At 47.4% G+C, this 67,664-nt stretch overlaps 16 protein-coding genes across 16 annotated transcripts; 9 read left to right on the forward strand and 7 right to left on the reverse strand.

Moving 5' to 3' along the window:
* Nucleotides 1-10,754: 10,754 nt before the first annotated feature.
* MYCFIDRAFT_176757 (uncharacterized protein) lies at nt 10,755-11,253 on the forward strand (the record flags this gene model as incomplete). The annotated part of the gene is made up of 6 exons (XM_007930465.1): nt 10,755-10,775; nt 10,816-10,836; nt 10,873-10,954; nt 10,981-11,100; nt 11,127-11,135; nt 11,180-11,253. The coding sequence occupies 6 exons, from the start codon at nt 10,755-10,757 to the stop codon at nt 11,251-11,253; spliced, it is 327 nt and encodes a 108-aa protein (XP_007928656.1).
* MYCFIDRAFT_204318 (uncharacterized protein) lies at nt 11,219-12,146 on the forward strand (the record flags this gene model as incomplete). The annotated part of the gene is made up of 1 exon (XM_007930466.1): nt 11,219-12,146. The coding sequence occupies exon 1, from the start codon at nt 11,256-11,258 to the stop codon at nt 12,144-12,146; it is 891 nt and encodes a 296-aa protein (XP_007928657.1). The 5' UTR covers nt 11,219-11,255.
* Nucleotides 12,147-12,277: 131 nt separating this feature from the next.
* MYCFIDRAFT_52107 (uncharacterized protein) lies at nt 12,278-13,887 on the forward strand. Its single transcript, XM_007929815.1, has 3 exons — nt 12,278-12,987; nt 13,045-13,430; nt 13,485-13,887. Exons 1-3 carry the CDS (start codon nt 12,835-12,837, stop codon nt 13,684-13,686), a joined length of 741 nt encoding a protein of 246 aa, XP_007928006.1. The 5' UTR covers nt 12,278-12,834; the 3' UTR covers nt 13,687-13,887.
* A 281-nt stretch (nt 13,888-14,168) lies between these two features.
* Nucleotides 14,169-15,471, forward strand: MYCFIDRAFT_38100 (uncharacterized protein; the record flags this gene model as incomplete). The annotated part of the gene is made up of 3 exons (XM_007929749.1): nt 14,169-14,593; nt 14,652-15,223; nt 15,278-15,471. The coding sequence occupies 3 exons, from the start codon at nt 14,169-14,171 to the stop codon at nt 15,469-15,471; spliced, it is 1,191 nt and encodes a 396-aa protein (XP_007927940.1).
* Nucleotides 15,472-16,166: 695 nt separating this feature from the next.
* MYCFIDRAFT_211852 (uncharacterized protein) lies at nt 16,167-17,372 on the reverse strand. Its single transcript, XM_007930467.1, has one exon. The coding sequence runs from the start codon at nt 17,336-17,338 to the stop codon at nt 16,403-16,405; it is 936 nt and encodes a 311-aa protein (XP_007928658.1). The 5' UTR covers nt 17,339-17,372; the 3' UTR covers nt 16,167-16,402.
* Nucleotides 17,373-18,418: 1,046 nt separating this feature from the next.
* On the forward strand, nt 18,419-19,198 carry MYCFIDRAFT_183340 (uncharacterized protein). The gene has a single exon (XM_007930468.1). The coding sequence runs from the start codon at nt 19,012-19,014 to the stop codon at nt 19,186-19,188; it is 177 nt and encodes a 58-aa protein (XP_007928659.1). The 5' UTR covers nt 18,419-19,011; the 3' UTR covers nt 19,189-19,198.
* MYCFIDRAFT_204320 (uncharacterized protein) lies at nt 18,420-19,199 on the forward strand. The gene has a single exon (XM_007930469.1). It carries the CDS (start codon nt 18,562-18,564, stop codon nt 18,808-18,810), a length of 249 nt encoding a protein of 82 aa, XP_007928660.1. The 5' UTR covers nt 18,420-18,561; the 3' UTR covers nt 18,811-19,199.
* Nucleotides 19,200-23,418: 4,219 nt separating this feature from the next.
* MYCFIDRAFT_58945 (uncharacterized protein) lies at nt 23,419-24,534 on the reverse strand. Its single transcript, XM_007929846.1, has 4 exons — nt 24,514-24,534; nt 24,088-24,180; nt 23,846-24,030; nt 23,419-23,789 (listed from the first exon to the last, which is right to left on the reverse strand). Exons 1-4 carry the CDS (start codon nt 24,514-24,516, stop codon nt 23,750-23,752), a joined length of 321 nt encoding a protein of 106 aa, XP_007928037.1. The 5' UTR covers nt 24,517-24,534; the 3' UTR covers nt 23,419-23,749.
* Nucleotides 24,535-25,036: 502 nt separating this feature from the next.
* Nucleotides 25,037-25,973, reverse strand: MYCFIDRAFT_183342 (uncharacterized protein). The gene is made up of 2 exons (XM_007930470.1): nt 25,896-25,973; nt 25,037-25,751 (listed from the first exon to the last, which is right to left on the reverse strand). Exon 2 carries the CDS (start codon nt 25,713-25,715, stop codon nt 25,227-25,229), a length of 489 nt encoding a protein of 162 aa, XP_007928661.1. The 5' UTR covers nt 25,716-25,751; nt 25,896-25,973; the 3' UTR covers nt 25,037-25,226.
* Nucleotides 25,974-26,270: 297 nt separating this feature from the next.
* On the forward strand, nt 26,271-29,428 carry MYCFIDRAFT_155646 (uncharacterized protein; the record flags this gene model as incomplete). The annotated part of the gene is made up of 1 exon (XM_007930471.1): nt 26,271-29,428. The coding sequence occupies one exon, from the start codon at nt 26,271-26,273 to the stop codon at nt 29,283-29,285; it is 3,015 nt and encodes a 1,004-aa protein (XP_007928662.1). The 3' UTR covers nt 29,286-29,428.
* A 102-nt stretch (nt 29,429-29,530) lies between these two features.
* On the reverse strand, nt 29,531-32,247 carry MYCFIDRAFT_189584 (uncharacterized protein; the record flags this gene model as incomplete). The annotated part of the gene is made up of 5 exons (XM_007930472.1): nt 29,531-29,735; nt 29,798-30,588; nt 30,658-31,289; nt 31,362-31,555; nt 31,613-32,247. 5 exons carry the CDS (start codon nt 32,245-32,247, stop codon nt 29,531-29,533), a joined length of 2,457 nt encoding a protein of 818 aa, XP_007928663.1.
* A 1,845-nt stretch (nt 32,248-34,092) lies between these two features.
* MYCFIDRAFT_140215 (uncharacterized protein) lies at nt 34,093-34,752 on the forward strand (the record flags this gene model as incomplete). Its single annotated transcript, XM_007930473.1, has 2 exons — nt 34,093-34,478; nt 34,542-34,752. Coding segments are annotated over 2 exons (597 nt in total), but the record flags the coding sequence as incomplete, so codon positions are not given.
* Nucleotides 34,753-37,091: 2,339 nt separating this feature from the next.
* On the reverse strand, nt 37,092-38,853 carry MYCFIDRAFT_96804 (uncharacterized protein; the record flags this gene model as incomplete). Its single annotated transcript, XM_007930474.1, has 2 exons — nt 37,092-38,295; nt 38,345-38,853. Coding segments are annotated over 2 exons (1,713 nt in total), but the record flags the coding sequence as incomplete, so codon positions are not given.
* Nucleotides 38,854-41,659: 2,806 nt separating this feature from the next.
* Nucleotides 41,660-47,299, forward strand: MYCFIDRAFT_176765 (uncharacterized protein; the record flags this gene model as incomplete). Its single annotated transcript, XM_007930475.1, is given in 32 exon segments — nt 41,660-41,780; nt 41,806-41,820; nt 41,852-42,469; nt 42,497-42,590; nt 42,629-42,792; nt 42,839-42,867; nt 42,906-42,981; nt 43,013-43,092; nt 43,141-43,345; nt 43,379-43,419; nt 43,444-43,607; nt 43,673-43,917; nt 43,947-43,967; nt 44,000-44,041; nt 44,079-44,121; nt 44,170-44,213; nt 44,245-44,301; nt 44,346-44,428; nt 44,448-44,877; nt 44,908-45,112; nt 45,153-45,195; nt 45,226-45,476; nt 45,500-45,560; nt 45,626-45,738; nt 45,769-45,804; nt 45,828-45,872; nt 45,928-46,077; nt 46,142-46,222; nt 46,256-46,542; nt 46,583-46,718; nt 46,780-46,844; nt 46,869-47,299. 32 exon segments carry the CDS (start codon nt 41,660-41,662, stop codon nt 47,297-47,299), a joined length of 4,476 nt encoding a protein of 1,491 aa, XP_007928666.1.
* A 7,183-nt stretch (nt 47,300-54,482) lies between these two features.
* On the reverse strand, nt 54,483-55,077 carry MYCFIDRAFT_176766 (uncharacterized protein; the record flags this gene model as incomplete). The annotated part of the gene is made up of 7 exons (XM_007930476.1): nt 54,483-54,504; nt 54,544-54,626; nt 54,663-54,681; nt 54,714-54,748; nt 54,776-54,866; nt 54,907-54,978; nt 55,001-55,077. 7 exons carry the CDS (start codon nt 55,075-55,077, stop codon nt 54,483-54,485), a joined length of 399 nt encoding a protein of 132 aa, XP_007928667.1.
* A 558-nt stretch (nt 55,078-55,635) lies between these two features.
* On the reverse strand, nt 55,636-57,639 carry MYCFIDRAFT_115326 (uncharacterized protein; the record flags this gene model as incomplete). Its single annotated transcript, XM_007930477.1, has 2 exons — nt 55,636-56,103; nt 56,203-57,639. Coding segments are annotated over 2 exons (1,905 nt in total), but the record flags the coding sequence as incomplete, so codon positions are not given.
* Nucleotides 57,640-67,664: the final 10,025 nt, after the last annotated feature.

A 67,664-nucleotide genomic window follows, 5' to 3' on the forward strand; every position in this document is an offset into this window, starting at 1 on the left:
GCGAGAACGAGATATCGGAAGACTAAGGCTCTCTATAGTATATACGAAGGAAGGGGATTCCTCGGAAAATAGTACCGAAAAATAAGAAGGCTTTAGGTAGATAGAAGAAGGCTAAAAAGAGTAGACGGACGAAGGCTATCGCGAAGAAAAGTTATCTTTCTATTAAAAAAAAGGGAATAAGGTAGGACTCGATAATAAAGAAGCGGCGCTTTAAACTAGATACTATTACCCTTCGCTAGATCCGGCTTTTCTAAAACAAAAGAGGGACCGAGCTTTTAATCCCTAAGACTCCCTTCTAGCGACTCGTCCGAGAAATTATATTAGATTTTCGGTCTAGTATACGATTTACGGCTAAGGCGATTAGTACTCTTTAGGAAGCTATAGAGGCATTTCTCGTAACCGAGCTTAAGCTTTTAAACCTCCTTACTATCTATACGAAGCGGGTTACTCTTTAAAATAAAGATATATAGCTTCTAGCTAAAATTCGGCGTCGGTTTATAGCGGATTAGTTAGAAATTGTATTTAGTCGTTAGATTAACCTAGGAGGAGGCCTATTTTCGTATCCTTTTGCCGGCTGTAGGTACCGGCTATATTTCTGATTTTATCTCCGCGCCGTCCCTAAATCTAAGGTACGAAGTAGAAACCTAGCGCTCTATATTTATCCGGCTATTATAGAGACGAGCTATATTTAGATTAGTTTCTTCGTATATCGCGACCTAGCGGGCAGTAAGCGAAAGGGCGATAGAACGTTTATAATACGTCTCTATTTAGACCTAAAATATAAAGGTCCTAAGGAGCCCTAGTATCCTAACTATAAGGAGATTCTTTAGTATTAGTACTTTAATCCTCTATACTACGAGGTAGATAGTAAGCCTACGAGAGAGAAACTTTAACGAGAAATTCTCTATAATACGTAGCGCTATTATATAGCTATAGATACGTACTAAGTCCGGCAACTCGAAGAAGAATTAAGATAGCGTATTAGCGACCGAGGAAGAGATCGATAGTATACTAGTAGAGTCGAGGTCTTATAAGCGAAGTATAAGATAATATAGGCTCTTAGTCGTATAGAGTAACGTACTATATAAATAACTAGGCGTACTACTCTTATTTACTTACGACCTATATCCTAGGATACTCTTCTCGTACTTTTTATACTCTTTTCTAATACCTTACCTATAATCGCGCCGCGACAACCGAGTAAATATGAGCTATAGGATTTCCGCTTAGTACCTTAGCCTTCGAGATACGGCGGAGTTAATTCTCTATAATACGTGGCGTAGCTAGCGCTATTGTATAGCTACAGATACGTACTAAGTCCGGCAACTCGAAGAAGAATCAAGACAGCGTATTAGCGACCGAGGAGGAGATCGATAGTATACTAGTAGAGTCGAGGTCTTATAAGCGAAGTACGAGATAATATAGGCTCTTAGTCGTATAGAGTAACGTACTATATAAATAACTAGGCGTACTACTCTTATTTACTTACGACCTATATCCTAGGATACTCTTCTCGTACTTTTTATACTCTTTTCTAATACCTTACCTATAAGCGCTCCGCGATAACCGAGTAAATATAAGCTATAGAGTTTCCGCTCGGTACCTTAGCCTCTAAGATAGGGCGGAGTTAAATTTAGAGCTATAGCCGGCACTCGTAGCCGGTATATAGAGACGGTAGCAGGCCTTTTCCTACTAAATAACTAGCTTGTTTAGTATAGCCTACCTAATATTTCTTACATTTACTAGCAATAGGCCTAGGTTACTTATAAGATTACTATAGCTAGTAAAGGCATTACTAAAGAATATCTATACTATAGTAGGATACTATTATTACGCCGGCTATTTATTAAAAGGAGGCTTTCGCCTATTACTATACCGGCTATATATACCGGCTATATATAACGATATCAAAAAGCGTGATAGTAGCGAACAATTAGAGACGAAGGGAAGATAGTTAAGAAGGAAGGGAGGACGAATAGAAAGCACTATATATTAGGGCAGAGGAGGTACTAAAGGTAGAAGATAGAAGAACCCCTAAGAGGGCATATAGGATAATGATTTCAGAACTCCTTAGAGGACTGAAAGCAATCTATAACTAGGCAAGCCACGTAATTATAAAGGTAGCTAATATAGTCGTAGCAAAGATTACGAGGAAACAATAGGAGACAAGCCTAAACTACTACACCTAGGTAGTAGTAGCTAGTTAGGAGGCGCTAAAACCTCCGAGGACAGTAGTTCGAGTCTATATTACGGACCTATAGGAGCAAAAGGAAATCTAAGGACTTATAGGGAAAGAGATTATAGAAAGAATTATAGTTAAAGAGGTAATTAGGGCTAGGAACGAAGGTAAAGGGGTAATCAAGCTGTTTATAGCACAAGAGTAGGACAAAAAGAAGCTAGAAATATAAAAAGAATAGATAACTAAGATAGGGAAAACAGCAAAGGTCTCCTAATAGCAATTTATAATTATAGCCTATAGTATAATAAGAAGCTTTAAGGAAGAACGGGATATTAAGAGCCTATAGAGATAAAACCAAGCTATATACCTAGGCCTAAAGATTACAAAAGTGGTATAGATTAAAAGGAAAATCGAAGAGACTAAGAAGCAGTCTTCCCTAATTATCTAGGTAGGGAGTATAGAGTAGGCTAATATAGTGCTAGACTAGGGGTTGTTCTAGGACTTTAAAAGATTAGAAACAGAGATACACAGAAGCAACTATAGGATAATGCAGTGCTTTAAATGTTAACACTATAGATACTTAGCAGCTAAATATATAAAGACAACCAACACCTACTCCTATTGTATAGGGGAGTACTAGGTCAAAGAATGCAAAGCATATAAGGGAGAAGTAAGATATATATACTATACTAAAAGATACCCCTCTTAGGCGAAGGAATGCCTAGTAAGAATATAGGCAGCTAGGAAAGCAAAGGAAGCTAGAATCAACATACTAAAAAGATACACAACAAGCTAGGGTAGCTAGGTACAGAAGTAACCTAGCTAAGTGCTATAAAAGAGGTCTAGGCAAGATAATAGGTTCACATTCAGGGCCTTACTAGCATAAGAGAGTTACTAGCAACTAGGGAGACTAAGATACCTTAATATTGCAGGAAAGGAAGCAGGGTAGACAAAGCTTAGTCAAATGTTAGTCTAAAGTAAGGGAAGACTAAAGGAAAACTTATAGGGAAATGATATAGATAAAACCTAATAAACATTGCAATATTACTAAACATTATACAGTACAATATTAATAAGAGCAAAGACAAGGTATAGAGGAGCTTCCTTTAAGTACTGAACCTAAAAGAACATTACATTATTGCAATCTAAGAGCCCTAGCTTAACCTATATATAAAGAGACTAGCAACAGTTAAAGACCTAAGATACTACCTAATTATCTATAACTAGGGAGCCCTAAGGACATACATCTATATTAGTAAGGAGATAGATATAGAAACCTAGTAGGCTATACTATAGGAGGATAGGGACCTAATATTAGTTTAAGTAGAGACATCCTAAGGTACACTCTAAGTCTACTATATATATAACCTACTACTAGACTTAAGAAGCAGTACCTAACTGAAAACCCTAGAAAGACTACCTAGAGTTATCTAGGGGAACACCTACTAAATCCTAATTAGGGATTTCAACCTCTACTACCCCCTCTAAGGCTTAGACTTTACCCTAGCTTACTACTTCCTAGTAGGAAGACTAATTAACATATTAGAGAGGGAAGGAATAGAAATTGTTACCCTAAAGGGACTAATTATATAGGAGGTAAGAGGAAGCAGTAGTATACTAGACCTATACTTTATATTATATCAGATTAGGAATAGGATTATAAGATATAGGGTCAACTAGGAACTAGAAGAATCATTAGACCACTTCCCGGTATAGATTGAGCTGAATATCTAAGCTAATTAGGAAAGGGAACTAGAGGAGAAGCTTAACTAGAAAGGTACCTAATAGGGCAGGATTAGGGAGGAACTAGAAAGGGACCCAAAACTAGAGGAACTCTTAACAAAGTACCTACTAAGGCTAGAGGACATTAATAAGGCAGTAGAAGAACTAATAGGAATCCTAAAATAGGTAGCTAGAAAGTATACCCTAGTAAAGAAACATTCACTATACTAGCAACTATACTAGACTAGTAAGTATATAAGGAAGGTTAAAGTAGTAAGGAAGGCTAGGAGACAGTAGATACAAACCTATACCTAGGAAGTATAGGACAACTATAATAAAGCCTACTAGGAAAAGAAGATCTAGATTAAGAAAGACAAGATATAGGAATAGAGATCTATAATAGGAATAATTACAAAGAAACTAGAGGAGATATAGAGGATAGCTAAATAGGTAAGGAGACCTAAATAGGAGAAGGATATACTACTATAATTCCCGGATATTATAGACCAATAAGGACAAATATAGACTATAATAGAAGGGAAAGCAAGAGCCCTAGGCTACTACTTCTTCTATAGAGAAGTATAAGCAGACCTATTAGATATAAAGGAGAAAGAACAAGAGACTCTACTACTAGGTACACTAAGAGATACCTAGGTTAAACCCGAAACCATTAAAAGGATCCTAAAGAAAATTCTAGGCAATAAGGTACTAGGAGAAGACAAGATCTACAACAAACTCCTAAAAGCATATAGGAAGGGGCTAGCCCTAGTACTAGCTAATATCTTTTTACAAAGCCTAGCACTAGGATACTACCTAAGACTATTTAGGAAGTCCCTAATAGTAGTGCTAAGGAAGCCCTAGAAGGAAGACTATATATAGCTTAAGGCCTATAGACTAATAGCCCTACTTAATATAATAGGCAAGGTGCTAGAAAAAATTATCGCTAAAAGGCTAACAACCTTTACCGAGGAAAGGAATATCCTTCTTAAAGACTAGATAGGAGGAAGAAAGAAGAGGTCAACACTAACAGCTATAGAACTAATTATAGAACAGATTAAGCATATCTAGCACTATAGTCAAAACTAGGTAGTAACCCTCCTCTCCCTTAACATCTTAGGAGCCTTTAACAATATCTCCTATAAAAGGCTCCTATATATACTTAAATAGAAAGCTATACTAAACTAGATAGTCCAATTTATCTAGTCCTTCCTATAGGAAAGATTAATACAGCTTATTCTAGGCAAATTCAAATCAGACCTAATACTAACTAAAAAGGGAATCCCTTAAGGATCAACACTCTCCCTAATCCTCTTCCTTATCTTTATAGTAGACCTACTCCTACTCCTAGAATCAAAAAACACATTAGCATTAGGGTTTATAGATAATACAAACATCCTAGCCTAGTCTAAGACAATAGAAACCAACTATAAGATCCTAGAAGAAAAGCACTAAGAGTATAAAAAATAGGTAAGGAGGTATAGAGCAAAATTCGCCCTAGAAAAGTACTAGCTTATCTACTTTAGCAAGGCTAAATCAACCTATAATATAAAGCAATCAATTACTATCTAAGGCTTTAAAACCTAACTATTAGTAGAGCTTAGGGTACTAGGGATCTAGCTAGATCTAAAACTAAATTAGGGACTATAAGTAAAGAAGGCAAAGCAGAGGGTAGATGCTAATATGCAATCTATTAATAGGCTTATAGCCTCTATATAGGGGGCTATATTCGAGAAAGCTAAAGTTATATACAAAGCAATTATTAAGCTAGTAATGCTATATAGAGCATAGATATAGACAGCTTAGGAGAAAACACTAAAGAGGATTAAGCAACTAGTTAGCAGGTCCTAAACCTAAAGCCTAAAGAAAATCCTAGGAGCATATAAAACTATACTAATAAGGGTAGTAGAAATAGAATTAGGGATCCCACTAGTTAAACAATACTTTAAGGGACTAAGACACTAATATATAGCAAAGATAATGGAATACCTAGCCTAATAGACTATTTAAAAGGCACTAGACAAGATAAAAGCCTAGTGCATTAGGACTAGGAGGCGAGACAGACTATAAATAACTCCCTAGAAAGTTAAAGACCTAGAGTAATATAGAGTCTTAATAAGAGAAATACTAGAGAAAGAGCTTTAGGGACTAAATATAAGGCTAAAGGAAGACAAGCTAAAGGGAGAGAAACAAAGCCTAGTAGAATCAATTACTAGACACCTATAAGAGCAGGAATAGAACAAAACACAAGTCAGACTAGGAACCCTAAAGGCACTAATCAAATTCGGTTAATATAACTACTAGCTCTATAAGGACCTAAATAGGGCCGAGGCAAGCCTAGCTATCTAAATTAGATCTAAATATATTAGACTCAGATCTTACCTATTTAGAAGAAACGTCCTAGGAATTAAAAGCAGAGCTTACTAATATAGCTACTAATCTTAGAACCCTAAGTATATACTACTAGTCTGCCCTTAATAGTTAGAAGGCAGAAGTAATTAGAGACTAAAAGCAATAGAAAGGGAATACGACAAGCTAATCTAGAGCAAAGAAGACCTAAAGAGGATAGTAAAGTAGATTATTAAATAGGGATTTATATAACAATTCGCACTAATAAGGGAAACTAAGGAGTAGATAAGAAGGAGGGAAGAAGAGGGGGAAAGAAGGGCAGGGTAGTAGGCAAGGTAGTTAAAGGGTAACAACTATAATACTAGTACACCCTAGAGGAAGGAAAACAAGGAAACGAGGAAGAACAACACTTATAAATAGGATAGGAGGGAGGTTTTTACCAACTAAGTTAGTTTCCTACCTAAAACAATACATAGAAACAGACCTACATAGGCCGAAAGGCACTACAACAGGCAAATGAAATATCTATCTATCTATCTATATATACCGGCTATATTTCAAAGTTTGCCGTATCTGCCTTTTTTAGCCGTGCCTGCCTTTTTTAGCCGCACCTGCCTTCTTTCCTTACTCTAACGTTACTATAATATAGGCTTGCGCGACGCTTACTCTATTGCCTAGCGATACCGCGATACTACCTCTCTCGCTATATTTAACCTTCGTATCGATACCTATACCTCTACGCTCTATATCTACTACCTCCGTAATACCCTCGCTCCGTACGCGCCTTCGTATACCTTCGTAACGTACTTTTTTCCTTAATTCGACTACTTTCGTAATACCGAGTCTACTTAACTAAGTTACGACGCCTCGTAAGAAGGGACCTACTACTTCTACGGGTTATAATAAGACCGGAAATAGTAGAACGAGTATAGTGTATTAACGTAAGAAGGCTACTACTACTACCGCTAGCTCTAGTACTAGAAAGGGCGTCGCGAGTAAGGCTCCGCGTAAGACAACGGCGGGCAAGGCTCTACGTAAGACGATAACTAGCGCTTCTACTACTAGTAGCAATAATCGTACAAAGCGTCGATAGCGCCTAGGAAGTAAGTCCTATTTATAGCCGGTAGCGTAGCCGGTAGCGTAGCCGGTAGCGTAGCCGGTATTCTTACTATCTTTTTACTAATCCTTCTTTAGCCGTAGCCCTCCGTAAGATTCGGAAGTATTAGAAGAGTTCTAACCTCCTAATCTATAAAGCTCCTTTCTAACGACTTATTCGCGAAATTGCCTAGGATTATAGAACGGACCTTCGCTTCTAAGCCTCCGTAATAGGCGCCCTTTAACAGGCTATAGAAGCCTACCTAGTTCGTATAAACGAATATATATTTCTCTTCTACCTCTTTTCGGACTATACTAATACTATTTTAGCGGATTAACCTTATAGTTATCTACGCTAAGTATATATCCATCATAGGCAAGGCTTTTAAAGCACTCGATTAGATTCTAAAAGGCTAGAATATCTATATTCGAGATAGTACTAGATAGGATAGATATTCTAGTAGGAAGGATATTCGTAGTATCGTCTATAAGCTTTTCTATATACGAAATAAGCCGCTATTATACGGCGCTATATACCGCGCTCTAAATACTCTCTAAGTATATATATATAGTATAGTATACTTTATTAGCCGTACGGAATAGAAGTCTTCGAAAATCCCGTTAGTACTAAGGAGTTAAAAGGCCGGCTACGCTACCGGCTACGCTACCGGCTACGCTACCGGCTACGCTACCGGCTACGCTGCTAGGTTTTTTAAAGAACTAAAAGAAGATAGACATTCCGGTTAATTTGTATTAGTTTAGATTTTTATAAAAAGAAAATAGGGAAAAATAAGGAAGGTTAAAGAGCCTAATGCTTATAGTTATAGGCATTATCCCTGTTTTCTAGACTATATTATATACCTACCTTCGCAACTCTACCTAATACTCCCTCTAAATATCCTTATACTCTACCTACTAGAAATTCAACTAGGTACCTAGACCTATAGCTACCTCTATATCTTTTACTATCTTCTATAGGTTAAAGGACTCCTCTATAGCAGCCTCTACCTCCTTATATAATACGAAGTTACTGCCTGCCCTATCCTTAATATCTCCTAAATAACTAAGAGTTCTAAGGAACGAACTAGTATTTAGCCTTAGTATAGCGAGTAACTAGTAGAACGTTCTATAGAGCTACCTTATAGCTCTTTTATATACTATACCGATACCGAGGGAGGAGCTATCCTAGTACTTAATATTAGAGAATAGTTTAGTTAGAAAGTGTTAGAACTTCTTAAAGAGGGCTTCTAGGGAAATCGATAAGTTCTGCCTAGATCTAGATAATAATATTCTACCGAGTAGTTAGGGAATTAAACAGCGAGCGAAAGGATAAAATTCATACCTAATAAGTATAGTTTCTAAACTAAACTATAATAGCTTATATATATATATGCTTTTAATTAGTTAGTGCCCTTAGCTAATTATCTATAGATTTAGGGTTATATAAGTACCTTCCTATAACTAAAAAATGCCGGCTACGCTACCGGCTATACTCTCGTATCTTATAAAGGGCTTGCTTCGAGTTACGTAGACATTCTTACACTTCTTAGAAACCGATAAATTCTATAGTTCGAACTAGCTAATCCTATAGTTGCTTAGCAAACCAACCTAAACCAAACTAGATCTTCGGCTTAGCAAACTAAACTAAACTAACCCGAACTACTACGGGGTCTACTAATTCTTATCTAAATTACAAACTTTCTATATACTATTATAGCTGTTAATTAGGCAAACAACCTTATATAATATCTTTATATATAGTAGGTATATAGTAGTATTATTAGAGGGGGTAGGGTTATAGGTAAATCTAGCTCGAAGTATATATAGGGACTTAGCGGAGAACGCTAAACCTCCGAGATATAGCCGTTCTCTCTCTATCGGCTACTACCTCTATTACTAGTACTCGGACTACTTCGGAAATAGTCGATTAAGCTTAGAAGCCGTCTATTCTATACTATACTAATTTAAGCCCTCCGAGCTCTTACTATTATCGTCCGAGTAGTCCGGTTCCGGCCGCTAGAGGTACTCCTATAAATTTAGAGGGGCTAAATCGCTTACTTATCTAGTTATATCTATAAAGATAGATATAATAGTTAGTTAGTAGTACTACTACTATAAAGTAGGCTCTAATAGGCTGTTACCTTAACCTTAATTGCTTTAAGAACACGTTATAGGACTATAGCTTTATTATATAGCTAAATAAGTGCTTAACCTTAATCCGGATACCAGATAGCTTCTTATTAAACGCCTATTACTAAAGTATTAAATAAGACTATCTAAGGTAGTGCTTATAAGGAGCTATAATGCCGAAGTTGCTATAGTATACTAGGTTACTATAGAGATATAGAATACGCCTATTTCTTATAATCTTTTATAAGCGACGTTTAATATCTAATAATTACTAACGACTCGTTATCTCGTCTATTAAATAGTCTAACTAGTAAAGATATTAGGCTATCTAGTATAATAATAGCCTAGAATTTATATCTGTATTTACTATAGTAACTACTATATAACCTCTACTAGTTCTTCTACGGTCGATAGAAGCCTAAGAAGTATCTATCGATAAATCCCTATATAAAACCGTAGGTTCTACGCTTCCGAGTAGCTAGTACGAATATCTTTAACCTCTAGTAGCTATTAAGTCGTAGATACTAGGCAATAAGGCTAGCAAACTGCTTATAAATCTATAGAATAAGACTATTAAATACGAGGCTTAGTATAGTAGCTCTTATGTTTACCGAATTTAGTAGAAGTATTAAACTAGCGAGTCGCGACTTAGAGACGATATCCGCTATAGAACGAGTCCTAATACTAGCTAAGCCTAGCTCCGGGTTAGGTTTATTACTATTTCGCTATTTATAACCCTTAATATCTAAAGCGACTACTAGTTAGCGTATTTCTACCTTCGTAAACCTAGGAAATAGTTAGTACTATACTAGAAGCCGATATACGGGTATACCTAGTAGTAGTAGTATTAAGACGGCAACCTCGCTTTAATAATTTAACTTCCTATACTAATATCTACTAGCTATACGACTTACTTTATATACTACTCTATCTACTTATTCGGCTATATATTAAGCGTTTATATAAGCGGCCTAAATAGAATAGGTAGCGGCTTTAACCTAGTACGCTCGAGAAGCCCTATTTCCTCGCAAATAGCGAGTACGAGTCTAGTAACTAACTTTATATTATCTAGTAGGTTACCCGCTATACTAACGACTATATATCGCGATAATAATACGAGAAAGAGACGAAAACACCTCTACGCGCTACGTACGGGCGATTCCGAAGATTTGATAACTTAGCAAGAGCCTAAGGCAAGAGCGCTATACCATATTAAGAGTAGTAAGCAGGGTAGTAGTAAGCAGTCTGCAACACCTCTTCCGCCGGCAAAAGGTGTCTACTCATGTATCTCAGAGCACTACATGTACGCACGACTACGCAATGCAATCATTGATGTACCCCAGCTGTCTCAATGCGCGGCATACGTTTGGAACTGAATAGAAGCACACGCAGCGGGAAAGCGAACACTTTCCCGCACCCTACGCGTGACTGACATACACAACTTCGTCCATCAGAACGTCTCAAATTGCTCCTCAATCAGTGGTGATGTTGGGCCCGGAGCATGTCAGCAGCATCCACAACGCAGCTCGAAGCCGCGGTGAAGCATGTGCCGTGCAGGCCAGCTCATCATCTGGATTTTAGTTGTGTGAAGAGGAAAGGAGCTCGTGGGCGCGGCGCGGCGGCAGAAAGTTGAAACGTGAATGCGGATGCTTAGTCAGCGCCCGTGAACCCCTGCTTATTCTAGCGCGAAGCAAAGCACGGCGAAAGCTGCCAAAACATCGCCAGCTTCTTCCCACTCTGGCCGGAAGCGCGCAAGTCTCACTGAACCACGCCGCGACTGACCATGGGCTCCAAATATGGCACCATGGTCATGGGCCCCGCCGGCGCTGGCAAGACCACCTTCTGCTCCGCCATCATCCAGCATCTCAAGAACAACCGCCGTTCGTGCTTCTATATCAACCTGGACCCCGCTGCAGAAGACTTCATGTACGAGCCCGATGTTGATATCAAGGACTTGATCACGCTCGAGGATGTCATGGAGGAGCTGCACCTGGGTCCAAACGGCGGTCTGATCTACTGCTTCGACTTTCTGATGGAGAATCTCGATTTCATCACCGATCCGCTCGAAGACGTAGGCGAAGAGTCTCTGATCATCATCGACATGCCTGGCCAGATCGAGTTGTACACCCACGTCCCTATAGTCCCGCAGTTGATCAAGCATTTGACGCGCGGAAGCTTGAACGTGAGCATGTGCGTCGCATACCTGCTCGAAAGCTCTTTCATCGTCGACCGTGCCAAATTCTTCTCCGGCACCCTAAGCGCCATGAGTGCTATGCTCATGATGCAGCTGCCTCATGTGAATATCCTCAGCAAGATGGATCAAGTCAAGGGACAGATTGCGCGGAAAGAACTCAAGCGCTTCATCGATCCTGACACCAGTCTGCTACAAGATGCGCCGGAGAGCGGCCTGGTCTACGAGTACAAGGAGGGCGTGGACAATGGTGACCCAGAAGATCCTAAGAGCATCATGACGGGCACTTCGTTTGCGAGACTCAACCGCGCAGTTGCTCAACTCATCGACGATTTCAGTCTAGTGTCCTTCCTCAAACTCGACGCCCAAGATGAAGACAGCGTGGGAGCTGTTCTGAGCTACATCGACGACGCCATCCAATTCCACGAGGCGCAAGAGCCGCGAGAACCGAAAGACGAGTTGGTGGACACTGATATGGATTGAGAATTGGCACTTGCAGCTGGCTTGCCAAACACAAACACCATAAACCAGACAGGCGAGATGCAGAAACAGCTGCCGGAGCTATAATGATCGCAGAAGGAGGTGACACCGATATGAAAGACAGCGATGGCCTTGTAGGAGCTTCGTGTGCGGGTAGCGGGATGCGTCATCGTCGCGTTGCCGCAGACTCATACGGGGCTTCCAAAGTGCTGCAAGCGTGATGAGCTAAATCATATCTTACCCTTGCTTTACTTGTCCATCATGAGCTCCGTGGCCGAGTGAAGCGCTTCGGATGGAAGACCAAGGCCGCGCGAAATCAACTGACGAGGCCTGTGTTCATTCAAGAGGGGACGACGACCTGTGCAGGAGCACAGAGGCGGAAATTTGCAAACCTGGACCACACTCGCGCTCAAGAATGGTCTGGTAGTCGCTATTCATCCACGCGCTGCTATCTTCAAACACTCGACATTATGCTTTTACCCAAGAGCTAGCTGCCGCTGCAAGATGACGACGATCAAATCAAATCGCCGGAAGTGTGACTTAATAAATTGCTGAAGGTGGAATCGGCATGTCACAACAAGCAATGTTGCAAGGCTGGTAGCAATTCATCAAGACATCAACTTCGCTTGCGCGCTGCCAAAGTAATAGACGAGTCCAGCAACGTCCACCACCTCAGCCATCGTATCCAAGAATGCCACCACTTTTGCATGTGATGCGCCATGGGCAAGGCTTTCATTCTGCTGAAGTCAACAAGAATGGCCACTTGATCAGAGATCCACACCTCACAGACAAGGGCAAAGAACAGTGCAGGCAGGCATGCCGCGCTTTCGAGCGACACCAACAGGTTCGGAACGCCATTTTCCAGTGGCCATTGACCAAGCAGAGATTTTGACAAGCGTAGGTCGAACTGCTTCTCGCCTCTCCGATGCGCCGAGCTATTCAAACCTGTCAAATCGCTTTCGAGCCGTGCATACAACGAGGGGTCAAAATTCTCGCCCTGCCATATGCAGAAGAAGTCTCCGAGGCACCTTCGGACACAGGCAGTAATGTTGAAGTCCTAGAGGAAGAATTCGGGCATGGAGTAGATTTTCACTTCGTCAATGATGGCTGGTGGAAGCATGAAGGTGACTACGCAACGGATCCTAAGGCCGTGAATGCGAGAGCTGCGAAACTTCGAGGCTGGATTAAAGCGCGGCCGGAGAAAGAGATTGCGTTGGTCAGTCATGGTTTTTTCAATCATTTCTTGACTGGAGACGTCGATGACAAAGGGCAGCAGACGACACCATGGTAAGTGCCCATCCGCGTGTAGAGGCTTCGGGCAGCTGACTCATGAATTTCCAGGTGGAATGAAGCAGAAATGCGATCGTACACCTTTTCCGAGCAGGACGATGAGTTGGCCATGATCCATGAGACCCAAGGCAGTTTGATCGGGCGAGGAGGTCACGTCGAAGATGGCAAGCACGCATGTGTAAAGCTCAATCTGCCTGCAGAAAGAAGCAAGCAGCCGAATCAGCCCTACACGACTGTTGAGTCCCCGAGCTGAAGTAGGTCGATTCGGGCATATATGGTGTTCCGAGAGGGAGTAAAAGAGCGAGCCAACGATTGCGCCTGGCGTAGCTCTCGCGGTAAGGTGGTCGTCAGAGCATCAGACGATATGGACATCTCAGAACGCATTGTCACGTGAAAGTCGCTCTGCAGTTTGCAACATATATACTGCCGGTAGAATGTCGTGTGATCTCCGCCGTCGATCGGACCTGCCTCCTGCACCCCACATTGCTTCGACCATGCCGAACAACCTTAAAATGCATCCCCGAATGACGTGAACAAACATCGTCACTAAAGGCCCCCGACGCCTTCATCAAGCCTTGACCCGAAGCATCGGCAACCCACCAGACTTCTCTCCGTCAATGCACGAATCCTCACAGCACGCGAATATGGAACATCGATAGCGTCAGCGCCATACCAACAACGATATAAACACCCACTCCCAGGACTACGCCACCAACCATGTCCTCTGACAAGGGCATGGACTCCTCTCCCCTGGAGAATGGACATCCACCCGGCACTGCACCTCGAGATGACCGCCACCGCCTCCCCTTCCGCACCTGGATCGAACAACACTTCTCCTGCTCCTGGTTCACATGCACCCAATCCACCGGCGGAATCGCAATCGTGATATCCGAATGCCCCAAACACTTCTCCGGACAACAAACCCTTGGAACAATCGTCTTCATCTTCAATCTTGTCCTTTACGTCCTCTTTACGATCTTCATGATCCTGCGCTGGACGGGGAATACGGCGAAGATAAGAGAGTGTTTCACGAAAGCTCCGGAATGTTATTTTTGGGGGAGCTTTTGGTTGAGTGCTGCTACTTTGATTATTAATATGCAGAGGTATGCGGTGCCTCACACGGGGCAGTGGATGGTGGTTGGTATAAGGGTGTTGTTTTGGTGCGTAGCGTCTTTTTGGTGCTGCGGAAATGGATGGCTGATTCTGATTCGACGATAGGCTCTACGCTGCCATCACCATCACGAATACAACGCTACACATCGTGTCTCTGGCACATACGACGCCTATGAAAGTCGTCGAATTCCAACCCCCGATGTTCTTATGTGTTCTCAACGCCATGCTCACAGGCACAATTGCCGGAGCCATTGCTGCCGATCAACCTCCAGCTCAGCGTGTTCCAATTTTGGTGGCAGGTGTCGGGTTTCAGGGACTGGGCTGGATTGTTTGCATGATTTTCCTGACCTTTACGATTGGAAATATTTTGGAGAAAGGCTGGCCTGCGAGGGATCTGAGACCAGGACTTTTCATCATGACTGGAACAACGGGTTTCACCATCGTTGCTTTAATCACTTGTGCCAGGGCTTGTCCGCAAGGTTATGGATTCTTCGCGACACATCCTACCGCTCCAGAAGTCTTGTTGATTGTTGCAGTATGGGCTGGAGTGTTCATGTGGGTCTTCTCACTCTGGGTCTTTGGTTTGGCATTCTTTATCACAGTGCTCGGCGTTTTCGGAAAGGATCCAGACCGCGGAAAATGGGTCATCAATATGAGATTCGGTAACGTTTGTTGGAGTATGCTGGCTGCTCTCTTTCCCCACCAGGCCATTGCTAACGTCCGTCTTCTAGGCATGATTTTCCCCAATGTAGGCTGGACCCTCAGCACAGTCTACCTTGGGCAGGAGTTGGAAAGCGATGGAGTGATCTGGGTGAGTGTAGCCATGATTCTGGCACTGATCTCAGTCTGGCTACTAGATCTGGTTTTGATGTTTAAAGCCATCGCGCGGTCTATGTTCGTAGATTCGCGAATCAAGCTTAACTGAGGGGGTTTGCCTGATCCAATGCACCGAAGCAGCTCGTTTCTCGCACACTCACACAATTCACCTTTGCAGTGGAAACCCCAATCAGGCCGGCAAGGAAAATCACAAGAGCTGCGACGCCCTTGGGACCTCCACTGCTACTGCCCGCAGAGGAAGTGGATATGCCAACAGATAGATGTACTTACTCATCGGGCTGGAAGCCGCAATATTCGAAATCCTCGAAGTTTCTGCAGCAGATGAACTCGTCAAACTCGACAACACAACCTTCGAAGCGCGTGAAAACATGCTCCCGATGATTCACATTCGGTGCTCGTAGGAATTTCCGGTATGCTGGTGCTGGTTGGGTGGAACGCTTAGGTATCGATATTGAGAGAACGAACGTTCCGTGTTCAGAAGCTTCAAAGTCGGGGCCGCAATTACTCTTGTATCCTCCCAGGTCGAGAGCTGTTCGCTATCGCTGTCGTCGGTGAGCGCGCATCCCTCCTGCTGCTGCTGATGATGATGATGCAACCTGCCAGAGAAGAAAGCGACACGGTCGATTACTGTGGTGCTGGAACAGGAGATTGATCGGGTCATCAGCATTCGAATGAGCAGCAAAAGACTCAGGAGCTCTGTAGAAAAGTCAACGTCTCCTCTCCTTTCCCAGATTTGCGGAGTGGAAGGGAAGCACACAAGACCCCAGGAGATTCGTCTGGGCAAAGTCTTGAAATTTACAACTGTTACATTCGTAGACATTCTATTGATTAGATACCACCGAAGCGGATGCCCAGAAAGATAATGCCCTCTAAGGTCAACGACGAGTACTGTTGCCGTTGAACACCATTGAACAAAGGAGCCTGTTATGCAATTGGGGTTCGTAAGAGGGGTATCGCAAACCAAGACGGCCAAGAAACGCCTCCAAGAAATGGCAAACAATTCGTGAATCATAAATCCATTAATCCTTCTCCAGCGCAACGCTTCGCGCAGTAATCTCGTCATCTTCGAGCGCAGCAATCCAGAGACATCGACTGAGAGCCTCAGGTTCAGGTCGAAACGTGTATCTGGAGCTCGCCTCGATCAATCTGAGTAAATTCTTCACAATCATAGCTGCCGTTTGGTATCGCTCGAAATTCACCAGTGGTTCCTTGCCCGCCACTGGAGACGTTATGCGCGCTGACTTGAGCGCATTGAACATCAGGTCGTGGGTGTATAAGCCAATAAAAGGTATGATGCCGTTGTTGGGCATTGCCGTCTCCATTTCTGCGCGTAGGTTGTGGAAATTTCGCAGAGGTCGACAGAGTTGCTCGAGTTGCTCAAGCATGTGCTTCTCTCGGAGCGCAATTAGTCCCCATGTGTCATGGAGACGACTGATCTCGGTGGATCGTAGAGCCAATGTGATCTGATAAAGTGAGGCATAGTTGCGCATGCGATGGCAGTGACTCGCGATGTGGATATATTTCGTGATTGCTCGCGCTCGCTCGCTTGGGGCCTCGGTAAGCACAATCTCAGAGATGCACCATTTGACGACAAGATTGAATCGTGCAATGACAATATCGATGCCATTTGACGTCTCCTTGTTGAGGAAGTCGACCCAGTTGCGGACGTAAGGGGGACTTTGCTGCCAGTTCAGACTAATCAGGTCCTTCCAGTCCACCTCATCCAGAGCATCTTTCTCGATGATGGTGAGCTGTTCAGCAACCACTTCCGACTCGAATGCTAACACAAATGGAATGTGCTTCTCGAAAGTGGCAATGATTGGCGCATTACCAGGAGATGTCATCGGTCTTCGCATTTTTTGAGGTCGCTGAGGGAATGGCTGGTTGGAGGCTTGAAGTTGAAGAGCAGGATTGCTGATCTTCTCTTTCAAGGTCTTGCCAGGTTGCTGCCCCATATATCCATTATGCCTTGGTAATAGCAGTGTGCGCTCCGGCGAAGTCTGGCGGTCTGTGATTGTTGGCACTGTCGAAGTGGGTGTTCCGTACAATGGCTGGAATGCATGCATGGGATAAGGGTTCGTCTTTCCTGTATCATCGAAGAAAAAGCTTCGCACGCCAATGTCTTCACCATCTGCAATTTCGGTGGAGATGTCACTCATGCTGTGGTTGTCATCTGGCAAATACGAGGGGTGGCTACTGGTGCCCCATGGTCCAGGTCGAAAGCTTGGATAGCGATCGGACGGCAGGGAAGGTATCTTCATCGAGTTGCTGTGTATGCTGTTCGGCGAGTGGACGTAGGCGAAGGACTCTGGCGTTGAAGCAGCAGTATATGGGTCCGCGATAGCAAATCGACTCAACCTGGACATCATCGGAGTGACAGAGGACGAAGCATTCGAGTCCGTCTGGGCACGATATGCATTGTGCAATTGTTGCTTGGGTAACGGGAAGTCCGAAGGATAGTCCGGGCCTGAGCCTGAAGGATGGAAAATGCTGGCGCCCTGAGTCTCAGTTGCGGGGCTTTGAACATCGTTCCTGATTGAAGGCGAAATCTTCATGGGAATGTCGCCGTACATGGCTTTTACATCGCCAACAGAGACTTCCTGAAGTGCCAGCGGATGTGGAAGCGCAGGAATCCTCTCCTCTGCTGCAGCCTCAGCTATTCTGGTCTCTGGTGTGATGCGTGTTTCTGGTGTCTCCGTTGCCTTGGAGCTCGAGGACCTGTCGACAGACCTGTCTGCGGAGCGACCGGAAGACGAGCTCATCGATGGGCTCGGAATTTTACCTTCGAGCTTCAGAAGAGCAGCTTCGATTCCTCCAAGCTCTGCTGCCTCATCTGGCAAGCCTTTGAGCTTTCTTGCTTCTGATTCGAAGGAGGGTCGAAGAATGGGCTGTGAGGAATGCGTGGCCAGAAGGGTAACGGAGGTTCTGTTCACAGCCTCCTCGATCGAGCTGTCGGGTAGCAGGACTCCTCCATCGTCTTGAGACATTCTCGATGGCACCGTAGGCGCTTTCGAGAGACGGGAAGCAGCGGAGACTCGAGAAGCTATGGAGCCTTCCGAATGTGGGCGTGGCGGGCCGGTTTCCATCTCAAGTGAGTGTACGTGATTGACGTCTCTGAGGTTGCCTCCTGGCACTCTGCGTAGCTGATGATGAAGGGGTTGCATGCCTTCGAACCCAGATGACTCGCGTGCTTGGTCGCTATCGGACGGATATTGGCTCTGGTATGCACTGCTGCGATCTCGCAAGCTCCAACGTCCAGGGCCAGCAAGCAAGTCGTGCATGCGAGCGTCAGAAGACCGCGAATGATACTGTGGATCGCCTGCCATTGTTCGTGGTGGCTCTGATGGCGTGTTACCAGCGATCGTGCCTGGAGGCAGATCGAAGTTGGCTCGGTCGCGGAAAAGCGGTATTGGCATCATCTCAGTAGACACGGAACTCAGTGAAGTGCCGCCCAGCCCTCCGGACATCATTGGCAGTTCTGGGGCGCCCGTTGCATCAACAATCACGATTGACCGGCTTCCATTGGTGACGTGAGTGTCTCTACCAAAGTCTCTTGCCTCGAAGGACGGTTGCGAAGACTCTGGAATCGGTGGTGGAGGCGGTAGAGAATTATCCTTGTATGCTGTTGATGGTCGTGGGGTATCTGCTCTCTCTGGCTCTGACATGTTGTCCTGGTCTTTTTCTTTCTCGGGGCCCGTACGAGAAGTCTCCTCCCAGGCCGACTTGTACGCAGTTTCAATCCGAAGTCCAAGAATATCCAGTCTGGCTGGTCCAGGGAGCTGCTGCCAGTCCGGCTGTGGTTTAGGGTTCAACGCATGGTGTCTTTCAGTCCCACATGACCCTGTAGAGCCTTTGCTGCTAGTGCTTCGAGCTGGTGATCGACTGCCGCTACCTTTGCGATTGCTCAAAGCTCGCCGGACTTCACCAACGAACTTTTTGACGTCCAGATTGTGTTTCTGCCTCTCACTAGCGTCAGCCTCAGTGCCTCCAATATAGCGAGGCTCGGCGAGCTCAGGCCCCGGCGTGACAGGCACGTTGTTATCCAAATGCGGAGACAAGGGCTGCAGCAAGAGGCCTCGCACTAGTCCTCCCGTAATTGCGAATGAAGGCAAGTCCTTCAGCTCGATGCTCTCTCCCTTCGGCGAAGATAGAGGTGTCCTTTTGTCTCTCAGCGCGTCAGAAAAGCTGCCACTCCTCTTGTGATGCCTTATTGGCCTCAAGCCAGGCTTGTCCGCCTTGTTATTATTCATACTCTTTGGCGGTGCTCCCGCCGGACGTGGAGCTTCTTTTGCTCGATCGCGGGCTCGTGCGCTGGGCCGAAGGTTTCGCAGGAATGGTACTGAACACGAAAGGACTTCCAGGCTTTCTACGCTTAGTGGAGATACAGGAATACTTGCTGTGCGGACTGTGCTTGTTGTGTCCCGATTGGTCGTTCCATGCGCATTGGCAATTGGTGGCGGAGCTTCTGACCTTGGGGGCAACTGGATGGTGGTCATCTCAAAGATGGAGCCCCGAGCATTGGTTGGGCGAATCGACAGAGGAAGGCTAAGCTCTGAAGGCGCTTCGGGGCGATTTTCTCGCTGGACGCCGCCGGGTGTGATATCTGCTTCTGGCGAAACTTCCAAGTCTTCAGGCACAGACCAGTATAGAGCGCAAGTTCGTTTCCAGCACTTTTTGAGTTCAAGCAAGATATTCATGTCTCCGCCTCCACGGTCTGGTCTTTGCCGCAGGACAGCTCCCAATTCGTTGACTACGGTGCAGAAATCTTGCCTAAAAGGCGCGTCCATCATGAAGTCATCAGCAAAGTAATTCAAGATCCAGTGACGGAGCGCCACAAAAGTGCGGACTCTGACAATTCGCCCTGCATCGTTTCCGCTCGTGAACGACCAGCGCAGTCGGGCAAAAAGATAGTCCAGTAGATCTCGACATTGCATGAAGCAGCGGAAGGTGAGAAAGAAGTCGGCGAGCAGTTCATAGTCCAGAAAGTCTGGCGATGTTATCTGCGCGATCAAGCGGGCCGGAGTCGCAGCTACAATCCTTCCAGTAGTAGGGTGATAGTGCACGATTGCAGGATTGTCGATATTTGATTCGATCTTGTCAAAAGTGCTGGGAGTAATGATGCCTATTGTCGAAGGTCTTCCTGACAAGTCGTGCGTCCTGGCCATGGTGCTCATGCTCCTCTGCGCATTGCTTGGATGAAGGTAAAGCTGGCCGTTGGATGCCGACGCAACAAAGCTGATGCCTCGTCCGGGAGGTACGGGAAACAGCTTGTCGTACTCGGCTCGCGAGAGCACGGAGGAAGGCACACTGGCAGTGGTGGCCATGGAGGCGTGCAGATATGCTGTCCCTCTCTCGCTGAAGCGTGGCGTGCCCAGACGATAGTGAGGAATCGACACGCCGAGCTCGCCTCGTCCCAGATCTGCCGAGCTCCTTCGTCTGCGTCTCGGCCGCTCGTTCTCACTTCGAGGCAGATTGAACTCGTTGGCGTCATGTCTCGTGGCGCGACAACCGTCGCTCATGGACGACCATGACTGGGAGCGCACTCTTCGTCGATTGTGCGGATTGTGCATGCTGATCGGGGGTTGTGCAGCCCTGCGGTTGGGCTTGTCTGTCTGCCTGCGCTCGAGGCGCGGTGTCCAGGTTCCGGACAGCGCCGAGGCATCGCTTTCGCGCAGCAACGGGCGCTCATCGTGCTGAGAGTAGTAAGACGATGCATCTTCGGAAGTTGCTGGCGGAGTCGCCGGAGCATAGTGGGCGTTGGGCGCGGGCACGCGACTCGGCTTGAGATACAATATGCCTCCCGCGCCGACATTGCAGACGGTGAAGTGCTTCGGGGCTTCTCCGTCGTACACACTCTGCTTGCCTACGGTGGGCACCGTATCGTTCCGTCTGTGACCCTTGGCTCCCGCGAAGAAGCCGTTCTGGTCCATTCGGATACGAGCTGAGGTTGGAGTTCCGGGAGTCGCTGAGGCTTGGGCGGTCGCGTCGCTCTGACTTCGCCGGTGATGCGGGAGTCGAATGCGTGGTCTGTCTCGCGGGCGTGTTCGCGTGTGTCTGGTCTCTGGCGCCTGTGAGCAAGTGCGCTTCGATGCATGTCTCGCGAGGCATGGACGACGTGTTTCCGCCTGCCTTGCTACGTCACCGTCGCCGTGCGGACTCTCGTGATCACCGCGGCCGAGTCATGTACTGCGTTTGATGCTCCGTCACTGCGCCGGCTCAGGTCACCGTCGAGACATGTTATGCGCTCCTCTCCTCTCCACGCCTGCGCCCCGTTGCAGCCCTCTCTCTCTGCGCCGGCCGCGTGGGGTGGGCACCGTCGCCATGGCCATGATGGCTACGCAGGATCCCTGGCCGTGTGCATTACCATTCACGCGCGAGGCGAGATGCGAGGTGGTTTGGCGCCCCAGGGCCCAGAGAGGCCTAGCATCGCTGCACGGATGCTCGGGCAACGCACGGGGAGCAGCAGAGCCTGAATCTAATCTGCTCGACTGCCGCCATCGCCATCGCACCAATAGAGCCACCCGTACATCTGGTGACCGAGCGCCCGTCAGCCAGCCGCCGACGTGACACATTCCATTCTCGGCCTCTGACTCTGCCTCCATTATTAACCTTGCCGCGGACCCTTTTGTTCCTTGTTCCAGAGAAATCTGCGGTTCGACAATGTCGTGCAAGGTGGCTAGCCGACGCCTAACAAATAATGACTGTCCTCGACTCCTCGTTGCACATTGGAATTTAGCAACCGTGTGGAATACGGGCAGTCTGCTGATTCAGCAACGAGCCGATCCTGTCATATATTCTCCATTGACTTCCACGCCTGAGGACGCGCTGAGCTGGCCTGAGGCACTCCTTTGCGGGAGCTCTGCATGCCTTCAGCATGACCTTCGGCAGGCACATGTGCATCACGACCCGGCAGATATAGCAGGCTGATATATCATATGCATTGGGATGAGCCGCCGTGAAGATCTGTTTCACGAGCCATACTTGAACCGAATCATGGCGTCGTCGACAAACAACCTCGTACAGGAACAGGTGGCGAAGACACTCATTCTGTGACCACTGCCCAGCCGGAGACATCACCACAAAAAAACACAATATCATCAAGTGCTCGGTCCGATCACCTATTAGGGTTGAAGCGCGGAGAAAAGCAGAACCAGGGTGGTATTACCGGCGACATTCTCTATTGCTGATAAATTTGTGCTACACTTGACCTGACTGTATTCAAAACTGTCACCCGCACCAAAATAGTTATCACACCACAATGGCCTCTCAAAAACAGCTGACCCTTTTCGTTACTTTCAAGGTCAAACCTGACAAGATCGAAGAATGGAAAGAAGCACATAGGCCAGTCTGGGTACGTCAACTCGAATTACTTCACACAAATTGTGTGCAGATTTCATTTGCTGACAAGAATGATAACAACTAGGCCGCATGTGCCGCCGAACCCGAATGTCTCTTCTTCGATGTCTTCTCCGATTCAGCAACACCCGGCACATTTCGATTCGTTGAGGTCTGGTCCAAGTCGAGAGAATGGTTTGAGAAGGAACAGATAAAGAAGCCGTAAGCAGGCCAAAGAAGAGGCAGTTCGACCAGAGATGCTGACCATTGCTGCCGCCAGGTACTATACTACGCTGTGGCCGAAATCTGAACCATGTTGGGAGGAGCCTGCGAAGCTCGAGTATTTTGAGCGAGAGGCTGAAGGTTGTACTTTTAAGCAGGCCTTCTTGGACGGTGGAAGGAGGTCAGACTGAGGGCGGCGAACTTGTGCTACTGTCACAGCTCTTGATGTTCGACAAACTTCACGATTTTAGTTCCGGCCTCAATGTGAATCAGACGAGCGTAGACGAGAGATACGCGGACATGAGTGTTCTGCACCATTCATCAGCTGGTTTGCAATTTGCTTGGCAAAAGTCAGTCCGCATATTGCCCGCCAAGTTGAATGTTATGGCTTCGTTATTTGGCATGGCAAGACAAATCGGGCCTCTACGAGTGTTCGACGCGATGCGTTATGTGGTTCGGTAACGAGTCGAGGCGACGGCACGTTGAAGTGGCTGGAATATCGTTGTTGATCTCCTGCTATGCTATGAGCATCACCGCGCGCAGCATGCTGTTCCTTCTTCACGCTGCATGCCTCGCTCATCGCATAGCTGTGCATCTGGTGCGAAGTCTGGAAAAGGTACCAAGCAATCAGTATGTGGCATGTCGGATTGACAGTGAGGCAGGGTATTTCGATGTCATGTTCTTTGCGCAAGTCTTCAATGCATTGATTCTCCGTGCAAGCTGCTCCATCGAGACCTAGCTCTACAGGCCTAGTCACTCGCCCCAATTTCCGTAGCCTCGATACGCCGTAATGAGAAAGACCAGAATGCTTAGAAGACGAGCGCAGCACCCTTAGTCTTCTTGTCACCACTATTGCCGAAGTCAGTACTTTTCCTCTTGCGTCTTCTGGTTTGTATTGAACGTACCCCAACTCGAAGTGCTTGCAGCGCTTGAGCGCAAGCTGTGCCTTGGTCTTGCATTGTGTGCACTCTAATCGGAGAACGACCTTCTTGGTGGTCTTGGCCTTCTTGTGGAACACAGGCTTGGTTTGACCACCGTAACCGGACTGCTTGCGGTCGTAACGACGCTTACCCTGAGCGAAAAGGGAAGCCTGGAAAGTATGTGAGTGGTGTACTCCTCGGTGTCATACTCTTGTCCACTGCCATACCTTGCCGGCCTTGTATTGAGTGACCTTGTGCTGGGTATGCTTCTTGCAGTCTCTGCCCTTGCAGTAGGTGCGGCGAGTCTTTGGTACGTTCACCTGAATGAGGATGGAGTCAGTATGCTGACTTATGAATTGCGAGTATTCCAGATGCCGCGCCGCCGCCGCCGCTCTCCAACCCTTCTCCTCTGCATTGCTCTTTCTCGTCATGAATGCACGGAAAATCTCGTAGCTGACAGCAGCCCAATTACTCAATGCTCCGTTTTATCTGTAAGCACTGTCCTGCTGGCTTTGCGCATCCAAGCACACAGCGCAACCTCTTTCATGGCATTTGCCTTCGCTATGCCTCAGTCTTCCTTCTCCATTTTCCTGACATATCGCGAGGTCAAGAGCGGCGCTGCAGTTATCGGCGAGTTCTGGAGTGTCTCTTACCATCTTGGCGGTATTGCTCCGGTGATGGGTCGTTGGGCGGTGATTGTAGTGTCGCACTTCCAGTCAACGACGTTGATCTCAAATTGCAGCAGCGGGTGTGCGGGAACGCGGGAGAAAGCTTGGCGCGCGAAGGAAAGATCGGGAGCATCCGGGGGGCAGATCGATGGGAACTCGCGTCAAATTTTGATGAGGTACAAATACAATTGAAATTCTGTCTGAACAACGACAGTAGATATCCATGGATAGTGAGACCACTCTGCATTACTTGCAGAAAACACAGCCTCTGTCCGCGATACATGGAGCACGATCTATGATCAGCATAACAGCAGTGTTCTTCCCGCTCCAACTCCATGGCTCTGAGAGAAGGTTGAAAGGGGCAGGTTTGAGTCTTGCCCCCAGCCGGCGACAAAAGGCCTCGAGAAACCTGGCAAATACCTAGTACTTTTTAGAAGTGCATTTAGAGAAGTTTGACGGGCCAGCAAATGTTACATTCCGCTTCCAGATACGCTCTGTCATGTTGTATGATGTCTGTAGTCTATTCATAATTCCCGCCGGTTCAATGCTGAAGCTCACCGGCGAGTTCCAAAGCTCGTAGACGTTTCTCTTCGCTGAAAGAGTGAATCGATGCTCCATGAGTTAAGGTGCGCGATGAAAGTCAGCGATATAGCCGGGCTGCAGGGGGAAGAGTCCTTCGCAGGAGCGCTCCACGGCACCTAGCGTGTTGATGTTTCCACCTTCTTAGGCTCTGTACCCTTGACGAACTTGGTATGCGTGCCAGTAGCCACGATCCTGCCTCTCTTCCCGTCTTCCACTTTGTAGATGCCCACTTTCGTGAAAGCAAGATTGCCGCCGACGCGCTCAGCAACACCTTCGATCTCAACCTCTTCACCAACCTTGGCGCTGGACTGATAGGTGACGTGAATGTCCACTGACACACCAGTGCCATTGCGAAAATCCCAGGACGCAATAGCCATACCGCCGATCCAGTCAACTATGGTAGCGGATACGGAGCCATGGATGCCACCTTGGCTGTTGATGTGATTCTCGGAGAGCAGCAGACGTGCGACAACCTCGCCTTTTGAGGCAGAGGTAATATGCACATCGGAGAGTAAGAATTTGTATATTCCATTCTTCAGGACTCTGCTCTGCATGATCTGCTCGATGTGCGCATGCTCCGCGGTCTTGCCGGTGTCTGAAGCCATGTTTGGTGATGACTGAGTGCGACAATCTGCTGTTCTCTGTTAGCTGTTTAGACAGTTCCATCGTGATCAAGTCACGCGAGACACGAGGACGGCTACAGGAGAAGCCATGATGTTGTCTCGTGCCAGGCACAAGCCAAAGCTTGTGTTGTGTGACGTCGACGGCGGCCATCACTCACTCACTTGTCGGTGCATGATGATCGGGTTGGCCCGTTGCTTCCACTCTCCTCCTGACACCTGCCCTGCAAGCCTTTAGCATTACTATTTCGACAGATAAGCAAGTCTTCTCCCTGCAATCCCGCCTGCTGCAGAGAAAGCTTGGCTTAGCTTGGCCTGAAAGCTGTATCGTGGAGTGGCAGGCGGTAAACTCGAGCAATACGGTCGACCCGCTCATGCTCCAATCTTTTCAAGTTGGCTCGCCTTCCACGTATCTCCAGTTGGGCGCAGTATATCAGGAGGAATTTCCCTTGGGCCGCCGGCGAAAGCGAACAGAGCACGAGACGTGCAGTCTGGCTCAGCAAATACGAAGGCCAATGGGCGAAAGCAGCGGGCAAGACCATGGCCAACCCGCAGGAGGCTGATGGTCGAAGCTACCTTGCCAAACTGTCGCCATGGAGTCGAAGTCCAAGCATAGCGCCGAGCAAAGGCACTGCGGGAGAGCCGACCGAAAGCGGCTTGCTGCAACAACAGAACGGAGCAGATCATGTCGTGAACCATAGGCACAGATTGAGTCTGCGGAAATACCCTAGAGACTGCCCTCATCTACGTCCGCAATGGTTCCATGCTGTAGACATCCCCATACGCAAGCCGCACCTGACATTCAAGAAGGTCAAGGAGGAGAAGCCACCTGGACAACCCAAGAAATATGCCGCCTTCTCCACCCGAGACTCCAAGGCAATCGAGATCGCATTTCAGAAGCTGTCGGAGCAAGAAGAAGAGGCAGAGCGGACACAAGCACAGAGTAGTGATCTTGGACACGCCAGAGCAGGTGGCAGGCAGGGCAAGAAAGAGGCCAAGATACCCGTCAACGAGGATTACCTCTTTGACGTAGATGTCGAGGCGCGAGAGCTTGCACCCGCATATTGGCTGGGTCCGGTGTATGATGTGCGCAGAGGAACATGGTTCTATCAAGAAGGCAGTGAACAGAAGCCGTGCGACGAGAATCTGGCAGCACAACTCGAGGAGGGTTATCTGAAGGTCAAAGCCTGGAGGTTGCCTTCAGCACAGAAGCCAGAGCCTCAGCCACGATCGCCGTCGCGACCACGGATGAGGCCAAAGTCGTGGGCTCCCGGCGAGGACGAAGAGAGCACCGCTCCACCACCAGTGTCTCAGAAAGGCTCAAGTGCAGACTTGCGGAAGAAAGCCGAATTGCAAGCAGCACAGGCAGGTCAAGCCGTTGAGATATCCGACAAAGAGCAAGTACAGAGCACCTATCGACTCTTTGGCCAGCACATGAATAGTGTTGTCACGTACCAGGATGGGAAGACTGCTTGGCTAATGACTGACGACGCATGGTCGCGAATCAACTCGACTGTGAGAAGAGGGTTTGGTGGTGTCGGCCATTTCGCAGGCGTCAGACTGACTCGAGGTTGGACTAACCCCACTGCAAAGAAGGCCGAGAAGGATGCACCACCTACGAATGTAAAAGACAAACCATACTTGGCGAACGATGAAGAGCCAAGCGAAGGAGAGAATGTAGAAGAGAGTCGTGCTGAGCGTGCCACTTCTTCGGAGACCAAGAGGCAGACTCTACAGAGGCAAATGTCAGCTCTTCTGGAGGACCCTACTCATGGAGATGACCCCGCTAGACTGGAAGAGGAGGCTCGACGCCGTGACGAACGTGAGATTGAGGACGACTATCGCAATACCGAAGACGATGACCAGGGCCGTGATATCGAGCACTTGATCCTGGTCACGCACGGCATTGGACAGCGCCTGACCCACCGTGTCGAGAGTGTCAACTTCGTCCACGATGTGAACACATTTCGAAAGACCATCAAGGCTGTATATGCTGACTCGCCTGATCTACGTGCTCTCAACCAGGAGCTCGAAGGTTCCGATTCCGTCAACAGTCGCGTGCAAGTGCTTCCGATCTGTTGGCGGCAGAAGCTCGATTTTCCAAACCAAGGCCTAAGACACAATCGCAAGGAGCATGACCTTGGGGATAGCGAGATCGATGAAGAAGACTATCCAAGCCTTGAGGATATTACCGTAGATGGCGTTCCATTTGCAAGAGACATGATCACGGATTTGGCGTTGGATATTCTTCTCTATGATTCGCCAGCATATAAAGATCACATTTCGATGATCGTGCTGAATGAGCTGAATCGCATCTACCATCTTTTCATGGAACGCAATCCAAACTTCAATGGCAAGATCAGCTTGGTCGGTCACTCGCTCGGTTCTGCCATCATGTTCGACATTCTTTGCAGGCAGGATCAGCAGCCAGCGTCACGCCGCAAAGGTGTCGACAAGATGAACCTTGACTTTCCCGTTGAGGACTTCTACGCACTTGGCTCACCAATCGGACTCTTCCAAATGCTGAATGGACGTACCATTGTCGCACGAACACCGCCCGGAGGACGTCATCGAGCCAGAAGCAGCCTGGGGGCAATGGAAGATCCTATGCTTGGCTCTGCAACTAAGAAGAAAGCTTCAAAGGATTCTGAGCCTGCTGATGTCCCTGGCGAAAATCCACTGGCACGTCCGAAGTGCGCTCAGATCTTCAACATTTTTCATCCAACTGATCCAATCTCCTACCGCATCGAACCATTGATCTCCCCCGCAATGGCCCAACTCAAGCCTCAGCCTTTGCCTTACACCAAGCGAGGCATATTTGGAGCGCCAAGCACTCAAGGACTCACGGGCATAGGAGCACGTGTCGGCCAGAGCGTGAGCAGTATGTGGACGAGCATGGCATCCAGCCTACTCACTCGTGGTCTTGGATACGGTTCAGAGCCGACGAAAGCTGCAGCAGACTTGAAAGCCACCAGTAAAAGTAGCGGTCCTCTTTCTCGATCTGCACCAGGCATATCTAGCAACTCAGCAAGTGCTGGGACCAATGTTGCTGCCGGGATCATACCGACCGCGCCACTACCCGCCGAAGGCACCGAGATCATGAAGATTGGTGAAGACAAAATTAGTCGCGTCGCAGCAGATGCTCAAGCAGCTTCTGAAAGCAAAGAGCATCCTCCGACATTGATCGACAACGAACTCACCACGCTTTACAGTAACTTTGAGAAGAGACGTGAATCTGCCCAAAGCGATGCAGAGACCCGCGACGTCGGGGCTGGGGCTGTGAAGGGTATCCCAGAATGGGCTGACGCTGAAGAGCGAGGCAAGAAATTGAGGAAAGAGGAAGAGAAAGTGCGGAGACTCAACAGTAATGGTCGTGTGGATTATGCTATCCAGGAAGGCGCGTTTGATATCAACTTCATCGCCGCCATCGCCAGCCATTTGAGCTACTGGAGTGATGAGGATGTCAGTCATTTCGTCATCTCTCAGCTATTGAGTCGACACCGTATTGTGAGACAGCGTGCGGATAGTGCTCCTAACCAAGGAAAGCCGAAGTGAGGATCGGCTGAGCAGTGCGTTGCAAGTGAGGCTCGATATTCGTGCATTGATATCATTAATCATAAGCGCTTTTAAACGTAGGATAGATATGGATAGACGACACTTAGCGAGCATGATTTACGGGAACAACATCCCCCAACAAGACGAGTCCAGCCACGTTTCACTCGAGAAAAGTGGAAAAGTTCAAGTTCGGAGAGAATCTGCATTGATTCGATACGTAGGTAGGTGAACAAAAGCATCACACTTTAAAGCGCGGTGCTCGCCGAAGCCGAAGCGTCATGAGCAATCGGCAAAATCGTAGGTCGAGAAATAGCATTCCTCCGACTCCTCCCCACACTTCCTGCAAGATACACTGGCTTAGGTCGACGATAAGTGTATCCGAAGAAAGCCTTCTTCTTTCTCAACTCCATAGCCTTCCGACCCACGACTGGATCTCTCAACATTTTGTCCCTGTACGCAGAGCATGTCAGTAATGGCCATTGGCGATCGATGCAAGATGAAGAAGCATATACCTTGGTCTCTTCCTCTCCTTGCCCTTTTTCTTCCCGTGTGGCCAGTCAGGTTCAATGCCCTTCGCGATCCGCAGTTGCGCGATGTCCATCATTCGTCTTGCTTTCCACTCCTCGTAGCCAGCCCCGAAGTGCTCCTTGATTCGTTGCAGCTCAGCATCTTCACAATCATCAATTCCAATGAGCCATTTCTCTTTGGCAACGCGCTCAGCTTTCCACTTCTGCAGATGTGGTCCAAGAATTCTGGCAACCTCGTCCGAGTCAACGTCGGCCTCAGAGTCGATGTTTTCCTGAGCAGAGACGAAGCTGGAGCTGTCGGAGGTCACAATGTCTTTTTCTTCCTCAAAATATTTGGTGATGGACTGGTTCTCTTTGACACGAGGGATGAAAGGTGGCGACATAAGGTGTAGCTGCGTCCATTGAATTCCATAGAAGAAGCGATGTGATTTGATCTCTTCGGCGTCATTTGCGAACACATGGCGAGCCAGTGGTCCTGGTGTTATTGAGTCTCGTGACATGCGACGACCCAGTCTGTGTTCGGTATGACGATACTGCCTCGAGCTGAGTCGCAGTTCTTTGTCCGTCAGGATGTTTTGTAGAAGGTCCACGACAATGCTGCTTGGTGGCGGCAGCTGTCGTCGCGAGTCGGAAGCAGGTCTCGACCAACGCTCATTGCTCGGGAATTGCAGCGTCGAGTGATGATGTACAATGCTCTCTTTCGTCTTCTGACGATTGTCGCAGTAGAAAGGCGTGCGTCCATAAAGACATTCGTACAGGATAATGCCGATGCTCCACTAATCGCAACGTCCATCGTAGGCCTGGCCCATAATGACTTCTGGCGCCATGTATTGACTTGTGCCCACAACGCTGCGAGCTAGCTTCCGCCTTTCAAGGCGATTGCGCCAGTTGAGCAGTCCCTCGCGGTGAGCACTCTCCTCCACATCGACCTTCGAACGTGGCGATCTTTGCGGAGACTTGGCCGCCTCTTCTCGCATCTCTTGCTCATCAATGACATCCTGGTCGTCGCCTGTGATCTTGATGCCGACCTTGTCCAGTAGCGACTCGCGTTGACTATTGTAGTAAGTCTGGCTGTGGGCCCAATGACCATTGAAGGCAAGACCGAAGTCGGAGATCTTGAGGTGGCCAGAAGCGCTGATCAGAAAGTTGTCGGGCTTGACATCGCGATGGATCCATTTCATCTTGTAGGCCTCTTCGATGCAGAGAATCATTTCAGCAACGTACCATCTGGCGACTTCCTCTTCAAGCACGTCTTCGCGCAATAGGAGACCGAGAAAGTCTCCGCCAATCATGTATTCCATGACGAGGTATAGATTTGTGTTGTCCTGAAAGCTGGCGATGAGAGGCACGACCCACCGAGAGCCCTCAGAAGCCACCAAGAAGTCGCGCTCAGCCCGCAAATGGCCTTCCTGGCAGGCGCGCAGCATCTCAGACTTGCGAATCACCTTCATGGCGAACACATCGTGAAGAGGCTTGCCTTGTGGAAGGTTGCGCTTGGCAGTGCCGTCCGAGCGAGAGAAGTCGCGTTCCATCTTGTTGATGGTCTCACGTATGCCATCGTCATTCTCGTTAGAGCCCGGTTCGTCATTCGATTTTGGAGTGCGCTCTGTGACTAGGCGAACAACGCCGAAACTGCCCTTGCCCAGGACACGGATGCTGTCAAAGCCAGCGATCGAGATGCCCTTGACTTCGTGACGTTGCAGCGCCGTCGACTTTAGCACACGCATTTGGCGGAGATGGTCACTCTCGGACGTGTTCCATTGCTGCTACGCAAGCACACGCTCGTCATGAGGCATACACATCTCGTTCAATTTCTTCTCAAACTTCTTGCGACGAATCGATCGAGGTGAATGCGGCTCCATCATGAGGTCGTAGAAGTGAGTTTCCAGAGCGCACTTTGCCGCCGCCGCGTTTTCTACAGTCGTCACGGAAGGCTCGATGTCAACCAATGTCTCTTGTACCGGTATTAGCAAGAAGCGGCCGCTGTCTTCTTCGATGACTGATAGGATGTTCTCCTCTCCTGTGCCACCACTCTTACTGTCTTTTTGACAATCTTCAGGTGTGGCGCGTTTGTTGCGAGATCCGGATGAGGCTGGTGAGGTCGTCCACGAGGTAGCTGCTGTCGAAGCTGTGCCAGTATCTGGGGACCAGCCTGCGTTGGCACCTCGAGAAGAAGGAGAGGAAGGAGGAGAAGAAGAGCTGATACTGAGCGCAGGCGTTTCCTCCACGTCTCGTGCAGATCCGTTCATGCCATCCAAGTTCGGGTGGATGTACGGTACATTGGGCTTCTTCTTGGAACTGGAGCGCCGGACTACGGTAGAAGTTGCATTGTCCAGCTTCAGCTTTGCTGTCAACGCTTCCAGGCTCTTGCTGGTCGAACGTGAGCTTCGTGATCGCCTTTTTGGCTCAGGAGCCGTCGCATGGTCATCAGACATCTGTCCATCAAGCTGACTTTGTGAGAAGCCCTCGAACCGCACGGAGCGCTTTCTTTGTGGCATGAGCTGACGATTGCCAGAGGTGGACCGCAGCTGGCCCCGAGACCGATTGATAAGCAGACCTTCACTTGCGACCATGGCTGGAGGTGGTGGAGTCGCTGTCCGATGGTTCGGCTCACACGTGCCGTCCATATCCAGTCGTGTGACTGCCAGAAGTCAGCGACATTGCATACGTACCTGCAGTCATCCTGAGCAGAATGCATATGCGACGATTCTGGCAGCTGAGGAGAAAGATAGAGACACTCACTATTATGAGGCCTGAATCTGTCAAAAATGCCGGACACGGATCTTCGCAAGTTTCTCAGAGTGTTCGTCCAAGGCTTTCGGGCTGGAGGCGGACTTCTTGCGGTTGCTGCAACCAAGGGAGTCGGCAGAAGGCTGTCGGGATCGGGTCGACTGCCAAATACACGAGACTGTCGCTTGCGGATGCTAACAAACGGCATGTCTCATGCTTGCAGCAGCAGCAGACGGCAAGGATAAAGATGCTGTGGGTGAGATGGATGTTGTTGGAGCGTCTCAAGTCCGATGTTGTCACGCAAGAGTACGGATCATCGTCATCGTGCCAGCAGCGCAAAGAAGTCGCAATCGATGCATTCGCAAGTTCCGTGATGGAAGCGGCAAGTGCTGGTGGATGTGGACTATGACAGCAGTAGCAATGTCAGTACATGTATCGAAGACGTCTCCTCCTCCAGTCTGCCCTGCCCTGCCCATACTCTGATGCACATGCTCTCAGGAGTGTGTAAGCGTAAGTTGTTCGACTATATCATTCCGATAATGTTCTTTGCCTCTCCTTTGCACTGTTCTGCACGTAACGTCACGCATCTTGAAGCCAGCGAGCGTACGGTAGCTGCTCTCTCCATCTGGCGGCCGTGGTCTTGTTGCTATCGGGCGTACAATTACTACGTTGTTGGACGCCACGTCACGTTCATGTAGGCAATGGGGAGCAGCATGGAAAGATCGCTGTCTTCTCAGAGCTGCCATCAGAAGCAGTCCAAGCCATGGTCCAGGAGACTGCAGCACAGGCGTTGCTGATGCATCTGCATAGCAGCGTCGGAGAGCGATGCCGCGCATATGATGTGGCAGTATCGCCTGGCTGGGATGCCGCGGGCGAGACGAGGCGGGAGTCGGGGTGTTTGGTGTTTGATGTGAAGGTTGAAACTTGCAAGTCAAGGACAAAGAGTGAGTTTGCCAAGCCAATTAAGCCAAGCCAATTAAGCCAAGCCAATCCGGACCAGACCACGGCTTAGCGGCCTTAGGGTGGCTCGCAATGCCCCGTCCAGCTGGAATCTTCGACTCCGCCTCTTCTCCCACCACCGCACACAAAGAATCCTTACCACTCCTCCGCCTACGCACGCCTACACACGCCTACGCACCGTCACCGCCCCCAACGCCGCTTTCAACATCCTCGAAGCCCATCTCAACAGCCCTTCGCAAGCAGGAACCGTGGCAAATCGACGGAATGGCGCGTCTAAGTTACAGTAGTAAAAGTAGTAATGACCAACGCAACTCGAGCACCGAGTCTTCGCGCCGCTCCAACACCCAGGCCAGCGCATACGTCGTCGACGCCAGCACTATGGCCCTGACCGGCTTCCACTTCTCCTCCACTCCAGGGGGACAAGCAGCGGGGTGGTATGTACATGCACAACATCGCCAACAACCACATGCAGGAACAAACTATATACTGATGCCACATGTCTAGGTGGGTTTGAGGCCCCTCCAGGAGGCGTACCATCACCACCGCCGTCCCCGGACGCGGCGCCCGCAGGCCGACTCAGTCTACGTCAGCGCAAGCGTTCGACGGACGCCGCTCGTCACATCATGGAAGAGTGTGAGAGACTCTTCTGCGAGACACTGAAGACCACTTTCTTGGTTGAGAAGGATGTTGGCCTTGAGGACTCGCTGATGATGGACTTGCGAAACACACATGTCGGCAGCAAACCTATTCCGCCCCCGCACCAGAGCACCACCATCGCGCATGGTCAGCCAACACCCTCAGCCTCACCGGATGGCCGCAACTATCCAAGCGAGAGAGGACTGATCACGAAATATGTCGAGATCTGGGACTACGTGGCAGGCGCAAGGTTCAGAGGCTTCGTTGCAGAAAAAGAGGACATGGCCACCATGTGCGTCTTCTTCGACAAGGACGTTGTCGGAATGTACTTGAAGCCCGGGTAAGCTTTGAACCCCATCCGTTTTCACATGACTAAATTCCACTTGCTGACATATCTCAACAGACTCATGTCCTTGCTTGAACTGGCTAGCAGCGATCATTTCGATTGCACCGACATCGTCATCTGCATTGACCGAAGCGCCGACTCAGAGGATTTCAAGGACCTCATGCGGTCATTAAACTGGGTCGGTTTCGAACTGACTATGCTTGAGGCATGGACCGGCAGCGAAGGCTGCATTAGCGACCGCTACGTTTTCCTTGGCATGGATGTCTAATTGGAGCACGATATATTACGGGTGGAGTTCGGAAAGTTTTGCATTAGGCTGACTGTTGCATATAATGCAACCAGGGCTGTTCATGCAATGCGGGACAGCAGAGCCAGGAATATGAAAGTTCGCAGTTCATGGTTGGTGCGTGGCTTAGGCAGGTCAGGCGGAGTTCAGTACTTCACATGCCAGTTTTCAGGTCGACAGTGGGTGGGTCTATCTGTTCACATGCAAGCAGGAAAGCTCCGTTGCAGATAGGCCAGTGAATCGAAATTTGGAAATTCTTACTCTGCTTAGGTAGGCGCCTCTGAAGTCTGCCGGCCGCACGAGCACTTCTTACAGCCTTTGGCCTGGTTACGGGGAATCTACGGCAACAGAGGCTAGATGTCAATACTCTAAAGAGAGGCTATACTGGTAAGCAGCAATGCACGCGCTCTACGCTTAATGCCCCAGACTAGCCGACTATCTACGACCTGCGGACCTACCCTCGTACTGTATAAAGCAAAGTCGTTTGTATCGACGTGTCCTGAATGCTGTCAGATAGTGTACAGAACCACTTTGCCTATCTTTAAATTCCGGAGACCGCAGGTAGGACTGAATGCCCATGCCATGCCCATGCCTTTTCGAGGTCTTAGCTATGCTCAAGAGATCGCTGTCTGCCATGAAACTGCTTGTGAGCTTGCTCTCGCCCAAGCCATGCATCCAATACCACCACGGAGCATCTTTTTCCAGCTAGCGCAGCTTCGAAGTACTTGGGACCTGAACGTGGTCTTTTCGCTTTGGCTCATTTCTTCTGATCGCGGAATCACAGTCACTTCCCGCCAAGTATAACCAAGGCTTTGGTCCAAATCTGTGAAAGGCATTCAACCAACCAGCATGTCCCGCACAGGTTGGGTGAAGGGATCCGTAAGCCTAGTGGGTTGACTTCACGTACTCAAATATCTTCAAGGCTACTGAGAACGGAAATCACACTTGGTGCTGCTGGACTCGAATCCGGAATGGTCCGCACTTGTATAGTCTGGGAAGTGGATGAGAGGTAACGTTACTTACTGGAAGTTTGCAGTCTATGCTCCTCATACAGCCGTAATAAGCCGTGATAGATAGGTAAGTCCCAGATCTGCAAATGTCCATGCCACACGTGTGGACGTGGATGTTGTCCTCGCACTTCTGCTAGACCTACGTGATTCTCAGGCGCTCGATGTGACTTCCTTGCACGCACCTTGCCATGATCTGCTAAGAAGTGGTATTTCTCATCCTCCCTGCTGACACAAGGAGAGTGCGGTATCATTTGAAATCAGACTGCAGAGGGTGCGTGTTATGCCCGTCGTTGCTTGCGTTCTATCAGGAAGGGGCTGGAATGGAGATAGTGCGAGGTCAGAAGAACGAATGGTAGTTTCTTCCTGGTGCTGGTGGTTTCCTCACTTCTTACTGCCACTTTTCGAAATGGAGAGGAGAGGTTCAAGGGAAAGAAAAACGACTTTTTCAGAGCACTCAAAAGCTACCCACTCTTTCAATCAGCTCACAATCATCACGCTTCGTTCAGGCCATATATCACACAGCATGCCAATGCCGCGATCTTGTAATACTAGCCCTTCTTTTCCGCTCGCTTGCTGTTTCCGCTCTCATCCCAACGCAACAACACAACAACACGCTCATGTCAATCATGTGGTGCATCCATATCCTCATACGCATGCCTCTCGATCATAGATCCCTGGAAAGAATCCTGGCCCTCTCCCTGACACATCTACTTCATTCCAGAAGACGTCCCAAAGCAGTAAGCTGGAAAGATTCCAAATAAGCCGTTGCTGATCAAGTCCAAAAATCAAGCTCCACTTGGAGGGCACCCGTGCTGATGTATTAGGGTCATCCCGCCTTTTCTCCCACAAAAGAGGAGCTGCTTCGAACAATCGTGGAAATAAAACCAAGGAAAGTGCAAGGTAAGCCAAATCAGACGTGGTTGAGGGCAGATGGAGTATCCGTCGGTCGCGTGCGTCTCCGTATTACGCTGATGGTGTAACTTTGACGTTCCAGAATGGTAAATATAAGAAAAAAAGAACGCTGGTTTATGTGGTATTGTCGTTCGTCCGTGATATCCCGGTCATGGTTCATCGTGAGTTCCGGTTTAGTGTCGTGGTCATGAATCGTAAAGTCCGGTGAAAGTTACAATTGGCGACGTGGGTGAACATAAGAAAGAAAAAAGGTCGATACTGGCGCGACCCTTGGCGTGTGCGCTATCGTGGAAAAGTCGTACGGCCGTGAGATCTCAAATTACGTGGTTGTTACCTTCTGACGCCGCCGGCTTTGACTGACTGAGGTTGGCTGATCGGACGAGGCGCCATAGTGGGATCAGTGCGTTGTCTCTTGAGATTATCGGCGGCACTGCCAGGCCTGTTGTATGGGTCCTCTTGATCGTCGGCCTCGCGCACTCGCTTGTTATTGGCGTTGAGCACGCCGTTGACGGCAGGGTACTGAGGCGCCGGGTGGTAACCGGAATGATATGCAGAATCGTGACCATTAGGCGCGCCAGCTCGGGCATCGTTGCTCATGACGTAGTTCAAGTTGCTCGATGGCAATTGCGCTGGTCGCTGAGGGGTATCGTTATAGCCGGTGTAGGTGCTGGTCGTGCGTGGCGTTGCAGAGCTCGGAGCTCCATTCTGATGCGGCGAGTGTGTCATCTCAGGCGAGATCTGAGCATGAGCCGAGTGCAGGGGTCCTGACGCTGCGTTAGGTTTGTAATTGTACGATTGTCGTCTGGCGTCATAAGACGCACTAGTGTGGGTATATTCACCCTCATGCTCTCCATCAGCGTCTTGGTGGCTGTTGTAGCCATCATGAGGCTTGCTCTCGCCATGCTCGTTTTCAGCGCCAGCGCGTGCTGGCGGACCCATTTCGGTCTTGACACCGCCGGGGCTGGCCTGCATGCCACTATAGCCGCGATTCATGCCACCAGGTTGCTGACCGTACTGCGAACTGTACGAGCCAGGTGCAGAATATGGCTGGCTCTGGTATTGTGGCTGGCTGGTTTGGTATTGTGGGATACCGTGTGAGTGACCAGGAGAAGGAGCAGCTAAGGGGGTGGTTGGCACAGTTCTTGCAGACATGCTAGTTTCAATGGAAAGAGGCTGACCTGATTGAATCGGAGCACCTGCTCCTCCGTACTCGTATGTGCTTCCTGCGTTGCCCATGCCCATTGTCAAACCCGAAGCACTGGTCGGTGGTGTTGGAAATGTATGGGCTCGGTCAAGACCTGGTCTGCCCGAGGCTGGGTAGGGTGCGATGGAGTGCGGCGGCTGTGGAACGCTAGCACCGATAGGGGTTGATATCGAGTGATAGTAGGTAAGAGCAGGCGGCTGCGTGCCTTGCGGAGTGCGCATGTATTCTTGCTGTTGACCGGGATCTCGTCTCGCTGCCATAGCGGCATTGCTGATGCTTTGACGCGCCTGGTTCGCAGGGTAGTAGAGCAGGGCACCAATGTTATAAACAAATAGAGGATACAGGAGCTCGGTGATTTTCTCCTTGTTGGCGAAGTCCAGCGCGCGGTCGAAGGGAATCCTGCAGCCATTAGTATAGCATCAAAGAAGAGCACCGACTCCATACTCACCAAACACCCTTGAGATGCATTGGACCAATCTTGACAACGTGGCGTGTCTTTTCGCTCTTGAGAATACCGTCTCGACGTCCTCGAGTCATACCAGCAACATTGAGAAGCTTGGTGCCGTTGATCATGTGGTTGTCCTCACGTCGCGCAACACAAACACCATTGGCCTCCACCTGGAAGCACAAACTGCCTTCGTCTTCCCACAACGTCGCGGTGACTCGAGGCTTCATACCCGGCGGTGCGATCTGGCCGGTGGTGTCAAACGACTGCTGGAATTGCTGATTGCCGCCAGCAGAAGGTGGACCGGCGTTTGACTGCATTGTCGGAAGAGGCAATGAGTTTTGTGGAACCATGGGTCCAGCCATCGAGGAAGTCACGGGATGACCCGCAGACATGGGCGGCATTGTGCTGTATGAGTACTGGCCGTAAGCTTGAGGCGCGTAGTTGTGCGTGGCGGGTTGCAGGGCTTGCGGCTGGCCATAGTTGGAATACTGCGGCATGCCTGCTGGTGGAGGCGCTGGCTGGCCGTAGCCGTCCATGTGTGGCTGCGGTTGATTCATAGCTGGATAGTTCTGTGCAGGAAATGGATGCGAGTGTGTGCGAGAGTGCGCAGACGCTGGAAGGGCCGAGCGTGGAGACGGCGTCTGAAACTCGCCGGGCTTGCTGGGGTCCAGGGAAGGTGCGAACGACGTGTTGGAGTCGTATGACTGATTGCCAATGGAATTGCCACTGGAAGAACCAGCCCGAGGCGACGATCCTACGGACGAAGCGCTCGTCTGCTGTTGATGCTGCTGCTGAGCGTCGTGGGAGAAGGGTGGGCGGTCTCCGAACGAGCTTTGCGGCACAAACGACGCTGAAGTCCACTGGCTGTCGTTTCCTCGGGCTTGAAAGTGGGACAAGGGTGGCAGCGCCAGCTTTACGGTTGTCGCGAGGCAACAGAAACTCGACGAAGCAGCCGAGCTCAGTGCGTCACGAGATTAGGCGCAGGTCGCGATGTGGTCGTTGCCGTCGATGAATATCGCCTCACTAGAGGTGAATAGGGCGGATCCTTGGTGATGTCGTAGGCGTAGATGGGCGCTGCAGATGGCTTCGTGAGGTCAGATGTTGTCGTCAAGCAGTGGTGTCGTTTCCGTGATTGTCGTGAAGTGGCCGGCCGGCGCAAAAGGCGAACGGATGTCGTCTATGATGCTCGCTGCTAACAATGACGCCCAGGATCCAGAAGCAAAAGCACCGCAGTGACAGACGCCAAAGAAGTCGTTAATGCAAGGAGTCGTACAGTCGTAACAGTCGTAACAGGTCGTGGGTCGTGATCAATGGCGCCGTCCACTGACACTGACTGACCTACGCGCACTCAAGTCAGCAATGTGCGCGCGACGATGGTGGTGAAGAGGACAGGGCAGGGCAGGGCAGGGCAGGGCAGCGCGTATGGGCGGGAGCACTGCACGACGGCGACTACAGACGCACCCGGTGCTCTAGGAAATGCAATGCATGTAGAGTGAGCAGCGGTTCGCGCGAGGGAGGACGGTGGGGAGCTTAGAGTTGAAGGCCTGCGGAGGCTGGGTGGTTGGAAGCTAGAGCCGGGCGAGGCCAGCAGCGTGCAGGAGGGTGCAGGAGGGTGCGGGTGCAGGGCGGGACGTGCAGCACGGCTGGCGGGAGACGAGCCAGCCAGCCAGCCAGAGCGCGCACAGGTATCGCGAGGCGCTAAGCCGCATCGGACGGGCGAAGGCGAGAGGAGGTGGGTCGAGTGGAGCCTGGGCGGGCGGCGAGAAAGAAAAGCGCACGTACCTGAGGTGATGTTCTGAGCCGGCGCGCGGGCAAGCGGGCGAGGGAGCGTGAGCGTGAGCGTGAGCGCGGCGTGGTGGTGATGGTGATGGATGGGCGATGCGATGCGATGCGATGCGATGCTGGAGCGTACCGTGCGGCGGGAGATGCTGGGCGGCGACGGTTGAGCGCGTGTATGTAGCGGTGTTTTGCGCGCACGCGGCTCGTCCTCGTTTGCAGCGGCAGTCAGGTACAGTGCGCTGCGCTGCGCTGCGCTGCGCTGCAGACCAGGCACCGGTGCAGAAACACGCTGCAGCGGTGTGGATGGTGAGGTGGACCAGATCAGTCAGAGCCGGCCGTCACAGTGCCGCACAACAACAATACCACAACGACAACAATAATGCCCCTGCTGTTGCCGCTGTTCAGCGGGCGGTGGTGCGATGCGATGCGATGTGATGCGATGCGATGCGATGCGATGCGATGCGATGCGCGATGCGATGTGCGATGAGCTGCTGCGTGAGGGCGGGCCGTTGCGCGGTTTCTGCTCTCACACGCAACAAAGATGCAAGGGAGAAGGCGACACCTCGTGGAGCTGGAGCTGCGAGTATGTATAGTAGCGGAGCTGCAGCAGTGCAGGTGGCAGGCAGGCAAAGCGCGAGCGTGAGCGCGAGCGCGTTTGGTTTGGCGGGTTCTGGCGGCCGTGGCAGGCAGCGTGCAGACTGCAGCTTTGAGAGCGGCGAAATGGGCTTTTTCGCTTTTGCTGAGGCACGAGGATTCTATGGAGAGTGCAAGGCCAGCGATGGTGCAGGGATGGCTGCTGTAGCCGCAGGTGGGGGAACTTGCCAGAGGGTGGCTGGCCAGCTTGCGTCGTTGCGTCGGTTGGAATGCACTGCTGATCGGCCCTCCGCTGCTGGCTGCTGCTCACTCTGCGACAACTACTACTAATGATCTGTTGATGTGCGCCGCGCCCGGCACCGCTGACCCTCACTCGCCACTATCCTCGACGCGATGTGCTGATGCTTCTCTGCGCCCGGCGCTTGCAACAGCGCGTGAATGCTATCGTACTTCACTACCCTGCCCTACCCTACCCTACCCTACCCTACCCTCTATTACGCTTTACCACGCCCGCCCGATCGCAGGGAAGCAGACCCCGGAGGCCGCGCCAGGGAAGCAAGCTCTGCGAGTGTGAGTGATGATGATGCGATCCGGAAGTGCGGCGTTGGTTCAGCGACAAGCAGCCTACAGCCACAGCCGCACCGGCATCACAATTGATATCGATATCGCCGGCCGGCGGCTGCTGCTGGTGCTGGCTGCTGCTGGCAGCTATGATCCTTCCTACTGTAACAACATAACCTTTGTTCCGGCTAGCGCTCGCACCATCAAAACACCCTCCGGCCTTGCCTTGGCTCGCCGGCTAGCCCAACGTTGTTGTAAGAACTACGTAAACATTGGGACTGCTGTCCTGCCCTCTCGGCACCGAATGAGTCGTCGTCCCATCGACGTTACTCGCACAATAATAATGGGATTTGCTAACTTAGCCGGCTACGGCCACGGCAAATGCTATTTTTGACTCGTGCACGGTCGGAGACATGGCCATCGCTCCCCCATGATTCTTCGCACTTCCTGTGCACCCACGAGTACCTCTGGCGACGCCCTGTGTCCAGATCGGAATTGTCACGTCACGGTCGGATCATCATGCACAGCGCTTGCTCAAAAGAGTCGAAACGCTCGGCGGACGCAACAGGCCAGCCAGCGAGCACGGGCCGCAATGCTCACTGAGATCGCCAGCATCAGACCCAACGCTTTCTTCGGCAGGCCAGCGCCTACATACTACTGTACGCTTCGCTGGCTGGCTGGCTCCGCTGGCCGCACACGTTGCAAGCCCTCACTTGATTCAGGCCGCCGAGTGGATGGCGGCTGCGTGGGCTGGCAGGAAAATTGAGAGCCGCCGCGTCGAGCAGCACAGCGCCCTGTGCCATTGGTTCACGGCCCTAGTATCGGTCCGCTCTTTTTTTGTGGGAGTGGCGCTATCTGCCAGTCATCTCTGCCTTGGCTTACCCAGCTACCCATGTCACACCGACAAGGCTCTCGCTCCTCTGGCGATAGAGCCAAAAACGAATCCCTGGTCCGAAGGGATGCCTCTCGCTCCTCCTATGCGGGCGCAGCAGGCACGGGGCAGAGAGGCGAGGCGATGCTCTCGTCAGGCGCACTGCCAGAAAGCAAAGTCATTGTTCACGCGATCTGCCAGCGAAACAAGACCGTCGAAACATCAGCAGCAGAGATGGCCATCATGCACAATGGCGGGAAGCAGAGCGGATCCCGTTGGAGAAGATACGGGAGCTAGCAACACCTGCATCCGCAATGCATGTGATGCAGCATGGCTCTAAAGCGTAGTCGACGCTGGGGCCAACGTGGATAACAGCACCACACGACGACAAATCGTTCTCGCGCTCTTCCAGGCTCGCTCACGCTCACGCCTCAACAGGTCGTGATGCCTGTCCGTCGAGCTAGCGCAGAGGCATTGAGTGAGGTGGAGCTGGCTGGTCGCTACCGGAGCGGAGTTTGCCAGGTCGTCGAATCCGAGACGAAAAGCAATATTCACACCCCGGGCTGCCGCGAAAGCGAAATGGCCCCGGCGAACCACACTGCCAAAAACGCCTTTCGAATGGCAGCCGGCCACGTCGAGCAGTGTGGGCAGTCTAGGCAACCTTAAAAAACGCCACACTCGGCGGGCAGTCGCACACGCATTCCAGGATAAGTATGGCGTCCACCCCGTCCTATAGGCGTGCGCTCCTGCCTGAAGAGGGAGCTGGCAAGGGGAAACGGCTGTGCACCACGTCAACGCATTATTTGCGATGTGGTCATCGTGGCCGTGGGCCGTGGCATAATAATAACAATAATGTGCACGAGGTGCCGGCATGCTGAAAAAGCATCCACATCGCACCAGGACCAGCCAATGTCGATCGCGGCGGGGTCACTTCTCACCGCCAGTTCCTGCTCGCGCTCTATCTTTTTGATTGGATCTCGCTGCAAACGAGGCGATCCAATATCCACGAGTGTCACGGGGGGCGGGCATGGATGGGCATGGCGATGGGGACGCTCACCTGTCCAACACACTTGTCTCGCAGAGGGCAGCAGGCGAGGAGCTGGTGTCGCCTTGCCACGAAAATCTGAGACAACTCGGCATGCCATTGCTATTGTTCCTGCCGACTACTGACCTGACCAGGTCATCTCGTCCTGCCTGTGCCGCCTGTCTCGCCTGTCTTGTTGTCTCAGTCTCCAGCATCGCTGCTGCTCCCCAGATCTTCGCTGCGCAGGTGCGATCTTGCTTGTGAGGCTAGGTGCTTCCGCAGCGCCGCGCAATCTCGTACTTCACGGCAGCGGGCGGCCTACTCTTGCACCATGCAGGGCAGAGCAGCCAGCAGGCAGTCGGACATGGCATCACGTCCTGCACAGCGCCTCGATCCGGCGCACTACAATGCCAGGGACCCTCCAAAGCCTTACTGTAGTCGTTCTACGAAGAAAATAGCCCCCCATATAAATTGATGGATATCGAACCGCTGACTCGAGTCCCGATGGTATGCAAGGAGCGCTTCCTGCCTGTGTGACGCCGACTGCCTGTGTGACGCCTCCGGCCTCGTGTCACGCGATCGGGTATCGCAACGGCGCAACTGACTCGCCTCTCGGGACAATCCACTTCAACCTCTGGAGAGCCGCAATGCAGGATTCGAACAATGCCACCCTCTTGGGCATGGTCTATGTCGTTGGCGACACCAAACCTCGCGGTGTGCTGACTCGGAGTTTCATCGACCTGCGTTTGCTGCAATAGAACTTCTCACCTAAGATTTCGGCCTCAATACAGGCGGTGACCTCGCCACACCAGCAGAATGGCAACAGAAAAGCATCTCCCGAGTTTCTTCAGCTTCATGGTCCCTGAATGTGTAATCCTACCCGTCGGCATGGCGGGGGAAGTGAGCTCTGACTCTTGCATACACCCGCTACTTTGGGCATCAATACACGTGCTGAGCGTAAAAAGGCGAGTTTGATCGTCTGAACATCAAACAAAGTGGTCAAGGGCTTCATGAGGCTTATGGAGGCCCCGGCTACTGCAGTCTTCAAACATACCAACAACCTGACATGAGCAACCGACGCGCTCAACTTGTCTCCAGCTAAACTTGCTCTCACTGTACTGAACATTTGTCAACAGGTCGGCCGATCAAACAAAGATCTGATTCATGTCGAGCTGTCGAACCGCTGCAGCAGCGACAACGACACCGCATGACGGCATGGCTTGCCTGCTGTCCGACACATGGCTCTTGTTCAACGGTCATGATGACGATGGTAGGTACGTGGATTAAAACGATTTCTTCTCGGAATCCTCGACGTGATAGGCACATTCCTATTTGCCGACATTGCAATCACCATTTCTCGCTACTTTCAAACTGTCAGGCCGGAACTACCGGTCTCTGACTCGGTGCACGTCATCGACGTGGAGCATAGAAGACTCAGCACCGATCTGCGAGGACCGGCCGAGGCTGTAAGGCTACTTCCAGTACACGGGCTACATGAGCGACATATCGCTGCAGGTACGCGATGCAAACCAGTCAGACGCCCTCTTTGGCACGAATCGTACGCTGAGGCTGTTCCTGAACGTGGCCGCCTCACAGCTCCTACCAGCCGCGTTTGTGGGAATGATCAGCTCTGCGAACCCCTTCAACCAGGCTGTAGCATTGACCGCACCGCTTTGAGCTCCTTGTCTCGAGTGCCACCTCAAGGTTACTAAGGTTTCGAGCGAGGAAGTTGAGCATTGAGCATTGAGCACGCTTCCATACCTCGGAGTCACTTCCGAATACGCCCAACGAAACACAAGCTTCGGGACCTGAAATGGAAGGCCGCCCCAAAGAAATACGATGCAGAGCTGCAATTTGAGACTTCACAAGTCACGGAATTGACTCTGCCATATTCTAGATCGATCGGATGTCCTCGGCTCGTTCAACGCGTGATATCTCTGTGTACACGAATTTTATTCATCAGTTGTTGAAGCAACCAGTAAACCCTTACCTCTTAGAGTCCACGCATTTCCGAGAGCCGCGGTCTAGTAAAGAGTTGCATTGATGTGTTAGAAGCGTACATATGCATGCACTCCTGGGATCGAGGTGTCATGTTGCTGGTTGTCAAAATCTGCAGCTGGCGGCGCAAGCCGTAAGGCAGACATGCGCAAGTTCAGCATTGATGCAGGAACCCGCGCTGTCACCAATGCACGGTCAAGGTCGGATTTTGAAACTACAATGCAAGATGAAATTTCTTCACCGCTTGACTGGTCTGACATGGCTACAAAACTCCTGCATTGTGCATTGCCGTTCAGGCTACAGAAGTGACAGCCGTCTCCGCGGGAAGGGACGATATGGTTGATATGCACACCAAATGCGAACCAATGCAGGCCGATGACATCGACTTCGTTCCTTGTTTCGAGATCTTCTCCTATTTGCGCGACCAGTTTCTTAATGTCTAAAAAATTGGGAGATCACGTCTCCTGGATACACCGACATTTGTCGAATGATGAAATTCGCGTTTCTGGATCCAGACCCGATTAATCAACTACTGGAGATCGCTGGATTTCTTCCGTCCAATACGGAGTGCCAACTGCACGCGCGGAACCAATGCAGCACCAATCCATCTATAGTCGACGATGGTCTGGTTTTGTGATCGTCTGCAGGGTCATCAGAGAGATTGCCACATGCAGACCTGGCATTGACGAGAACACTGATATGTATGTAGATCGCTATGCGAACTGCTCGAGAACCGACAGCTGCCGGCAACATTAGCGACATGGCGTCCTATCAAGACCTCATGTCTACACGTGTAGAGACTCCAGAGACGCGCTCAAATGCTGGTCAGACCAGATTGATACACTACGCTGTCAGCTTAAGGGCTTGGAGTACCACAGTTTTGCGAGAGCTGGAGCTGATATTTTGGTGCAATGCAGTCTCAAGACTACCACATCGGACAATAGGATAATATCGTAACATGCATAACAAGTCTTTGGCTTTCGATGATGATCGCTCATGTTGCAGGTTTTGGCGCAACGGAGCTCACGGCAATAACGCCTGCCCTACAGATGTGCGGTCGCGGACGATTGATTTTGAACATCAGTGGATGTCTCATCATTCTCAGCCACCAATCCTCCAACCAGAGTTTGACAACCATGGGTCTACATCCGTCAACTTCGCCTCCTACACCCTGTAACGTCCCTTCATCTCCATCAGGCCACGTCGCCATGGTTCGGAGAATGGCTGAGGCGTTGACACTCTGCAGGCTTCCGATTGTTGCAACGTGCTCGAATCACAATGGAAGATACCAATGTCATGATGGTCGACCAATATTGGTTGAAAGCCTTGCCATCACACCGGTGCCGGCTTCCTGCAAGGCAGCAAATGATTGTGGTCGCGTTGACGATGGAAGATTGGTGACAATGGTTAGTCATTCTTCTCGCTCATGCAGTCCTACCCGATAAAAGCCTGTCCATAGCAGAAGCATGGTCTACGGACCATGTCGCTCGTCAATCGAGGCTGATACCTATGTATAGGAAGCAAGAAATTTCGCAAGCCCTCCGTTTGTTGCTAACTAAAGCCTTGCACCCACTGCTACTGCTACTCGTCCTCAAAGGACATCCCCAGTCTTGATTCGTTCAACAGGCATCACCACAATCTTCCGGAGAAGTTCGCCATTCATTCATCACTACGTTGAATCTCACAAGGATACCCAGTCCAAACCCTGAGCTTCGACAAGGCTGGCCCCAGATGCTCCTCCACTTCACCCTTCTCGCTCCTACCCCAGCTTTTGCATCATGCAAGCAATACTACATACATACTGCACGCACACTGCAGAGCTGTAGAGACCTACGCAAGCGCCGTGCTGAGACGGGACAAATTTGCGCAACTGGACAGGCCTTATCGGCCCTTTCCAGGTTACGGTGGCGGTGCACTCATACACGATATCCTAGAGTTCTCGCCTGATCGGGACTCAATTGAGGATAACTTTCTCCGAAGAACAAGCAAGCAAAATCTCTCATGCTACTACAGTACTAAGCTCAGGGAGCGAGCGATATGCCCGGCTTCGCCGTCTGACCTCGAGACTAAACCGAGCCCCAGCTACCCGCCCGAGCCCCAGCATAACCCGGTGCTAGCACCATTGTAGAATCGGCTTTGTATAGAATTACGTGCCCCGTCCACCTAATATAGGCTATTCCGTTCTTGGTTGGTGTTGTTGACGGGCGCGTAGCGCGTTACCTAGGAAGGAATTCTACTCAAATCTACTATATACCTAAAATTCGCATTCCTTCCCCCTTTTATAGTAGATTGCCTAGCAACTATCGAAAATGGCTGAATCTCTATTATACGAAGAGTTTCTCGATAATCTTATCGCCGGCGGCGCGGCAGAGGCGGCGGAGGTAGTAGAGGCGGCGGAGGCGGCGGTAGACGGTGCTATAGACGGTATTATAGACGGTATCGAAGGCGCGCTCTCGGCGGTAGACGAAGGTGCGCTCTCGGCGGTAGACGAAGGCGCGCTCTCGGCGGTAGACGAAGGCGCGCTCTCGGCGGTAGACGAAGGCGCGCTCTCGGCGGTAGACGGTATTAAAGGTATTAAAGGTATTAAAGGTATTAAAGGTAAAGAGGTCCGATTTGTCTCGGAGACGCGTATTCGAGGTCGCTATCGCTTACTAAGCCTACCTCGCGAGCGTGTCGCTTTGTCTAATAATAGGTTAGTGTCGCTACGACCTTAGAAGCACCTATTCTTACTAAAGGAGCGCTCTCGTAGTCTAATACCGCGCGAGTCGCAGTTTCCGTCTTATCGAGCCCTTGAGTCGTACGTCTATATCTTCGGAAAGGCGACTAGATACGAGTTTAAGTAGTATAAGCCGTAGAAGAACAAGAATAGTATTAAATATCGCTACCGCTAGGTATATAGTTGCTTCGGCTTACTAGATAAGCGTACCTAGAAGGAAGTAATAAAGCGGAAGTTAACCTTAAAGAAGATAGGTTATAAATTCTACTTCTACGCTATTACTATCGACCTAAGCTAGCCTAAAGGTTAATAGGTTATCCGGCATTCTATTAAAGAAGATTACTACTTCTATAACTATAAGAAGGACGATATCGTCGCTCTTGCTACGTATAGGCGCCGCTTGAGATCCGCGGAGTTCCTTAAACAACTAGAGCGCTTATAGTAGTCTCGTATACTAACCTCGAAGATTATAGCCTACTTCCGCGGCCGTAGTATTATTCTTAAGCCGAAGGACGTATAGAATGTCGCATAGGCTCGCAATATAGACGCTCGACAATAGATAAACTAGGCTTAGCGGATAGTTAGGTTATTAGACGAGAATAGTATATTCTACGACATTTACGAGAACCCCGAGAACGGTGCTATTCGAAGTATAGTTGCGCTCTACCCTAAGTTCCTCGAGGCCTTTAAGAACACGCTATACATCCTTATTATTAATACGACGTATTTAACTAATATCTATAACCTCGAGCTTCTAGATATTGTCGCTACTAGACCGATAAATAACACTATTAAGCTCGGCGTTAGACTTATTCGACCGAAGCCTAATTAAGCCGATTTTACTACTTTATTATAGTTACTACGGAAGGGTCTTAAACAGGCTAGTTGTCCGCTGCCTCTCGTTATTACTACTAATCGAGAAGTCGCCTTAATGCTAGCGATTAAGGAGGTCTATCTAGGCTTATTAAATATCGTCTGCGACTAGCATCTATAGTAAGATATATTAACTCGTGTCCGCAAGGAGCGTAGCGAATTTAGTTAGGTAAAGAGCACCGACGGCTCTTAGACTAATAGTCCTTAAACTAGCAAGTTTCTACGGTTGTTCGCTTATACTATCTATAGTTAAACTAAAGCCGAGTTTAACGAGAACGCTCGGAAACTAGATAACGTCTATCCTATATTCAAGGCCTATCTTAACAACAACTAGTAGTGCTATAAGACTTACATTGTCGACTACTAGACTAACGAAGTTCTACACTTTAGCTATAAAACAACCTCGCGAGTTGAAGCTACGTATAGACGTATTAAAGTCTAGCTTAACTATAGTAGCCGCTACGATATCTTTACCTTATTTAAGAGCCTTCTTAACTAGTAGAATGAAGGGCATAATCGCCGTCGTATCCGCCTTGCTAAGAACCTAAAGAGGTATAACAAAGCACTTACTAGACTATTTTAGGCGAGCGTTTCTCGAGTTGTAAGCGATTACTGCCTTCTCGAGGTTAAGGATCTATACTAACGTACTAACGACCTTCTGCGGACTATAACTAACGATAACGGCAACGAGATTAAGCACTCGGCGTACTCGTGCCTCTGCTTATAATACCGCTATAACGACTACCTTCGTAAGACGTATAGTTATCCTTATAAACACGACATTATAAAGCTTCTCGAAATAGGTAGAAGCCGCGCTATACTATTGCCGAGCTACTTCTATAAGCACTAGTTAATTAACTTCCGTAGAACGTGCAATCTACGAGAACCGGAAGTAATCTATAGCAACCGCAAACCTCTTACTAGCGGAGCGATATTATATACTATAAAGCGTATAGCAATAGCTCGAGAATTAGACGACTTAAATAAGGTTGCAGTAACTAAGAAGCGGAAGACTCTAACGGCTAGAACAGTCGACTTTGCCTTAGAACTAGGCGTGTCTCTTATATAACTTCGTACTACGGTTGCTAACTACTACAAGTGCGTAAAGAGCTAATACCGCACTTAATAATGCCCTTGCTAGAAGGCTAATCGACCGTATAGCTCCGCTTGCTATCTAGCCGGCTTTAAGTGTTATAATCTACGAGTTAAGCCTTTATTATTACTTCTAGTCGCTCCGGAGCCACCTTCTAAGCTAGATCTACTTCGCCGAGAGATTAAAGACCTATAAGTACGTAAGAACCAACGTCTATAGGCGGAAGAAGAGCGAGCGAGGTAACAAGCTAATAGTAGCCGCTAGCAGGCGGCATTATATAAGCAATAACAACGACAGGCTGCTTAGTAACAACACTAGCACTAACAACAATAGTCGCTTATATAGCTAATAGGGCGGCTACTTCATTACTAGGTGCTGCAGCAACAGCACTATTAGTTTACTTAGTAGTAGTATTATATATAGCAGCAGGCTAGTTAGCAACTAAGAGACTAATATAAGCTAGTATATATAGCTTCGCGTAGTTACAAGGCGGCAGGTCGCAATCCGCTTAGACCTAAGTAGATAGCTAACAACTAACAATACCTTAAATTTTGCTATACTACTAATTTGCTAACAAACTTTAGCTTTATAGCTGCTAGCAGCAGTATAGTAGTAGTTGCCCGGGCGGAGGGGCTATAGCGACGCGATTATCCGCTTCTATACGCGATTTTGTATAGAACAGCCGATCTCGTAATCTCGGGTTATACTAGGGCTCGGGCGGGTAGCTAGGGCTCGGTTTAGTCTCGAGGGCCGTCTAAGGGCGATTGCACTACTACCCTTGCCTATACTTTTCTAGTAGGCTAATCGTAAGGCGATCGAGAGAAGTTTCGTAGGCGAGTATATAATAGCCTCGGAGAAGAATTGCTTTTCTATACCTGTTAGCATTAGTGCCGGATCTAGTAGCTATAGTAGTAAGATGCTTCTCGTCCTGCATCCTACGTCCTGCGTATATAAAGAATTATATCTACCGGATATCGGCATAGGCCCGAGACTAGGTAGCAGATCTATAGCGTCTCTACACTTCGGAGTGAAAGTAACTAGGGCCGGACCGCTAAATAACAAGTGACTATTCGCTATAATCCTTGCTTCTTAGGGATTTGGTAAATACCTACTTTCCCTCCGAAGTGTATACCTTGTCTTCGAGGTGCTTTTATCGAACTGCCTATAGCAAGAGGCCTAGCGACTAGAATAATACGGCACTACGCTGTCGAGACATTAGTAGTTTCTAGCTAATTGTATTTGCCGTAGGGCTGTAGTAGGTAAACTATGCTACTATAATACCGTAGGGAAGAAATCTCCCTTAAATTTAAGTACCTTTATTAACCTTAACATCCCTAACTATAGCCTTAGTTCAAGGTCTTAAGTCGTTAAGCTCGTTAAGAGCAGAGTATCTAGGGTTCCGTTATACACTTCACGCCTGCTAATCGCGGGGATTCTAGCTATACGTAAAATCGCTTTTTCTTAGTAGGCTATACGTAAATATCGATAAAGTAGTAGTTTCTAGTCCTATTCGGATGTCTAGTTATATGCGGTATAAAACCGCGAGTCTAGATATTATATTAGCGAGTTTATCCGAGTATATAGTAGCTATAGACCTTATTGTCGCTATTTCCTTATATAATCCTTAGTAGGCGCGTCTACCTTATTCTAAAGCGTATATTCCTCGTATTCCTCCTGTTTCTTCTCTTCTACTATACGGATCGTACAGAAAACTCGGTATAGAGCGTAAAAAGGGCAAAAAGGTAAAGAGGATACGTACCGAGCAGTTAACCGAAACGGAGAGGGTAGAGAGAGTAGTAGAACGCGTCGTTTCGAGGTATTACGAATTAGAGGCTAAATCGGATAAGAAGGTTAGTATTCGAGCGCTTTATAAGGATAAGAAGGCAACTAGCCTATATTCTCGTATTTACTAGCGGTTAAGAGGCCGTAGATCGCTATTTAGTCGACCGTAGACTAATACTAAACTAGACTATTCTTAAGAGCTAGCGCTAGCGGATTATTGTCGAGAGAGGGACGCGATAGGTATATTCTTACTAGTAGCGTTAATCGTTATCGTAGCGATAGAGATACTAGTAAGCCTACTACTAGAGGGGGTCCCGAAGGATACAATACTACTATTTAGCGTAGATTAGGCGGACCGCTTTCTTAAGCGCTATAGACTTAGCAAGGTTAAGTCTAAACTAATTAAGGTATAGCGGAAGGAGGCTTACGACCCTTCTACGATAAGGAGCTAGTTTAACCGCTTTAAGGCGATAATTAAGCGACTAAATATAAAGCCGCGGAATGTATAGAATTTCGATAAAACTAGCTTCCGGATTAGAATTAGTAGCAATAAGTATATCGTTATAATAGATACGAAGCGGCGCGCCTAGACCGAGTGTAATAGCAACCGTACGTATATTACTATCGTCGAGACCGTTAACGCTTTCGGTAAGGTAATAGACTATTAGTTAATTGTTAAAGGTATAATAGTCTAAGAACGTTAGGTACCGAAGGAAGGTAAGTCTATTGCTACTACTATTACTACTTCCGAGTCCGAGTCCGCTACCGAGGCAACGTCGCTTGCTAACTATACCTCGTTCTTAGGTAAAGACAATTTCTTAATTACTATTAACGAGTCTAGCTATATAACTAACGATACTACAATGCACTATATCCGTTAGTTTAAGCGGAAGACAAGGCCTAAAGACCTAGAAGAATAGAGGGTGCTCCTATACGATAATTACGGCTCCTATTGCTTTAAGGAGTTTGCGGCCTTTGCAAAGCGCTATAATATTCAATTATAGGGCCTATAACTATACACCTCTTATTTTATATAGCCTTTAGACGTTATCCTGTTCTAGGTGTATAAACTAAGGCATAGGCAAGCAGTTTTAGAGGCTATATACCGTAGTATTAGTAAATTCGGAATACCTAAGTTTATCGAGGCGCTCTCGGCTATTCGTAGTAAGACGTTTACCTCTTACAATATAAGGTTAGTATTCCGGAAGATAGGTATATTCCTAATTAATAGGGAGGTCCCTTATAGGCATGTTCGAGATTAGTATAGAGCTACTAACTATAACTAGAACTAGCAAACAATCGAGGGCGAATTAGTATAGGAAGAAGCCCGCTATAATAAATCGCTAGCAATAGCGGAGGTCGCTTAGTAGGAGCATATCGCATCGGTTAAGTAATAACGTTCCGTAGAGCCCGCTATTATCGATCTAGAAGGCTAGGCTTACGCTAATAGTCGCTATTACCTCGGGGATCTCGAAAACTTAATTACTTAGGGTATATTATCGTTACCCCCTACGCTACCTTAGCGAATACTAACACCCGAACTGCCGCAATAGCTCCTTAATACTACGACTAGCCCTCGTACGATTAAGGCGTCTCGCAGTGCTATATAAGCTCGTAAGGACTTCCGACGTTCTTATCTAAAACTAGCCCCGTAGGGTATCGATTCTATATTACTATTATTTAACCTATTTTCCTCGTTACCTACGAAGCAAGTAGAAGAGGCCTATACTATCTCAGTTAACGCGGCTATCTATAAAGGCGAGGAATACAAGCGTAAATACTAGTCTACGAGTATTATTAAGCGAGTAAAGAAGCGACAGAAGGAGCAGCCTAATCGGCTTATAAGGGTAGGTACTATTAAGGCGAATAAATTGCGCTTATAAGTTATATAACAAGACAAGGACCTAGCTAATAATAACCGCCGTAAGATGCTATAAGAGGTATAGAATGCCGTCGAGAGGGCACGCTTATATCGGCTTAAGTATAGTAAGGCCTTCCGTATCGTATTTAATAATAATAGTAAGACTAAGTAGATAGACGTTAAGCTTTAGTCTATCGATAAGCCGCTACGGCGTATCTTCGATAAGTAGCTTCTTACTACCGATAATAATACCTTAAAGAAGACCGGCGATCTATATGCGACTATTCTTAATAGCTATAAGCGCGGCACTAATACAACTAATAGCGGCAACGTTAGCTACTATTAGAGCTAGATAAGGATACTGCTACTACCGACTCGCACTTGCGACTACGAAGAAGGCGATATTCTAGTATAGACCGTTAAGCCGAGGCGACTACTAAATAGCCTATTCGCGTAAGAGCCTAACACTCGATCGGACTAGTTATAATAAGACGAGGCGCTACTTAATAAAGATACTATATATACTATAATATAGCCTTATTTAGTACCTCCTCGCCGCCGCTATAAGTCCGTCTAAAGCAAGCGCTATTTCTACTACGCTCCGAAGAAATCGAACCGTTATAAAGGCGCGGTCGCTAGTAGCAAGAACAACCCTATTAAATTAGAAGAGGTAGATAGTAGATATAGCAGTTAACTATTTACTTAGTAAGAAGAGGTAGTAGTTATACAATAGATATATAGGCCGACTAGTAAAGTAATTGACTATATAGTTAACGCGAGGTATGCGCGGAGGCCGACTTTTAGTCTATTCTAACCGCCTACGGTCGCAATTTAGTCGCTAATATACCGGAAATCTACTACTTCTTAACCCTTATTGTACTTATATTCAGTTTCCTACTATATGTGCCCTATAACATTACTATTGTCGAGTTTTACGTGTAGCCTACTAAGAAAAAGCGATTTTACGTATGGCTTAAATCCCCGAGCTAGGGCGAGGGGTGAAGTGGGCTGACGCAACCCCGGATAATATCCTTTAGTGTTGTCAACAGTGGAAGCCACAAGACGTCTCCGGCCTCGAAATTAACAGTCTCGCCCAGAACGGGTGTCTGGAAGATGGCACTTACTTGATGCTGTTGGGAAGAGTTGCTATCTCTTCAGAGCTTCACAGAGTTCCTCTCAGCTTTCCTGATGCGAGCATGCCGAGCTAAGCTCAACACTCGGCGCTCAGTGCCAGAGAATCTTCTAGGACTCCCTGTCAAGATACAATATGCCGCTGGACTTCATGTAGAATGATTTTGCCCAGAATTCTCGAGTTCGCAAAACCATTGGTGTAAATCTGCCGCGCCTCATCGATACCCAACATTCGAGGCCTCCAGTGTCCTCACTTCAACTCATATACCGCTCTTGTACCCAACTGGTCCTCTCCAGCTCTTGTATGATTCACCTGATTCCATTTCTGAGATCTCGATAAGGATCACGGCGCTGGGCATGAAATCAGCGCCACGGTGCGTCTTTGTGTAAGTGGTAAAGACGATCAGGGAAGCTCCAGCGTATGAAGTGCCTCCAGATTCCAATGGTCATTCGCAACCATATCAATGGTATCGGCGATATCTATCAAAGTTCAGCATCTCGCGCCTTTCCCAAATTCTTTCCCCTTTCCCGCAGGATATAGTGAATGTATGGGAAAGCCTGCATGAAGCTGACGCAGAGAACAGTCAATTTCGTTCTAAAAAATGAAGAGACTTCAAGAAGCAGCAGCGTGCTTGATCGTACACGTTTCGCCGAAATGGTCTCGCTCCCAAGGAAAAGCAGTCCCTGGTGTGGTATCTCGAAGCAGTAATACGAGACACAAATGCCAGTGCAACTCCGCGCGGCCATTCGTCTCCAGTCGGCCAAAATAAAAAAAAAGCTCTCCCACGCCAATACCACCGCCCAGCGCCTGAACGTAAATCGAGATCGAGATCATCAGTAGTATTGCTGCTGCTCCTCCCACTTGCTTCTCTTCCCTTCCTCGCGCTTGACGAGACTGCCGTTGCCGGCCTCCATCAAGCTTGAACAATTTCCGCCACTCGTATCCGGCGCGAAGCTGACTCTACCACTCTTCCTCCTGTTATGACCTCCTTCAGGACTTTCAAGATAAGCCACAGCACCGACCCACTCCCAGACTCGTCCCACGTCACCACTTCTACCTTCTCTTACCATGGGTCTCACATTACTGTTTCCCTCTACTTTCTGCGCCACTCTCTCCCAAAGTGCTTTCCTTCGACTGGCGCTGAACTCATCACGTAGCACATCGTCTCTCAACTGTGCAACAGAGATGTAGTTCTCTTGATACAGGTCTGCGTCCTGAGCATGCAGCGCCGCTTGGTAGCTAAGCTTTTCCAGAGCATGAGAGGCCAATTGCTTAGCTCTAACTTCCGTCTCATTCCCAGTCGTAATTCGGTAGCGGGTGTAAGAAGCTCCAGAGAGCACGAGTAAGACGCCTATAACTTGCCAAAGATACTCTCTAAGCGTTTGGCGAATTGATCTTCGGAGGGCGCAGGACAAGGGGATTCGTGCGAGGGATGTGCTTCGGAGGGTTGGTTCGGCGCTGGGGAGGCGGAGAATCTGTCAGTATGATCAGAACCTTGTGTAAGCGCGTGTGTGGCAATAAGGAGAATCGTCGTATGCTCTGTTTTCGGGGCTGGTGTTCACTTACCCATCGACTCCACTGACGATCTCGTCAGAGTTCACAATCTCGCCGATGGCAGACGACCAGAGATGTTCAAATTCTTCGTTGGACATGCCTTTGCGGCGTTTCGTGGCAATGGCAGTCTTGAGTGCGGCCTCTTTCAAAGCTGGGACAGATGCTTCACCACATTCGTACTTGGCGTTTTGGAGTCGCAGCGCTTCCACAGCGCGTTCCTTAACAGCGTTGACCTTTCGTGCTTTGGCGCTGTCTGGCTCGCAAGTGGGTGGTAGAGGAATGAGTCCGTTGACTGACAAAGGATGCTGCGTCAATACGAAGCCACTCTCGCACTCGGTGTGCAAGTTCTCGTGGCAGAAGGCGTGTGGCGGACATGGCTCGCACTGTGGTCGAACGACGTCTGCCCATGGTGGAATCTCAACACCAGCGATCTCGGTTGACGGCTGTCCCACTCCACAGTAGCCCACTTGAAGCTTCTCCTGTCGCCAAAGGCCACCGACAGCAGATGCCATGACTAGCAGAACTGCGCCAACACCACGCTTCGCAACCTTTCCAGGGCGCTGAGTCTGTCGTCGAACAGGCAAGAGCTCGCCCGATGCTTGTGCAGTGACCAATTCTTGCGCTTCCTCTGGAGTGAATTCTTCTGAGATGGCCACATGGTCCTGCTTTGCGGTGGGTACGTCGAAGGTCTTGCGCGAAGGCACTACAGCTCCATCTGTCTGTGGTCGGAATGGACGAAGCTCGTCGGTCCGCCTGCGTAAGTCTCGATTCCGTCTCTCCAAATCGCGCGCGGCGCTGGAGGATCTGGCGGTACTCATGGTGGTGCGTCTGCGCTCGGAATCTCGAGATAGTGGCCGAAGCTGATCTGAGGGGGTGGCGTGCGACTGGAAGACATTCTCATTGGAGAAGGGACTGCTCTCGTCATCTTCCTCCTTGACAGCCACTGGAGTCGCGGCGCTCTGCCTAGTTCTCGCTGTCCGCGATACTGAGCGCTCGGATCTCTCTTGTCGCGGCCTCTTCGGCGTGGACTCTTCTTCCATGATGGTGGCGTGCTTTCCCGAAACCACTCTCGGCGTCACGCCACCTTCTGGCGGCGCAGTGCTATGACGCAGGCCTCGTGGTGGTGTTGGCTCGACCTCTTGCGCTTCCTCGGTTCGCGCGCGAGTCGTTCGTCTCGAGCTTCTTGTCGTCGCTGGCGTAGGCGGAATCTCATCGACAGGGTCACCAGCGCCTGTTCCCTTTCGTCCTGTGCCAATGTCCTCGATGCCTCTGCTTGTCCGCTTCACGCGCGCATTCGCCGCCCGGATCTTGCGCGCCTGGGAAACGACATTCTCGTTGAACAGATCGATCAGCTGCTGCTTCTTGGCCGATGAAGGGTAATTCACGTTGTGCGCAACCAGGATGGATCGCAAGCGTGGGACGGTCAGCGTCGATGGATCGAAGTCTGGCTCAAGATAGGCCTGGTCGTCCATAGTGAAGATGATGTTGAAGGTGTTGATATCGTCGGTGTGGGGTTTGTATGAAGGTGTTGTTTGCGCCGCCGTCGAGTCGTGGTCAAGCTTGCGCAGAGGCCAGAGACGACTCCAAGCTCTTTATCAAGGCGCAGAACTCTCGCAAGGATGCGACTGCGAGGAGGTCAGTGTTGTTGTTGCTGTTGCTGTTGCTGTTGCTGTTGTTGTGTTTGTTCTGAGGCACTTGTTTTGTTATGAACCCTGTAAACAGAGACCGGCCACGTGATGCTTCTTTGCTCGGCAGCTGCCACGTAATTGTGCTCGAGCGTGAACCTTAACAATTAATTCTGCCTGTACTAAGCATTCACTCATTACTTTAGCCTTTTACGACTAGTCTAGGCATTAACCTAAAGCTCTCGTACCTTAATAACGTTTTAATAGAGCAAGAGAAATTCACTTACAGTATCTTCTATACTACCTTACTATAAATAAGTACTATATCTCGCTATCTAAGCCTATCTCTAATAGAGACTCGCTACTAGAGGCGTTTTTTAGTCTAATAGATATTAATATTAGGGAACCCTAACTTATAACTAGTTTACGAGCTCTTTAGTAGCGCTACATATTCGATTTATAAAGCTTAGTATACTATAAAAACTCTTTATTTACTCTCTTTCCTTTTAAGTCCTTTAGATATTATTATATAGAGAGATCTAACTACTACTTCGTACCTATATACCTATTTATTTACTCCTTCTACAGTATAATACCTCCTATTTCTCTAAAGAAACGGCTATATAAACTCGAGACTCTTTTAAGCCTAGTCTACTACTAGGACGGTACCCTACCTATCCTTAGCTAATTGTAACGAATACCGTAGAGTAAGAGAACTAGAAATAGCGTCTAATTCCTAAACGTATTCTTATAATTAGGCTCTCGTAGAACGTATTCCTATAACTAACTCTTATAGTACTAGCCGAACGAATCCGGATACTCTTATATCTACTAGCGGAAACGTACTACTAGGAACGCGAAGCGCTACCGAAACGACTATAGAAGATATCTCGAACCTAGTTATATTCTCTAAACTTCTAGGCCTTCTAGAGGAAAATAACGCTAATAGGAACTAGTTTAGGAACGCTCTATTAACGTTCCGTACCGATTCTAGTACCTAAATCCTATCGACTATAACTAATACTATTTAAGAGAAGTCTACTCCTTAGACAAATAACTAGAAAGCTAAGCTTTAAGAAGAGATCGAGAGATTTAATATAATCGATATAACTATCCTTTATAAAAAAGAACTTAAGAAATACCTTAAGCGCTCCTAAGCCCTAGTTAGTATCTTCGAATAGTACTATAGGAAACGTAAGCGCGCCGACTCGTCCTCGTTAGAGAACTAAGCTAATAACGAGACTATACTAAAGCTAGGCTATAATCCCCTTCGAGATCTACTATAACTAAAACCCCTAATTCTAAAGACTAGGCGCTAGGAAAACTACGATATACAGTATTCGAATAGTAGCGAATAGCGAATATATAATAAAATAGTAACTACTATATTCGCTAGGCGATCTAAGGTACCGAAGAAAAGTCGCTAGCGAATATAGTTAGCCGCTAAACTAATACCGAATCGCCTATATAGCGGAAACTAAGGGATCTTATCGAAGAAACTATTAAACCCGCCTCTACGCGATATAGTAAGCTTACTAAAGCCTACTATAACGTATCCTTTAGATATATAAAGGTCTAAGAAGACGGTCTACGTACGTTCTACGATATTAATTATACTAATATACGTTACGAAAACTTTTTTACCGATCCTATCGATCCTATCGATCCTAGCGATCCTAGCGATCGCGAGCGATCCTAGCGATCCCGAGCAATCCCGAGCGATCGCGAGCGATCCTAAGCTATCCTAGAACGATAAATTGGTAACTTATAAAAGTTAGAATTTTGGCTAATACTATACTAAAAATAGAACATTTTTGTCGTATATTACTAAGCCGTAAACCTTCTAGATAAAAAGATATAAAGGAAAGAAAATCGCTTTTCTATACATTTTACTTCTAGTTTATCTTTTTTTTCTAGTAGGTTTATAGCTTAGTAATATAGTAGAAAGGTACTCTACTTTTAGTATATTATTATAAAAAAATTAAAAATTTATAGATTTTCTACGAAACTAAAGCTAGGAAAAAGAAATAAGGGGTGTGGTATTTTGGCTTTTTCTAGGTTATACTTTACCACCCCTAGAAATCCAAAAAATAGCACTTAAGGATCTATCTATTAAGAAGAGTATTATAGATTTTTAAGTCTTAATACCTAGTAGTTATCCTAGAATCTAGAAAAGAATCTTAAGTGTTTCGAGTATACTTTTTTTTAAAGTTCTACTTATTAAGCGTCGGCTTTTAAAAGAAACCTTTACGAAATATCGGCTGCATTTAACGAAACCTTAACGAAAAAAATTCATTTATAAAAAAAACCTACTAAACCGCTAAATTTAACCTATATTAGTACGTAATACCCTAAAATAGTACCCTATAGTAGTAGTATATAGAGTAGTCGGGCTTTATAGTAACTTATTCCGCGTCCTTTGCGTTCCTAGGCCTCGAATTTCGGGACGGGCTATCCCGAAATTTACGATCGCGACGATCCTATCGATAGGATCGCGACCCCGCGATCCTAAGCGATCCTATCCGATAGGATCTTTAACGTACGATCCTAAGGATCCTAAGCGATCCTATCGATAGGATCGTCGCGATTAGGAAAAAAGTTTTCGTAACTTAGGAACTACTAGCTTATGCTTTGCTAAGCTCCCTAACTATACTACTAATAAGATAGTAGAGTCCGACTTCCTATTCTAGTACTAGAACCTAGACGAGCTCGAGGCTAAAGCTAACTACCTATATACTATTAGGACTTAGACTAATAGAAACTTATCTAAGCCTACTATAGCTAGGTACTAGAACCGGAGCGACGCTAATAAGGGATTAATAAACCGCCGAAGCGGCTCTAAGTCCTAAAAGAACTACTAGTAGAAGGATAAAAAGAATAACGACTCTTTAGAATAGAATAAAAAGAAGTATCTAGGGTAGGAAAAGGATATCCTCTCCGCTAGTAGGAAGGGCTCGCAAAAATAGCCGCCTTAGCTCTAGATAGTAGCGACTAGGGCGATATCCCCGTTACTTAACTTATCTAAGCTATAGCGAGGGCTAAAGTTAAAAGAACGAAAGAGATATATTTACGTAGATATTTATAATAACCGCGCTTCGAAATCGCTTTAAGCCTTTAGTAACTATAGCGTATAGCTAACTTAAGATATAAACTAGAATATTTAGAAGAGGGCTAATTATAGAAAGCCCGAAGATAAAGAATACAGTTTCGGCCTTAGGTATTATATACGTAATAGAGACTACTATACGTATATATTAAGTTACCCCCTTATCGCGTATATATAGCTAAACAAAGCAAATAAAGGGGTATTAGAACTAGACTACTCTTAGGCTACTTAAACAAAGTAAGTAGAAGCAACTAGACTACTCTTAGGTTATTTAAAATAAAGCAAATAAGCAGTTAAACTAGATAATAAACCTATATCTTCTATCTATTTGATACTTCGTAGCAGGCTAAGCGGCGCTCTTAATAGTAGCCTTATAATCTACTAAGTTTAACTATTAAATAAAGCGACTATACTTAAGCTTATCTAGTAGCTTAGTAAAACTATTAGCGATTAAATTATATATACTAATCTAGGAAACTATAATAGTACTATTAGCGATCTTTTCGCGGACTCGGATATAGTAAACCCTAGTATTAATATACTTAGTACGGCTATTAATACTCGTAGATTAAGTAATAGCGATTGCTAACTAACTATCCTTATATAGCGTAATAGGCTTAATAGTGCCCTTATAACTAATCTCTTCTAACAACTAAGCTAGAGTAACGGCCTCCTTTGTACCTATAGTAAGTTAGATATACTTAGCCTCTATAGACGATAGTATAACGAGTGTCTAGCGGCTAGACTTATATAGTAGAGGTCCGCCTATAATAGTAAAGTAGAAGCTACCTATAGAGCCGCGAGTAACTAGATTGTAAGCCTATAAGGCATCGTAGTAACTAGTAAAGTTAAGCTCGTTCTCGTTCTATATATCTCGGAAACACAAGCTATAGCTAAGAATAATAACTAGGTACTTAATAAGCTAAAGGAGTGCGGTATAATACTCCTTAGTCGGGTTAGAACTATATCGTAATAGTAGGCCTATAGTATAGTAAGTATTAGGCCGAGCGACTATAGCTAGCTATAGTACTTTACTAATACCTTCTTAATACTAAGTCTTAAAGGTAGCACTAGCTATATAGCCCTTAGGTATACGCTAAATCGATATCTTAACGTACCGAGGCGCTATTAGTATAGCCGGACTAATATAACTACGTATACTATACTTCTCGCTAAGCCTATTTAAATAGGTATCCTAAAGGACGTAGATAGTACGCTAGTTACGGGTACGGACAATCCGTATACTAGGATAGTAGTACAGGTCGCCTAGTTCTTATATACAAAAGCGGTCCTCTAGTATCTAAGCAACTATTAGAGGGTATATAAAAGGTATATAACCGACTAAGTAAAGCTAGGGTCTTAATACCTTAGGCAGGGCTTAGCGCTTAGCGTTAGCCTAACTTCCTAACCTTTCTCTCTCTCCTCTAAAGAGCCGGCTCCTCGTAATATCGTTAAGAAGTCTCCTTAGTATCCCTTCGGCGATACTATAGAAGTCCTAGTAAAAGCGGAGGGCGTCGCTCTTATTTATCTAACTAGTATATAGCTATTTAAGGTATTCGCGGGAGTTTAATCGGACCGTAATATCCTAATTAGTAAACTTAAGTTTAAATTTCTTTAAGAAGGAATCCTATATAAGGGGCTTAGTTCCTAGGAGCCGAATAATATAAGGCCGAATACTAGGGTTATAGTAAGCGAGGAGGAGGTTTATAGCCGCTATAGTATCGTATCTTAGGTAATATCGTTTAAGAATAGTAGAGAACCTTTTAACGAAGTTAGTTACGTTCTCTCTAGTAAAGAGGGGGTTTTAAATAGTCCCTAGGAGGGGCATTTATAGCTTTAGATCCGAGAAGGCCTAAAGAAGACCCTATAGAAGCTAAGGAGGCAATCTAATATCCGCTTAGCTAAGCTACTAGGAGGTTTCTTAAGCAGTGTCCTCTTAAGTAGTATCTTCTTAAGTAGCTTTACCGTTACTAGTACTAGTGTTTCTATTGCTACCGGAGGCTATAGTCCCTTTAGCTTTAGAGTTAGTATCGAGGTAATTTCGAATAAAATTAGGAATTTATAGAATCCCTTTAGTCTATATTAGCGTATTTGTTCTTTACGCGCACTATTAATATAGTATAAATACTCTTATATTATATACTATCGCGGTATCCGGAGGTTCGCTTATCCTACTACTACTATATAGTAATATCTATAACAATCTTATATTATAGGGTAGGAAACAATAAACTAATAGACTAGGTTTCGCTATCGTAATTACTAATTAGGTCGTCTCGATAGACTATTAGTAGGGTTGCTTACGCCTAGCCGATATAGGGAGTCGAAATCGAACCTAGCGAGGTAGACGGCCTATCTAGCGTATCGACCTAGAACCCTAGTAACCTTAGTAATTCTACGAAGGTTGTTATAGTCCGTATAGACCTAAATAGTGTGCTATATACTATTAAGATAGTGCCGATAATACTTAAAGGCTTCTACGATTGCTTATAGCTCTTACTCGTACGTCTACTCTTAATAAATCGTCGGGAGAGGTTAGTAAAACTAAGGAACGATTAGAGTTCCCTAACCGTTATTAGTATAGGCTATTTAGTAATAGTCTTTATACAATTAGGGTTAGCCTTAACGCCCTTAATAGAAACTAAGAAGCCTAAGAAGGGTACCTCCTTAGTAGCGAAGGTATATTTAGAAGGTTTGCAATATAGGCTATAGGCTCGTAGGCAGTTAAGGACCTTTCTAATAGTAGCCTAATAGTTAGTAATACTAGGTAAATAGGGATAGATTAATATATTATTAGGATAGAAAATATATAGGTAGTCTAGTAGGCTAGACAAAGCCCTATTAATATAGGATTAGAATATCGTAGGGGCATTAGCTAGCCTTAAAGGCATTACTAAGAATTTAAAATAGCTATAACAGGTATAGAATATAGTCTTCTATTCGTCGCCCTTACGGATATAGATACGATTGTATTTATCTTTTAAATCTAACGTAGTATAGAAGTAGGCACCTAATAGGCGGTCTAATGTCTTATTTATAAGCGGAAGTAGGCATCGGTCTTTAATAGTAATAGCATTTAGTCTACGATAATTAATATATAGGCGTAGGCCTCTACTCTTCTTTAGAATAATTAGGATTAGTGTACCGGTAGGACTGTTACTATATCTTATTCGCCTATTAGTAAGGTTCTTATCTAGGTATTTACGAAGAATAGCTAGCTCTCTTTTACTAAGATTATATAGTAGGCTAGAAGAAACCTCCTTATCCTCTCTTACTTTAATCTTATAATCTGTCTCTTTTAATTGCGGAAGTATAGCGGCTAGATAGTGCTTAAATATACTAATATAGTTTTCTCGGCTTAGTATAGGAATGCGCTTAAGTTAGTTAGGTTCTATACTATTAGGTAGCTCTTCCTTTTCGAGAAGGTCGGCAGTTAGGTTTGTAGCTATAAAATTGCTAATAAATAGGACCCTAGTATTATTAGGGTATTTAATAGAGTCGATATAGCTAATTTCCTCCTTTCTAGCTATTCTAAAACGCAACTATTTAGCTACCGAGGTCTATCCTTATAGTATAATACTTTAGTATAGGATAACTAACTATAATAGTAGCCCTATAGTAGAGGTTGTCTATATTAATAGTATAGGTAGTAATATCTAGAATCCTCTCGTTACCGATATCGTCCTTTAAGACTATATTAATACAGTATGCCCTATAGGTCTCGTATCTAGTCTAACTAAACCAAGTAAGGATTAGTATATTAGCTCGGGGTAATTGCTTTAGATCTAGGTACTTAGGAGTATCCGAGTGCGGTAGTTAATAAGGGTACTAACTAAATTTCCCGGGTCTAGTATTACCGTAGTTTTGTGATTGCTATCGTATATATCGCTAATAAGACAGTCTCGCGTAATTGCTAGCTATATATTAATAGTCTTAAGCCACACTAGGCTAACGGTTAGTATAGCGCTATTTCTTTTTTCGAGCGATTAGAAAGGCTAGTTATTATAGGGGTAGTATTCGCTACTATAAGCTTCCTTCTATAGTCGGTTATAGTACGCTTAATTCGAGCCGGATCCTTCGGCTTATCGTAATTCGTATACCCTAAGTAAGTAATAGTACTACTATAGTTAAAGCATTTAAAGCCGGTTAGTAGAGCGCTATTAGGTATAGGCCGCTTAGTTTGCTAGTAGGGGAATCTACCTCTTCCGTAGCCTCTGCTACGCTAGGTCTAGCCCTAGGTATTGCCCCCTTAATATAGCCTAGACCGACAGTTGCTATACCCTCGCTAGGGGTCGTTACTACTACTATCCTTACTAGGCTTATTAGTCCTACCCTAGTAGCTACCTCTTCTACGATTGCTACGGTTATTATTATTAGGCCGGATCTTTAATTCTAGTCGCTTCTAGGCCTATATAGCCTATTTAGCTAGGTTAACCTCGACTATGAATTTAGAGCAACTATAGTACTATTCGAATATATAGTAGCGGTCTAATTTAAGGGTAAGTTCCTACCTAAATTTAGTTCGTACTTCTATAATCTATATTAAATCGTCCTTAGGTAGTAGGTCGTCTTTAATAGCCCTTAGTTAGGTTTAGAAGGCTCGAGTAGTCTTATTGGGTTTCTAGTTAGCGTAGAGGAATTGTTCCTAAGCACGCTATTATCTTAAATAGAGGTTGCTAAGCGTGTTTAGTATAGTGTTCTTATAGGGTTGCTAGTCGATTTTAGATAGGCCTTTAAGGGAATTAAAGTAGTTATCCTAGGTTCTCTTAGGCTCGCTATCGATATATTATATACCGTAGATAGCTAAGGCGTACTCGGTAGATAGCGCTTTTAGCGTATTGCGCTAGTTAAGCCTATAGTAACGGATATAGTTGTTATACTGCTTCCTACTAGAGCTATTAAATATAGTATAGTCCTTAAGTTTAGTATCGTTTCTTAGAACTAGATCTTCTACTATAGGAGTACTGAGTTCGGCTATAAGGCATTAAATAGCCGCGAACTTATTATAAAATTCCTTTTCTCGCTAGAGTGCCTAGATTTTATTACGTAAGCAGGTCCTTAGGGGCCCGAGGTTAGGTAGTCTAAATAGTAGATAGCTATCCTATTAGGCTATAACGAAGCCCTGAATTATAATATTATTATAGTTATCTATCTTAGTCTATAATCGATTAGCTTAGTTGAATAGGCCGTATAGAAGGCCGAGATTAGTAATTAGCATAGTCGAATAAGTAGTTTCTTAGTATATAGGTCTTGTTTTAGTAGGAGGCTAGGTTTAGTACGAGCTTTAAGCCGTATTCTGAAATTAATTAACTATCCAGCTATAAACCTTAAAGGATAGATCGAATACTATATAATATAGGTTTAGTAAGTAGGTAGATAGTATAGTTAAAAGCGTATAGTATTTAACAGGGTCTATAAAGGAGAGAGAGGAAGGTTAGGAAGTTAGGCTAACGCTAAGCGCTAAGCCCTACCTAAGGCACTAAGACCCTAGCTTTACTCGGCCGGTTATATAACTTTTATATACCCTCTAATATAATATCCCCGATCTCGATTAGTTTATAGAGGTAGCGAACCTCGATATTAGAGCGATAGCTAAGAATAAAGGCCTATTCCGCGATCGTAAGCGAATAACTAATATTTAGGCAAACCTAGATAGATGCGCCGGATCGCGTAAAGCGAAGGGGAAAGCTTATATATTACTAGTTACGAAATATATAGCCTTGCTATACGGATAGTAGCGCTTTAGACTAGACGGCCTCCGAATCGTCCGAGACCCGCTCTACGATTAGCTCTAGCGTAGTTACTCCGGAATATGCCTTCCTAATATACTAATAGAGGAGGTTACTCGATTTAAAACGCTACTTATAAAGCCTATAGCGATTTTTAGTAGAGGCGAATAGCTAAATATCCGTAGGCAAGGACGCTTTAGCCTAGATTACTAAATTTAGCGCTAAGGGAGAGCGATTGCCTACTCTAGCAAAGTAGGCCCCTAGGCCTAAGTTAGAACTATAGGGATTAGAAAAGTATCTACTTCTATCCTTAGTATCGCTAAAATAGCCTTAGCCTTCTACCTCGCCTAATTAGCTATAATCGCTAGAATCTCCTAGCTAAACTACCTCTAGCCTATTATTATATCTCGTATCGTTACCCCGGACGCCTTATTAGTATCGTCGCTCCTTTCCTTACCTATATTAGTAAAATTAGCCTACTCTTAAGACCGATTATTTCGTTTCCTATCCTAACGGTTAAATAGTCGCGAATTAACCCGCTTTAAATCTCTTAGGGGAAAGGAAGGATTACTACTCTTTGCCTATTCTTTACTTTTTCTTACTAGTAGTAGGCGATTCTACTAATAGGCGTTAGTAGGATAGGGCGAATTTAGCCGATCGACGTCGTAGTTCTAGTAGTTACAGAGCGCTTATACTAGAGTATAGCTTACTAGGGTATAGGAGGCATTTCCTTCGTAATAGTTCTACTAGGTAGCCTTACTAGTACGACTATTATCTCTAGTCGTAGCGTCTTAGCGACGATTCGACGAGGACGAGAGTATATACTCCTAGATTAGTGCCTAATTCCCGGAGTAAGTAACCTATTTATCGACTTTTTACTTTTATATAGCGATTCGGCTCGTCTATATTAAGCTAAAGGCGTAGATCTATCCGGCGGTAAGCTTCTAGGAGCCGGTTTAACTTCCTTATACTAGTATCTTTAGCGAGGCGTACTGTTTTAACGATAAAATCCGTTACTAAAT

This window comes from Pseudocercospora fijiensis, assembly GCF_000340215.1.
Source record: "Pseudocercospora fijiensis CIRAD86 unplaced genomic scaffold MYCFIscaffold_6, whole genome shotgun sequence".
Lineage (NCBI taxonomy): Eukaryota > Fungi > Ascomycota > Dothideomycetes > Mycosphaerellales > Mycosphaerellaceae > Pseudocercospora > Pseudocercospora fijiensis.

What these genes read in the sequence shown, in the direction of transcription:
- MYCFIDRAFT_211852 (XM_007930467.1), bottom strand. Translation starts at nt 17,338, where the DNA reads ATGGGGCAGCAACCTGGCAAGACCTTGAAAGAGAAGATCAGCAATCCT.
- MYCFIDRAFT_58945 (XM_007929846.1), bottom strand. An exon ending in CTCAATACAAGGCCGGCAAG is followed by an intron (nt 24,031 to 24,087) that starts GTATGGCAGTGG and finishes CATACTTTCCAG; the next exon opens with GCTTCCCTTTTCGCTCAGGG. An exon ending in TGCAAGCACTTCGAGTTGGG is followed by an intron (nt 23,790 to 23,845) that starts GTACGTTCAATA and finishes CTTCGGCAATAG; the next exon opens with TGGTGACAAGAAGACTAAGG.
- MYCFIDRAFT_183340 (XM_007930468.1), top strand. Translation starts at nt 19,012, where the DNA reads ATGGTCGTGGGGTATCTGCTCTCTCTGGCTCTGACATGTTGTCCTGGT.
- MYCFIDRAFT_52107 (XM_007929815.1), top strand. Translation starts at nt 12,835, where the DNA reads ATGCCACCACTTTTGCATGTGATGCGCCATGGGCAAGGCTTTCATTCT. An exon ending in CTTTCGAGCGACACCAACAG is followed by an intron (nt 12,988 to 13,044) that starts GTTCGGAACGCC and finishes TGACAAGCGTAG; the next exon opens with GTCGAACTGCTTCTCGCCTC. An exon ending in GGGCAGCAGACGACACCATG is followed by an intron (nt 13,431 to 13,484) that starts GTAAGTGCCCAT and finishes ATGAATTTCCAG; the next exon opens with GTGGAATGAAGCAGAAATGC.
- MYCFIDRAFT_204320 (XM_007930469.1), top strand. Translation starts at nt 18,562, where the DNA reads ATGACTCGCGTGCTTGGTCGCTATCGGACGGATATTGGCTCTGGTATG.
- MYCFIDRAFT_183342 (XM_007930470.1), bottom strand. Translation starts at nt 25,715, where the DNA reads ATGGCTTCAGACACCGGCAAGACCGCGGAGCATGCGCACATCGAGCAG.